The following is a 71,686-nucleotide window of genomic DNA, read 5'->3' as shown; positions in this document are numbered from 1 at the left end:
TAACATTTCACATACAATTATTGGTTTCAGTTCATTATGACATATTGTTCCAGCTATTATGAAGCCAAATATGTAAATGCAAGCATCACCTGTTCACACTAAATCAGCTTCCTCTCTGACTCAGTGCAGAACAATCTGCCCACCCACTGCTGTGCATTTGAATGTTTAAAACAAGAAAACAATACTTTAATTTTAAGGAAGTTAATGTGTCATGTCAATTGAAGATGTGTTTGTATGGGTAAATTGGATGTCATATCAACACCACGTCAGGACGTATTTCTGTGTCACATAACAGTCAACCTTCTTCTCTGGTTTGACAAAACAGACTGATGTTTTCTCTGCCCATCGTCCTGATTGAAATATATTTTATTGCTCCATTTTGGACTTGAGGGCTAGGATGCAGTCAACATGTGTTGAAATATGAGTGGTTATCTAGTTATGTATCTCCCAAAGGTGCCACTTATCTCAGCCTGCACCACGCCCCTTTATCTCTCTATAGCTTCCCTTTGAGCCATATCAGATCTGGGTGGTTTTCCTCCAGCTACTCCACAGTGTTTTTATTGCTGTGCTTTTTTTTTTCAATTACTCCAGAGCAATTATTGCCTCACCTGCTGGCCTCGTCTCACACTCATCAAATACCACCTACAAAGCTCTGAAGAAATCATTTTAATAACACCGAGTAATGTGAACACAGTATGAATTACCAAAGACACTATGTAGACAGAATCTTGGTTTGTTTGTGAATTCAAGAATCGGTTTGGAGAATCGACACAGTTTCTCTCATCTACTTTGTAGCTTCATTTGATGTGTATATATATATATATATATATATATATATATATATATATATATATATATATGCATACTACTGCAATCCTCCTTATAAATTGATGACCTTAAAGAAATAATTAAAAAAAAACAACAGTAGACCACATGTTATTGTCACAGCTGAGATAAGAGAAATTGAGTGAACATATGAGTGTGTGTGCTGTTTGAAGAAATGTAATTACCCATCACCTTCCCCACATGGCGTGACAGAGTGTGTTGACATTAAGCGACAGGAATGCTCTGATTAAACAACATGCTCTCTTATCATAAAGCACTCTGTTGCATGGCCACTGATCAAAGCATTGAGTTTCTTACTGACAAGTTGAGAATGTGCTCTACATGTTATATTATATTTTCTTTTGTCTTACTGTTTGTTAAAATTCTTAATTTGTATCTTCTCTGTAAGTGACTGACAACATGGTTCACTGTGCAGATTTTTCACTCATTTCAGTTACAACATCAAGAGATGAACAGCTCAGACTGAGCATCCACCCAGCCTGCGAACTTGTCATTCAGTAGACTGTTAGATGTTTTCACAAGTCCAACTTTAATTGAAGTAACTGATCTCTAAAACCCTTTAGTCATTCTCTTTGCCTCGAGGCTGGGTGTTACACCATGTTAAACTGCCACAATACTTCACTGGGCCGGTTTGTTAATGAGAAAGAAGTGACTACTGTATCTATTACAAAGACACCTTGATGGTGGTTTAACGAACAAGTGTTTAATTTGGCTTTCACTATATGATACGATGACTTGATATCGGACCTTCTGCGTGCAACAGGAGGTGTGGCAGCTTTGCAGTTACACTTGAGCAGGGCCTTGGTACATAATCCCACTGATTTACTGTCAATTTAATAGCAGTTGCATTTACTTATTAACACGAATGCAAAGATCAATTTTCAGAAATATTTCTCTTTGACTGTGTTTCTTAATTTTAGACAATATAAAGATATACTTGTTTGATTTTGAGAGTAGAAAACTAAATAATAATATTTTTTTTTTTGACAACATGTCAACACTGGAATATCTGGCAATTTTCTGGACTTTTGGACTGAAACAAAAAAGTAAATATCATTATGTTATTATATTATTTTGTTATATGTTCACATTGGGTTATTGGCCCGGCCAGTTACTAGTGGCACACCATGCCATCATACTGTAATTACCATTAGCTTATAGGAGAGAAAATGGCTGAGCACTGACAACAACAAACCATCTCCCAAAGAAAATATGTTCTTTGATGTTCCTGAGAGATTTGCTGGGTACAGGAGTCCTCCGGTGATTTATTATCTCATAAGATTAGGAGACTCAGAAGAATATATTTAAAAGACTTTGCTAAGCTCCACCAGTTGTTTTCACAGGCTGAGTAATACTCCTCATGATGAAAGGCCACCATGTGCAGGAGATTTATGTAATTATACTATTTTACAAATTATTTTCCGACACATTAATTTATTGATAGTAGAAAACATATCCAGTCCTGGTGATGATTAGCACAGTTTTTTCCGCCCATTCATCTCAGTGTCCCCAGGTCAGATCCACGGGGTCTTTCTTTGACCCTACCACAAAGGGGCGACAAAGCAGGAAATGTTCAAATCCTAAACATACCTGTGTTTTTTTTCCTACACTTTGCTTTACAGTGAAATCTGATTTGCATTATGTGTGTTCAATTCAATGAATTATTAACAATGAAATGCTTTGCTAACCCATGCAACCTTGTTAGAGGTTAAAGTTATGAGACTTGTCAGATGAACAAGATCTATATATGAACTGTGGAGGTAACTCCCACAGCTTTCAACTGTGCTCCAAATCACAGATGACAGATCTTCACTTGTGGTCTGACAAATCCTAATGCTGGAAGAGACAGAAGGGTAATTTGATCCATCTTAAGTCTTTATATCTAGTTTTATCGCCTCATATCAGGTGAACAGCATGTGAAAAAGACCTATACAGGAAGGCTGATCCAAAGTGATAAAAAATATTCAGTCTGCAAAGCACCACAGAGGAGAGAGAAAGTTGTGTCTGCAATGTTACTGCCCTGTAAATGTTTGTGCTGTGCTATGAGCCTGTTTTGACTTGACAACTGTCATGTTACAGTAATGGGAACATGGACAGAGCTTCAAGCAAACCTCTTGTTTATTCTGTCATTCGAAAGGCATCTTGGAACCGTCTCTGAAAAGCTCTTTCCTGTGTGTTCTGCAGAATTCTCATTAAAAGATACAGATTTACAGTCGCAGTTAGGACCTTTGACCATAACTAAGAAATATATCTTTCTCTCTTTCCTCTTTTCTTCAAATTTTTTCTCTTCACTTCTGTCCCAGGCCAGATTGCACTGTGGAGAATTCTCCCCAGCATGAGCTCTTCCAGGGGTTAAGGTAAAAAGGGCAGTGTGTGTGTGTGTGTGTGTGTGTGTGTGTGTGTTTGTGTGTGTGTTGTCAACAGGCTTTCCAAAATTGAAGTCTTGCAGCAGGAAGCCGTGGATGATCCATGGCCTAGTTTCAGGGTAAAATTCAAAACACATGGAGAAGAATAAATTCTGTAGTACTACCTGGCTGTTTTATGACCTTACTGTCTATTAATCTGTTCTTCATGTACTTCTAGCTCTTCCAGCTATTTTCTCAGTCATCTGAATGAACTGTGTAAGCTGTAGGATTCTGTGAGTCTATGTAAACCACAGATATGACTGTGGCACCAGTCAGGGGAATGAGTCAGCCCGCACAGGCTTTTTCTCTGCTGACCAGACAACAGCGTGGCCCAGACCTGTTTCATGTGAGCAAACACATCACACAGACAAAGCCATGCTTGTGGGAGGAGACAGTTAAATGATCATGGATGTCCCATTACCCTGACTCCCACATTCACAAGAATGCCCAGTTCCTTGTTTGACCACTGGGCTGTGAGGACACAAGCTAGATTTACTGAAGACAGTTACATCCCTGACAAGAATGGCAAGAGGTCAAAGGTCAGAAGTGAGAGTAAACCTCGAATTCTTGTCCTGCATTCTTGTGTCAGCAGTTAAAGACTCTGTGGAAGAGGAAACAAAGAGTAGTGTCAAATGCTGTAAATCTGGGCACCAAAACAAAATAGTTTTTCATTTCTGTCTCTTAGAGAAAAGCAAATCAGTGCAACTTTAATTTAGCTTCTTGCTCTCTCCTCCCTCAAAATCCACTTCTTAATGTCTTAGGTCTAATCAACAGAATAACTCGATCCAACAACTCACAAGACTGTTTAACAGCTACTCTTTTTTACAAGGCAGGAAGACCTCACACACTCCGCCACGAGGCTCTGAGACACCTGCACAACATCCTGATAAAAACAGGTCTTAAACTTAATGTTTGCATGAAGTGCTGTCATCAGAAAATAACTCATTTAAGTGTAGCCTTCCTGCTTGTTAAGAATTTAGCAAAACTACTGCAATGCTTTAATTTTTGAAGATAATTTTGGTGTTTGGTTTGTACGATGGAACTGGTCTCATTCTTCAAAGGTGTCATTGCAGATAAACATTGATTAAAATCACTGTTTAGCACCACAATTTATATTATACATCCATTTTATATACCTCATAAAAACATTTATTGGATTTTTAATGTCTCCTGACTTCTTCTACAGATGTGTGATACTACCCTCTTCATTCAGGGTGTATTACGTCACCCTCATGCTCATCAAAACGTTGTTCTTCAGCTATCTTCGCTACTGGAGGTCAAAACCTCCACAACGTAGCTGTAATTTGACTGAGGCATTATTTTATACAATGCATTTTGCATCTTTGTCCAGATTGTGTCATGAACAGTTTGTTCAGTGACTACATCATCCATTATCACATATCAACATCAGTCCATTCATTTTGTTCTCTTTGACGTCACATCGGTTTAACTATCAAAGTCAACACTGGCTTAAAGTAAATATGGAAAGATCTGATTTCCAAAGACTGGTGGATATAGAGGCTATCTCAGCTCAATGTACCAGCATCTTTTAGTTAGTATTGTTACTTTCTCAGCTGCCTCATGCTGGCTAGACTCCCACATCAAGAACAGAGGTACTTCTGGTGATACATGTCATCAGATAATAGTTTTACCTAAACCTGCATGCTCTGTTCATCATTGCTCTTGTTTTGTACAGTGTTGTTTTTGGTTGGCATTATGCTCTAGATAAACTATATATATATATATATATATATATGTACTTTAAAATGTTTCTTTAGAAAAGTAGATTGGATTGAATTGGATTGGATTGGACAGATTGAAGATCAGATTTAAAGCAAACATCAGAAGCACTGAAACAACAACAACTGGGACATTGAAAGATATTTGCCTTCCACAGGCTGTCCAAGGCTGTTGTGAAACACTGGGACACATTTTGTTCCATTTAAACTCTGTCCAACAAAACAGTGCACAACCTTGCAGTCACAGTCCCTGCGGTTACTTCTTCATATTTAAACATCTTGTATGTGTTGAAACAGGAGCAATTATTTTATACGTACATTTACAGTGTTACGTTACTTTACTTAAATTAAACTCTGCACACATAAAAACAACGGCTTGGAGTCATAAAACACAGGCTTAATGTTTTTCCTCATTTACAATTTACAGTAATCCAAAAACAGACATTTTACTGTTTTTTTCTGCTTTTCTCGGGAAAAGCAGTTACATTAATAGTGCTCCCAGTCAAGCAGAGCACCAGGGAACCACCAATGAATGATGTGGATTCGAAAACAACATCACACTAATATAATAGCCTATATATATTATTATAGGTAATTACAAATATTAATACTCTCACGGAGCTCTGTTTGGACAGAATACATGTTTTTGTTTACCTAATTCTTTTGTTCCACACATATTTACTCAGTATGTCAAGAGAGAAGCAGTGAGCCCAGTCTGGCAGCTGACAGTTGGAAATGCTAATCCCAGCGCATAAAAAGAGGCCTGACAGTTCGCAGAGGGTTGTTTACAGCGTGATAATCTGGAGCAGGCATCTTGATTGTGTGTTGGCAGAACATCAGCAGCCATGCTGTGGCTGTGGGGCCACACGGCAATTACACTGGCCTCTTATCTGTATGAATAGCAGGCCTGTTACTGCAGTAAAGCAGGCCTAATGACAGATGGACATAAGGAGTAAGGCTACAAAAAAAAAAAAAAAAATCCACTAGCAGAAAGTACCATAAACTCTTCCCTCTGTAATCTCAGTCTGGGTAAATAGCATTGGGCAGGAGTAGAATCAGGTTAAAGTAAACAGGGTAATGTTTATGCTAATCACTATTAACATAATGATTTTCTGAGTTTTCCATTTTTATAATGGAAAACGGCAGGCAGAATATCCTCTGGTTGTTGAACGGCCTGTAACTTAAAATTATTGCTTCAGAAATGACTGTATTGGTGGTCATTGCTTTTTGATTGTGTGCAACAACACAAACCTGGAGGAAGTTTACGTAAACTCACAATAGCCAATTTTTTGCCCACTTGGAGGCAGCAGAAAGAAGCTGTAAAAGCAACACTCTATATTATCTCCTCTGATATTGGTTGGTTTGACTCAAAAGCACATATACAGCAAAATTAATTTTCATTTGTGAAGCTGTGGTTAAGGCCACTTGACGAAGTCCAATGTTAACTCTCCATTTAGCTCTGTTTTGGTCTGCCAACTCCAGAGGGAAATATCTGGCTCATTAGCTGCTAAATGCTCCACTACGTCAGCTAGTTGCTAACTTTGTCTGTCCGCCATTTGGTGCTGAGCAGACACTGTACAGTCAGCTTTTTCACTGCTTCACAGCTGTTTCGAAAACAACATTTGTGGGCGGTAAGAATTAACCAAAACAGTAAAGTTGCACTGCAATGCTATGTGGCGCTGAGGGGAACTGCTGGTAGCTAAATCCTCCTTTCAGTTGGCATTATTTTTCTCTCAGTTTATGTTTGAAGACACTTTCAATTCCGTGTCGTGTCATGACACGTCACTCTTTTCTTTAACCTTTTGGATGAACCATTTTCCGTTTCACATCCTTTTCACTGATGACTCCACCGTTGCCCAGCTGTACACCTTATACCCTTCAGCAGCCTACACATGTAAAGCTGCTTAACCAGCACGCCGTCACAAACAGAGGTCCAAACTATTAACTAATCTTGAAAATATGAACCTATTGTATGCTGTGAAATCTTCTGCCGACCATGTTTTTATTTTGGTGGAAACAACCTTGAGTAAGTAAGTGATACTGGCTCAGTATTCGTGTGATATTGCCATGATAATTGTGCTGGATGTCACGCTTCACTGCTGGAAAACTGTGGTATTTCTCAAGGCTGAAGAGCAGCGCTCCTATTAGTGGGCAACGTTCATGCACCGTTTTGAATTTTACTCTGCACTGGGTACAGTGGTTGACACACTCTTCTTCCAAGTAAGTTCTTATCTGACAGAACACACTGTATACGACAGGACACAAACACTGCATGTAGTGTAACAGCGGGTCCATACATACAGTGAACACAGTTGAACACTCACTGCAGAGCATGTGTATAGTAACCACAGCTTTACTCACAGGAAACTGTGCTTAGTGAATCACCTCTGAATGACTCCCAGCAACCTTATTAAAAGCCCTCCCCCCCACCGCGAATTAGCAGTAATTTCTACTTTAACCCCAGCAGGCCAAGAGCTTGATTGATTAAATACCCCGGAGCTCTTCCCTGAATCCTGAACAGATGTTTTTGAGTTATGTGTTTCCTTAGAACCAAGACTTAAATCAGTGGAGATTTCTGGAGATTCTTGGCCAAGCATCATCTACCTTGAGGCTCCACCTTTTATCGCAACTTTAATTTATATCAAGGACTCTGGAAGACAGATGCATTCATGTTTGTGAAAAGGTTTGGCAGAGGTTTGCCTGATGTGTACATGCGAGGACTATGGGATAGATTTCTTCTCTTCTGTAATTACCATGAGTGCATACAGTAGATGCTCAGAGTATACGTATTTTCTAGAAAGAAGGAGACAGGTAGCTTCACCTCAGCTATTAGATCATAACAGCTTTGACCTGCCATAATGGGGAAAGATAAATGATATGTTCCTACGACTGTGTTTAAAGTGGGATTGTCTTTCATCTCCTGCTGGGACTCTGCCAGGAAAGATTCTCACTGTGGGGTTTAATGCTCTGAGCTATGAGCCCAAACATGTTTATTTATTTTAACAATTCAAAAGAACCTTTTTTCCCTTCTGTATCCCTCTTTCTTTCCCTCTCTTTCTCTCTGTCATTAACTTTATGGGAATTTCCATGGAATTCTTTCAGAATGTAAGTGATTGTGTGAGATGGGATACCCATCGTGGGGGTGTGATGCAGGGGTTAAGTGATCCCTCCTCTGTTATTTCCTCATGTTTTTCCTTTGAACCGCGCCCTTGCTTCTGAGTAATTCTAAATAATGTGGAATCATTGAACAGTATCATTTGTGTACTTGAGATTATGTAACATAAAAGATGATCAAACAATAAAATCATCTAATGTCTGTACAAATCCTGTACAGATCCTTTATTAAAGTAAAGGTACCAATACAAAAAAGTCCATAACAAGTAACATAGTCCTGCTTTGAAAATGACGCTCACTGTGTGTAAAAGTCTATTGTTATTAACAAAGTTGTACCTAAAGTAACAGAAGAAATGCATCCAACTGGTGAGTGAGTGTTATAGTATTATATAGTATGAGCATATTATTGGATTATTTATACTGATGCATTAATATATCATTAACAAGTATTTAATTGGTCAAGCTGATTGGAACTATTTTATGTACTGGTTGGGAGCTAAATCTATAACATCACCTCATAAGACAAGATGATCATATAAGTAACTAGTAACTAAGGCTGCTAAAAAAACTAAAAAAACAAAAACTGTAGAGTAGAAATATGAAATAATATGAAATGGAAGTAAAGTACGAGTACCTAAAATCTGTAGAGTACTTGAGAAAATGTATCTAGTTGCCTTCGAACACTGTCAATCTCTTTACAATCTTGTTTCTTTTTAAAGCTTCTTTTTCTCTTTTCTGTCAATAATTTGTAATACATCCTTTGTAATTTAATAATGTACGTGTGAGTCTTCCAGTAAACTCGTTGTGTACTTGTATTACTGCCAGTATTGTTGTGTTTTTTCTTTTCTTCTTTTTCTCTGTTCTTCTTTCTTCTTCATCTTCACGTAAAGCACACTGGGTTTTCAGTATGAGAGCTTTTGCTTTGCCTCTTTAGTCTCCCCTCCGTCATCCAAACGTCCTCCTCCCTCCTCTCTTTACTCTCTTTTCCTCCATGTGAGCCTGTGTTCCAGAAGGGTTACTGTGGCCCCAGAGCCCCACATGTGTAAGGGGATATCTTCAGTCAGCCTACAGCAGGGAGCTCACCGAGCGGCTGGCTGCCCCCCCAACACACTGTAGGCAAAACAGTTCAACCGAGGGAAGAAAAGAAGGGGTGCAAAGATATGAAAATACTATCAGAGGACTGGAAAGCAGCTTGATTTCAGCTCCTGCAATCCTTATATAAATACTGTTCACATTCTCAAATAGTGCACACACACACACACACACACACACACACACACACACACATGCACACATACACACATATACACACACACATATACACACACACAAACACTTCTGGCATCCGTCTGGAGGAGAGATCAACTACAGATCAATCACAGAGCTCGGCTCTCCCCCCCACTGGCTGGCGCTGTAGAGATGAAACATCATTAGCTTGTTGGTGTTGGAGGCTTTCTGATCACCTCTGAATACTTTGTTCAAGCAAACCATTATGGAGGAAAATATTACAGCCATTCAGGGAGTATTAGGGGTATTACTCTGGGGCTGCATGTGATGGCGATCAACCCACACTGCAAATATTGTCTTTCTTGATCTGGAGTTTGCAATCCCAACTATAAAAGCAAAGTCTTCCAGATGGGGAATATGCTCTTAATCCATGCTAGTGAGTTTATTTCAAATATGACAAACGTGATGAGATGCAGAAGAGTTGGCCCACTCTTTTGTTCAGTTCACCGGCACAAAAAAAATTGCTGTTTTGGTGAAAAGCTCTATCTGGGTGGCACAAATCCGCCTGTCAAACGCAAACCATTTTGAGCTAAGTTTGCACAAGTCAACGCATACGCGCACACACATAAATGCACGCACACACACACACACACACACTGGCACACACACATTACACAACTGGAATGCAGTATTAGCACCCTGGCTGTAGTCAAAGCCAAATAGCTCACATATAGGCACAATTGTCCCTCATCAAAGGGTGGAAATACTTCTCATTTCTAACAGTGAAAGTGGAAGTGGTTGTGGGTGCATTTGCAGCATTTGAGGATTATTTCACAACCATTTCGCCCACATAAACACATAAATTGTTATCCATAAATAATATTCATAGGTTTAAGAAAAACTTACTGACATGTTGAATTGTAAAAGAAAGGCATGTAAGGCCTATAATACTTTCATATCATTACTCAAGAGTCGGTGCATCTCTTTTAACAAAGGGCGAGATATAAATGGCTTTTCTTATTTCACAGCTAAAGGAGGAGGCCAAGATTACATGTGTTTAGATAAGGAGACTTTCGCAGCTGTGTTGTTCATGAGAGAGTCTACAGGAGACTGACCAGACAAGACTACGGTGTCTATTTCACAGGTTTTGCCTTTAATCCAGAGAATACACCGACCGGTATGTTTGAGCAGTGCAAACCTGGGATGAAGACAGCACATGAGGAAATCAAGTAAACAGTGAAAGGAATATGATGAAATCTAAATTCTATTATATTATTAAGTTACCACTTGATGGTGTGTGAGAATAAAGCAGATTTCATGGAAATATACCCCTCAGGGTGTTTGTATGATTTTCATTTCTGCTTTTTCTCTTCACTGGCCTTTTGTTTTACGGCAGACCAGGGAAGTGAAGCGCTGACGTTGTTGACAGAACACTTCTTGTTGTGTCTGTAATTACTGCAGGACAACGCAATTGCTAGTTAATCATAAATTCCCTCTGTACACTGCAGCGTCACACTGTCTTTCTTTGCTATCTGCCTGTGTCACTGCAGGCAGATAGCCACACAGCGCTACTGCACTTTGGACTGCTGTGTCCATGTGGGTACAGCATGACAATTCAGACTTCAGCTCCGAAATTGTTAATTGCTCCTGATTATAGGAATGGGGGGTGGGGTTAGATTTATGTGTTTGCCGACTGTGTAGGAGGTATTAAATAGTTGACTTCACGAGGTTTAGTAAAATATCAGATGGTGACATGCATCCCATGACCTATTCTTCTTTCCAAGTTTGGCCCTGCAGCTATTTAAAATGCTCCAACAAAGATGTAGCCGGAGAATACTTGGAGGACTCAACTCCATCACAAAGAGTTGTGTTTGCCTGACCTACACTCCTCCAGTCTATCAGGGTCCAGGGCCCAGTACGGTTTGCCGGGGCCCAGCTAACAATGTTTGCTCTGCTTTATGGCCTCTCTGTTTGTTTTCCCCTTCACTGAAGCGACCACCTCTTGGTCTCAGCAGCACTCAAGTGCTGCCACATTTGGGGTCACCAGCTTGGCCCACCCAGAATGCAGTGCGTCAAGCAAAAGAGATAACACACAACTGCTCAGGCGGTTAAGTGCAGCAGGGATGTCACCCTCCCTTTTGCCACACACACACACACGAACACACACAAACACACAGTGGTAATCTACCATTTAATGTGGCTCAGAGATCTTCCTACAGATAGGCAGCTTTTCTCTGTTTGGCACCTCTCACCTCAGGCTTGTCAAGTTTTCCCTTGAGGACATCATAAAACTAACATATGTGAGGAGAATAAAGCAGTGACTATATTTTTTCCCTCAGCTGGAGCCTGTGTATCAACCATATGTTGTTTTCAAAGGTGACAATTACCTGATAGATGTAATTCAGAGGGATGGTATCGCTACTGAACCCAAACAAAAAGTGTCAGAGAGATTCAATAGATACATTAGATGAACAAATGAACAACAACAGAACGCTTTCATAAAAGAAAACTGCAAAAAATACATACAGTAAAGATCACATTATACCTGCTTGTAACAGAACAATGACCGATGTTTGACTGATGTTTAAAACTCCTGGTTATTATTGAAGTTACAGGAAAAAAAATGCAGATTAATAGAACATCCACCTTCATCATTAAGCTGTAGGCAGTGGACTGTAGTGATGATTTTAACAGCAAGCAAGCATTTGTGATCCAAATGTAATAATTTGATATTCCAAGATGTATTAGAAGAATGTACCCAGTCTTATTTTCAGTCAAACAAACTTACAGACATTAAATACATAATTTTAATTATCAAATATATCTTTAAATCATAAGAATTGTAAACTTGAGAAAGTATCTAGTGAAATAAAAATCGTTAAAAAAAATGGTTTTCCAAAAATATAATTGTTTTTTGGGTTTTTTTTGCAACTGTTTGTATTTTGCTTTTGATCACCACCAGCAGGTTATTGTTTGCCCATGCCTTTTATTTATCCCTACATGGCAAGAACAACATCCACAGAGCTATGATTTACAAATCATACCAACACCTTCGTTATAATTGTTTGGGGGGGTGGGTTTTATCAGTTCAGCCTACTCGCTGGAGTGCAGGGGATCACATGAGGCCTTTAGGGGGATGGGCAGAGTTTTCAGAGGGTGGTATGGCTTTAAGAGTTTACTACCATCACTGCACTCTCTCTCTCACACACACACACACAAACAACAGAAAGTTTGGAGGCCAGGCGAGCAGTGGGATACCGACGGATAGGAAGTGACGGGACTGCATGAATTGCAGAGAGAGAGAAAAAAAAGAAGAAGACGGGAATATCAACACAAAGCAGAATGAGAAGCAACGTGCGATCACCGGACTGTTGGGCTGTAGTGCGGGAGGGGGGGGGACTGAATTGCGCATGATCTGATCACCGGAGAGACAGACTTTCAGTGGAGGTGAACCAGGCTCCCAAAAGAGAGAAGCAGAGATTTTACTAAGGGGATTGTCGTCTGATTTCCATGACCGTGCTTGTAATTCTGGAAAGTGCTCGGGCACAGGGGACCATATGGGACTGCGACCTGTAAACTATAACCCCGCTTTGGATATGAAGGAAAAGACTTTACGACAAATCCAAGATCACAGTTAAGGGATATGAACGCAGATCTTTGGATTTCACCGCGATTTTTTCCTCTGTCGGGTTCAGTTTTGCGTCTTTGGGGATGTTTGCGAGTTGCATCTGTGCGGCTTCGGTTCGGACACTGACCCGTCTCTGTGCGCTGGTGCTGGTCGTCGCTGTCGGACTCGGTTCGGAACTGAGGGTCCGGGTCCGGCTCTCTGACGGACTGGTGACCGAGGAGGTTTTGGAGGCGGACAATGAGAGAGACTCGATATCTCTCGAATTCAAGCAGGGAGATGGGACACTCATCACTTTTGTGGCGGACTTCAAACAGGTGAGAGGTGGTCCTGTTTACCACTTTAACTGAACGCTGCTGTGCCTCGAGGGGGACCCCCCCCACCCCCCCTGCGCGCTCATTGTGACACTAAGAGATTTCTGAGGGTGCTGTTAGAAAGTCTCAAATTACTCTATAACTGTACATTTTGCCTGAACTAAAACTTGTTGCCACTGAGAACACTTCATGGTTCCCTAATTAAAGGCTGGGGCCTATCATTGGTCCTTGAATTCCCCAGGAGGTCCACGAGTAAAACGAGACATTTGATACTGATGTAAATGTAGACACTTAATACAGTGAGAGAAGTCACTCTCCGCCATCATTAAAATGAGATCAAATCCAAAATTACATTTTTTCTATTACTATTTTACATTGGAGACCTTGGAGACATCTCAGGGAGCACTGATGAGCCCCAACCTTCACTTTCACCTAATTGATTCCCCCCCAGGACAAGATCTGATCACTCATAAACTCAAGTAGAACTTGGACTTTCATTCATCTTTTTCCATCTCGGCATGAGTCTCACAAAGGTCAAGACAGGACCCCAGTGGCCTTAAAACCCCTGCTGCTCACAGGTCCAGCCCAGAGCTGATCATCAGCAGCCATATTTAGCATTCTTCTAAAAGTAGACAAGCTGATCAAATGTCCCTCCAGTGAGCAGCACTGCATTTGCAATTTTTTGGAAAGATGACACGGTTTCACTTTTAATAATCACTACTCAGAGACACATAAATGTCAGTCCTGGAAGGAAAACTACATCTGCTGAGTGTAAGGGAGGGAGTGGGGCTCACAGAGGCGCACAGAGCAAAGGCATGTGTCTGTGATGGTTGCTGTCACACAGAAGCTGACAGGCTGGCGAGATGTGAAGGGGGAGATTTACCAGGATTAAGTGGGCATGTCTGACCTTTTTGATCTGCACGTCTGCTTCACTAACCAAAACAGCTAATTTAGAGTTGAAAGAAAAGAGGCAGTCACCCCCAGTCACTGGTGACACACCAACAGAAAGAGACGTACACTGATCTGTGAGCAGGGAGCCTTCACTTGGTTGTGCAGGCGCCCTGCGTCCCCGCGTCCCTTCATTCATGCATGCACACGTGCGTGCATACACACATACATATGCACATATGGTTTTGTTTACTTGAATAAAGCCAACAGAACCTCTTAGATCACTTTACTTTTCCGCCTCTTGATTTATCTGTTCCAGTTGTAGGTCGCCCCCCCTCCCTTTTCTTTCTGTGTCTCTTTCTCCCCCTGTCCCCCTCTCTGTCTCCTGCTCCCTTCTTCCTGCTCTCCCCTCATTTCTCCTGCATGTGGTTTTTATTCAGCTCTTGTGCAGTATCTCCAAGATTTATGGAAAGTTGGACGAGCTGTCACTTCCAGCTGCCATGAATATACAGTCCAAATGAACGCATGTGGGAAGAAGAGTGTTTTAACAGGGCTGTTAAACACTGGAGAGTTATAATGAATTACACAGTTAAAGGTGGATGAGTACTGTACTGGTACAAACGCTCTTTGGAAGGTGTGTTCACGTTACTCATCAATGAGTGCGCATAATTGGCCAAACAAGCATTTCCATTTTTGTGTGAAGTTCATTCTGAAAGTAATCTTCACTAGAATCTCTTCCAAAGGAACTCTTCACAAATAATCACCCGACAGCCTGCTTCTTGCTCTTTGCTGCTTTGTGAATACGTGGCAAAGATGTGATGGTAAATGTTATAGCCATTAGACACTGGTGGAGGGGTCTGCTGGATGTGAGAAGGAAGTTTAGTCAACCTTATCCAAGCAATGAATCACTGTGAGAATCAGCCGTACAGTGATTCCAGCAGGCTTACGTTTGCTCTGAGGGCATGTAGACATGTGGAAAAGATGATATGGTTTTGCTTGCTCATGACACCTCTGTGTCATGTTGAGTAAATGTCAACATGTTGATAACAATGTCAATTAAGTTCAAACCTATGAACAATTATAATAATATCTTTTTTTTTTTTTTAATGAAAGAAGGGGTGTCATGGGAGAGAGGTAATCATTCAGTAGTGTGTTTGTAGGTTGCTAAACTTTCTCAAATGTTTTCAGCAGAGGAATTTTATGTTTGTAACTTCACCATTTCATTCTTATCTGGAATCACAGTGAAGTATTTACAGCTGAATCTACTCTCAATTATGTCAAATTGCAGTGATCTGTCAGCAGTTCGGTCATATCCTGGCCACATGCTTAATGTCAATGTACAATTTTGTAACATAAGGCAAATCAGAGCACAGATGTGCTGTTGTGGCCTTGCACTGACAGCTCCTCTAAAGTCATTTGTTAGTTGCCGATTCAATGCAGATCAGTTTTTTTTTTCCTCCAGCAACCACTGCAACGATTTATGGTTTCGCATAGTCTAAGACCTTGAGCTGAACATAAACCACGTCTTGGAGATTAATCCAAGGGAAATGTCTCACATATCTGAGAGGCAGCTCTGGCTCTTTCCAGATGTAGAAACTTTGTCAGAGAAGCTAATCAGTTTGTACTCTGTGTGTATTACTTTCATGTCCAACTAGTGGGTTTGATCAATGCAGGAATGTGAGTGACTTCATGGGCCTCTCAGCTGAGTTAACAGTTGAAGAAGGTTTAATTTCTGGGATCCAATTGTGCACATCTTTAGTTACATGGCTCTATAATAAAACATCTGAGAGCACAGTTTGAATGTTTTTTTTTAATCTGTTTTGATTTATTTAACATGCAGCTACACTGGTGCAGAATAATTTGAAAAAAGTCTCTTAAAATTTGAAAAAGCTTTCCACCCTCACTAGTATTTTCAGATCATTTTCAAGCAGTCTGCTTTCCTCTCCGAAATGCCAAAATAGTGGAAAAGTGCTCAGACATTTAAGCCAATAAGCCAATATAATCACCTGACCACAAAATGTTTCACGATCGCCACCCATAATATAAAATAAATTATATATTTAATATAAAATATAATAATAACAAAGTTATCCACTTTGGAGAGTTTTTCTATCTTTGTTGGAAAGATTTAGATGTATCTCTGTCAGTGTAGACATGGCATGGGTGACCCCTTGCTGTGCTGATGGGTCAAGGGAGCAACAGATGTTGGGAAGTCACTTGACACTCACACTGTCTCACACTATCATGTTAAATTGGCCCTGAATTTTGTAAACGGTGACACCACCATGTGAATGAGAATGTCAGACTTTTTTTTTTTATTATTATTATTGTTTTTTTTATTATTAATTCTCATTTGGTTTCGGCCTTATAAACAGGATTGTGTTTCAGCCAGGGGCCGTGTTGCCCTCAGGTCAGTTCACTCCAGTGTATATTCTGATTGTCTTCAAAGTACAGAGGCTTTATGGATACGCCCAACTGTAAGCTCGCTGTAAGAATGGATTTCAGAGATTCTTCACACACCCTCATGTACTATGTCAAAAGCAGAATGAGAGGTGGGGTTGGGGAAGCAGGTTGGTTCAGCCGGTCTGTGTGGCTTCCCATCGGAATACACCGTATCTGTGACCCATTTTGGCAGGTGACCATTCCTAGTTCTCTCACAGCCTTCACACACTGTATCACTCAGTACGATTGTTCAAATGGATTTGGACCGTAGCCTTTATTAGCTACAAACTCTCCTGTGTGGGAGGCTTGTTGGCAATTCAATATGTTCTTTTTTTCTTTTTTTTTTTTTTTTTTGTGGGAAATGCCAGCGTTTGCCAAATGAAGCTACTGCCAGTTGGTTGTTTTTTTTTTTTTTTTTGCCCTGATTGCAAGCACTGTACATCAGTTACAAGTCAGTGCAGTAAACACATTTTATGCCTTTTTTTTTTTTTTTTTTTGGCTGCCACACCTTAACTCTCTCACTCAACCCTGAAAGACCATCCCACTTTGTCACCTGCACAAACTTGTAAAGTCTTTTTTACAGATAAGTGTCACCAGGAAATGTTGTTGATTCAGGAACTGTTGAGGGGCACATGAGTCTTATTCTCTACCACTGGCAAAGTTCACAGTGAGTCATCTGCAAGTCACCAGCAATCAGTGGAATAATGCAGCTGATTAAGTTTTCCCAGAGTGAGTGAAAATGAAACGACTCATTCAGTTCCTCTTCCTTAACCACAACAAATGTTCTGATGTTCAAGCTGTAGTTTACGTTGATCAGTTACCTCAGAAGACCTCGACTCCTACTCAGTTTCCCTTGTCAAGATGTGTCTCTTTTCCGTGTGGGAGAGAGAAACTTCACAGAAAAGTTGTTGCCTTGCAAAACAAGAGGCGCTGCACTGTTCAAGAAAGGTATCACTGTTTGAGATTACCTTCTTTATATGTCACTCGGAACTTGGGATTTGAATACATGGATTTTCATTTGTCTTATTTTTTAGTGGTATGTTGTCTCTGTTTCTACTCCTTGCATCTTTCAATGCAATGTGTGCAGGCAGTGGACCTTTCTGAGGATGAACCCACTTAAGACTTTCTCCTAGCCACCCTTTGTTCCCTGCTGACTCTGAATCCCAGGAAAATAGCTTCTTCTGTGGCCTTGCTGTGGCCCTTCAAGGCCCCACATGGGCCCCCTTTGGTCTCTCGTGGCCCCTCTGCCCCTGTTGATGTCTTTATCCTTTATCCTCCTCCCACCACCAGGCCAGATGTTCATCTTTAATGCTGCTGATAAAAAGAAAAAAAAAGCTTCCCATTCCCATAGTCGTGCAGGGAGAGAGGACATAGCAGAGAGAGACAGTTATCATCCAACCTTTCAGATTTTTTTTTCTCCAATGATCGGGGGCAGTGGGCTGCGTGGTGCTGCAGTAACGGCCTACTGTCACCTTGATGGACGAGGAGACAGTAGCTTTGGTTTGCATTGTGCATAGTTGTCCTCATTTCTAACTACCTCAGACGTTTTAAAGTCACAGTTGGCAGCAAAAGAGCTAACAAAGGGTTTACTCTGCCAAAGCTTCCGCTCTGTTCTCCACACAGTGTCCTGAAATGTCCTTTTGTCAAATTCATGGCTGTGTCCGTTTGGCCTGCGCAGCCTGGTTACTTTCAAACTTATTTATTGTATTTGACTTCACTATGCAGCCCTTGTGACAGTCCAGTGAGTTCTATTGCTAAGGTTTAAAGGGTCAACACAGGGGCAGAAAACAACTGCTTTTAAAGAATACTGTAGAAACTAGCATCAAGCTGCTTGTTTTTACCATTAAAAGAAATTGTTGCATGTGACAAATTCCAAATAGATTAATAAAAGCAAAAAGTAAATGGTGTCTACAAAACTGACCTCTCCTTTTTTTAGTTCAGGTCAAGAACACAGATTACATTCTAAGCCTTTTTCAGTTTAAATGTATAAATTGAGTCATGGTGTTCATATTTCCATGTAAGTCTTGAAAAAGACAAGATTATTCAAATAATTGCTTTCACAAAAAAAAAAATCATATGATAATGAATAATACCATTATTTTTTGAATGCTTTGCCATAAAATAGCTGTTTATTTGTGTCCTGGAACAGGATATGAAAGCTGCAGGACAACGGCTAGAGGCTGAACCGGACTGTAGCTGTCTCTATTGTTTATGCCTTATCTATCTGCCTCATTTCCTTCCCTGTTAGCACTCACTGTTTGTCTCCTTCTCATTTCCTGAATGCAAAGCCTCCATAAACAGTTTGGGTGTCTGGATAATTGTATCCAGATTCTGTGTGAGCGAATAGTTCCCTCATTGTGGCCTGCGCATACTTTGCACAGGTTAGAGGCCTTTAAAATATAAATTAGGAGCTGTTGGTGCAGTTTTTACAGCTGTATTTCTGACTTCATGTTAAAACCGAAATGTTTAAACTCCGACAGCAGGCAAAGTATGTTACCTTCCATTGTTGTCAACAAAATAGCCAAAGGGTACACCTTTCTTTCCGTGGCCTCCAGTGTTTTTATTGTCCATTCACTGCCACTGGTTGCTAATTGGTTGGCTCTTTGGACAGCCAGGTGTGACCAGCCCAAAATGTGACTCCACATTCCTGCCTTTGGAGCCTCTGTAATTAGCTTCAACTCAAGCATTTCTCAGCACAGCAGCTTTTCTCCCGCTCCTTTTGTCTGCATGAGTCTGTCTCCCCCTCTCTCCCTCTGTCTCCTAACATGATCTTTAATCCCTGCCTACACCTGTGTTTTTTGACTGGGCTCCACTCATGCACCAAGGCAAATATCCTCCCCATCACCAAACACGGTAAATCCATATGTTGTTTTTGAAACAGAGATAGGACCATTGAGGAATGCTGGGGGTCTTAAAAGTAAATACAGTGTTTCATCACTTATGTTTCTACAAATAAAAGCCAAGTAGCTCAACTGGAAGGTTATTATGCTGACTTTATGAGCTTTTATGTTAGATTTATGTTACTGTGCAGCCTCGGTAACCATTGACAAGGAAAGGGCCTTTAAAAGAGAGAAAAAAAATCAAATTGTTGGCCAGATTTTTTTTTACTCATATACCCACACAAACCCACAGTGATCCCAAATGACCCGTCACAGAGCGTGGCTCACCAGCAGTCCTCCCCAGCCAGCCATCAGCCTTATCAACAGACAGGGTCTTAGAGGGGATTGAAAAACAGGAAGAACTGACTGCACAGGGGATAGCTACTGGCACAATGTTTGTGTGCATGTGCGTGTGTGTGTGTGTGTGTGTGTGTGTGTGTGTGTGTGTGTGTGTGTGTGTGTGTGCAAGCACTTTTGTGGGTTCTGAAGTCCATCCATGTGTGATTTGGCACAGTTAGTATTATATCCAAAGTGAGATTTATATGTCTTGCAGTGTTTCACTTTGGCATTTAACATGCTTTTAACTATAGAACCCTTGTAGAAAAATAACCTTATTTTTCTTTCGGTATAGGGCTTCACACAGCTCTCATTTTCAGAGCCAGTAAACCAGGTACATACTCTGTGAAGAGAACGTATTTGGCTAGGTGGGTTACAACTACAGTGACGGAGAATGTTCACTGTAAATGGCACCCTTTGAGTATCTGAATAGGCTTTTGTGCACCTCTTAAATAATCTGGCCCACCAAAGGTAGCCCACCACCACAGGCCCCCACCACTCGCCTGTTTAACAGGTCTTAGTATGACCCACTAGTCAAGCTGCATGAATACAGACATGTGTTTGGCTGTTGGCCAGTAGTAGTTTGTCTGCAAATGGACTAGGTCCCGGGTGTCAGGGAGCAATGCTGAGGAATCTGTACTTGTGTGGATTATTTATAGCCATGCTGACATTTACACTGCTCTGGTGGGGAAAAACTCAAGGCTACACTGTCCTTTGATTATGGTATTACCCGTCTTTTTCAAGACGGGGAAACGTCCCTCTTTTAATTCTTAATGTCCGTACCTGGTGATTTTCTCTAAATGTTGGTCTGCAAACCTTTAATTTTATGTAGGTCTGTGGAAATGCACTTTTAGGGGGTGACTCATTTTCCTGATATAGGCTCCACTTCTTTAAAGAGTAGTTTTGAAGTCAAGTTGTCCCACTCTTCATTTTCAAGCTCTGGCAGGTCCACTAGACTATGATATCCTTAAGTTACATTAGTGTTGTTGCATATTGCTTTGGCTTAAAAAAAAAAGATGTAAACTGTTGTTTGATTAGTGGGTTCACTCTCTCCTGGTGTTTGGATACTGCCTGTCTTCATAACAACAGGTGTAAATGCTCCTTTAATCATATCCCTGCACCTTTTACTCTTTTGCTGCGTTGTTTTTTATTTTTTATCTTGAGTTTGCCTGCACAAATGAGTCAATGTGTACATGTGCATGTGCCAGTGCCGGTTTTCAGGCGGGCAGAAGTGAGTTGAGTCTTGTCTAAACAAACAGTGGAATCCAACAGCTTCTGTCTGGATGGTGATGTGGAGATGATGTCATTGTTATTACTCTATTTGCTGTTAGAAGCCATGCTGATTATTATCTCAGCCGCACCTAAACTGCGAGTATATCAACAGCGGTTTGTTATTGCCATTTAAAGCCCACGATTAAACTTAATTTCTGGTAACTGGTTGTTTGAGATCCACTGGCTGCAGACAGAAATAATTTTGTAGTGACTTCTATTAAGTCTACTAGTATGAATAAATTAATAGTTTGTGGGTTAGATTAAAAGATCGATACTTCTCTCATGTCTGTATGAGTTAGATGGTTAGCTTAGCTTAGCATGAAGACTAGAAAAGTGTGGGGCAACAACTGGCCTGGCTCTGTCCAAAGGTAGAAAAATCCACCCAGCAGAACCTCCAAATCCCAGCAATGAACATGTTATATCTCATTTGTTTAATTGAATAGTAAAAATTAATATTGATGGTTTTTCTGGGGTTTATACCCTGGACAATTTTTGTACCGAGAGCAGGATTCCAGGAAGTTACTGCACCTGCCCAAGAAAGAGAGAGGTACAAGCCTCCGTAAAACCACAAACTGTCACTTTAAGCTAAGCTAATTGAATGCTGGCTGTAGCTTCATATTTAGCATACAGGTGTAAGAGTGGTGTTGATTTTCTCATCTAACTTTCTGCAGGAAAGCAAATAAATACATCTCCCCCAAAAAAACAATTCCTTAAGCTTTTCAGAGTTACATCAGAAAAATGTTGCCACAGTGAGCACTGGTGTCCTCCCCTTGCCCTTTTGGCCAAAATTCAAATACAGGGCAGTAGAGTTAGACAATCATTAATCCGGACACATAATGACACAAGCGGAGGAGGAGATCTCAGTGTCCGCACTTTAGCATTAAGTAAGTTCCAAAGAAGCAGAGTTGGTGGAACTATCCCCTGCTTCTCTGTAATTACCCAGAGGGCCCTGGGGCAAATCCATGTGGCTGACACGAATGCCTTCCCCCTTCTCTCTCTCTCCCTGCCTACTCACACGTACACACACAGTGTCCCAGTGTAGCGCCATGTGTCTGCAATATGGGAGGTCTTTGAGTCGTGGCCTCTGCGTCTCCCTACACTTGAGGGGAAATGGCACTCTTGCCCGTCTCTCCGTCTGGATTGTACTCTGTCCTCTTTACATCTCATTCTGTTCACTGTGATATATTCATGCCTCCTCTAGTCTTGACATTCCCTTTAATCATTCAAACTTTGTTCTTTCTGTTAAAAAAAAAAAAAAGGACTGGGTCATCATCACAATATAGGAACATTTGTGGTATTTAAATTCGACTTTCTGTGTTTCTACAATCCTCAAGTCCGTGTACTGAGCAGCTCACAGAGACGTGTGAGGTGAAAAATCTGAGGTTAATATCACAGAGAGCCTGTGAATCAATATTTGCTCAGTAATTTGCTTTCCAAAGGTCAAATAGTATCGCATGATTGTCTTGTGTAATACCAATGCTTGTATTGTGTGCCTGCCAGAAACCCTTTTCACAGACAAAAGTGGTTCTTATGAAACCAGTGATCATGCAAAGTAGTCTACAGAGCACAAACACTTCTGAGGCAGGTTGCATTGTTTTCTTTCCAGTGTGTATACTTTTGCATACAGGAAGTGGGACCAAAGAGCTTAAGGAGGTCTCACTGGGGTTATCACTGGGCTGTTTATCTGTCCCAGAGTCCCTCCTGCTCAGGGAGTGAAAGCCTTCAAACTGCTACTCCTTTTTAGCCTGTTTGCTTCAGAGGGGTGTGTGAAAAGCGGAGGAGGGGTGTTTGGGACAGTGTGTCTGTCTTGAAGCTGAAGCCAAGGAGGGGTGGGGATGGGGGGGTGGGGGGTGTCTGATGAATAGGAGGACAGGTCTGCTGCTCTGCACTCCCCACTGCTGGAGCTTCCCATCATGCTTTGCATGCCCTCTCACAGAACTCTTTATGGCCTTGGGTTTGGCGCCAGATCTCTCACGCACTTGCCAACATCAACAAGTTGTTTTTTTTTTTTTTTTTGTGAATTCTCCACTATTACCATTTTCTTACTTCTATAGTTCCACATAAAACAGCCTGGTAAAATGTTTTGGCATTTGAGAATCTCTGATAAGTTTGTCAAGAAACAGGCCTAGAATCCTTAATTTGACAGTAAAAATAACCAGAGCATGACCGGAGAAACATTGCACAGGCTTACAGACAATAAAATGTATCAACAAACTGTCAGATGAGACTCTATGGATGTAGTGAACATAAACCCCTCTTTACTTTTGGCAGACAGTTGTTTGAACATCTTTGAACTCCACATATTGAATTACTTTGAGTGTCTGGAAAAGTGCTACATTAAGTACCAAAATGGAAAGAGTATTTGTTCTACTCTGTATGAGCCTACACATATAAACATTAAGTTATTATAACCTCGCCTCATGCACCACATCAATGCCTTCTGGGAATCGTCTGTTTATCCGTTCAGCCAGTCATCTCTCATCCCTTGTGTCTTGCAGGATGTGAAGATATTTCGAGCGCTGATCCTGGGCGAGCTGGAAAGAGGGCAGAACCAGTACCAGGCCCTGTGTTTCATCTCTCGCCTCAACCGCAATGAGATCATCCCCAGTGAGTCTATGGCCCGTCTCAGACAGGTATGACATGGCAGCTGTTTTATTGTTATGAACGTTTAAAGCTCAGAAAAATGAATGAATGAATTACATTGCTCAGAGCATCTGAGGGTTTTAACACTGATTATTTGTACTGTCTGCTCAGAAAAATCCTCAGGCCATTCGCTTGGCAGAGGAGCGGAGGGGATTGGAACAGCTGACGATGAGCGTGGCCGTCAACTTAAGTCGGGCCTTGCAACTCAGCTCCCACATCCACAACATGTGCAGCGAGGCCCGAGAGGCCATTTACACCAGGGAGTCAGACGTCAAACACTGGCTGGACAAAGGTCAGTTCTCATTTGATCTATGTTTATTATTAAAACTAGCCTACGGTGTGTTCGTGGTTTGAGCAAAATATCTGTCTGTTCTCCGTTCTCTTTTTCTTCTCTCCCATCCTTCCTGATCGTCTCTAAACTCTGTGCTCTGTATTATCTCTTTGTACTGACTCTTTATCTCCCCAACACTCTCTGTCTTCCCCGTTTCTATCACCTAAACACCTCTTTCCACTTCATTTTAGTGATATGACTCCATGTATTATCGCTTTTTGGTGATAAGGCTCTATTACTGTTCATGCAATCTAAGTATACTATGTTCTGTTTTTGTCTTTACATTACTTATAAATATTCCACTTTTACTTTGAAAAAAATGTAGGTCGTAGCAGACTGTCTTCTCTGAACAGTCTGTGAGATACTGTACTATCCTCACACTTTCCTAGATTGAAAACATTTCATTAAAAACTTATTTAACTATTTGTTTTTTGTTTTTTTGTTTTTTAAAAAAAGGTCCTTTACAGTGGGATCCAGTATCTCTATAGCAATGAAGTCCAAATTGTCCAGGCTGAGGAGAATCCATATGACAGCAGTATTGTCCACTGACAGCACTGTTAGACAGGAAACAATGTTGATCGTCACGGTTCACGAAGCACTCTTTTGCATTAAACAAGCTCTGCACCGTTATCTGCAGAAGCAATCACAGTACCATCTCCTTTGCATAACAAAGCTCCTGTTTTACTGCACCATCTCCCCTCTTTTTGGCCACTTTGTTCGCACCCTCCAGTTCAATATGGAATTTAATTGAGTGGATTAGAATGATTCACACAACTGTATGATAGCATGCTTTTGTTTTTAATACCACAGGCTTTGATAATGACGCCCCTCTCCTGCTTGTGTTGTAGGAGTGGATGGCTCCATCTTTGAGGGCCTGCCACAAACAACAGAGGTGCCCAGCTTTCAGGCTTGTCATTCTACTAAAGACTTGTGGCAGCCCTGTCTCTGCACATACAGCCTGCGTCTGGAGTGGTACCCGTGTCTGCTAAAGTACTGCCGCAGCAGGGACACCACAGGCAAAGGCTCTACCTACAAGTGTGGGATAAAGAGCTGCAGCAAGGGCTACCATTTCACCTACTATGTTCCCCAAAAACAGCTCTGTCTATGGAATGAGGAGACCTAGCATTTTGTTCTGGATGGTTAGGAATAGAGTAATGCATTTTTTCCCCAGCCAAGCCAATGCTTCTCCACCGAGGCTATTCAAAGTAAACACAGTAACACTGGACCTCAGTTTATATGATGATGAGTGAAGCTGTCTCAGGTGGGGAGTGGTGAGTTCCAGATGTTCAAGCCGAAAAAGAAACGAATTCAGGTTCCAAATGAGACCAAAACCTTTAAGGAAGGAGAGATGCAGCAATAAGAAGACCCACTAACTTAATGCCTTTTCTGGGAAAATGACATATCATTGTCATCTATAATGTGACTTTGCCAAGAAACTGTCACTTTTGTGCCTTTTTTTGGGAGAAATTATTGGAGCAGATGATAGAGACCAACAACAATAACCTCTCAAACAAGCTACGGCATGCACAAAGCTGGACAGTGCATTTCTGCTCAATTAAACACCAGCAGAGGAAAAACAGAGTCCCACTCTGATCAGAGGAGTCATACAAACACAATCTTCCATCCTGGTGAAGGAAAAGTTGGATGGTGGATTTATCTTTCTTCTAAAGGTCTGTGAAAAACAATTTATTGCCAGCTAAACACCTGTTTATAACAATGTAAGCTGGCTGACAAAGAAAATGCTTCTCCAATGCTGGCTTTATTTATTGTAGTTGCAAAGTGAAATTATGGTGGACTATTTTTGTATAATTTTGTTTAAAAAAATAATAACCTCATCAAGTTTCTCTCCTTTTTGAATTAAACAGGCTCTTAAATTTACATGTCTGAACCACAGGTCCTCAGTAACAAGAAGTATTCAAACAAATTTCAGAACATTTTTTTAACCTCTTGGATTTTGGACGCTGCTTCTTGTCTCATCCATACTTCATGCTACGTTGCTGCCAAGTTTTCATTGTTGTACACCCTTTGTGGATAAACAGGTTTATTATAATATTTAATAGGACAGTTTTAGTTATACTTCACCCCATCATGCCCATCACTCACTTTTTCGGTCTGTTTTTAAATGTGTCAATTAAACCAAAGTCAAAAGAGGGGTGTAAAGTTTCATTTGTCTAGAAACAGGCCCTTCAGTATGGTGTGTTTCCATGTTAGGATTTACTAAAACTGCAGTGTAGCCTGTTAATAATCTATACTGCCATCTTGTGGTTATACAGTGTTTCCGTTTCTTGTGTTGTCTATTTTATCTCAATGCCAGAATTTCTGTTTCTGTTTTGTCTGTTAATGTCAACAGTTAAATGTTTATAATTTATGCATCTCAAATCCCTGATCATTTACAGGAATAATTTAAGGAGCACTTCTTGAACTTTTTGGACCAAATTTCATTTTTTTTCTGTCTGTTCCTTAGAGCAATAGGTTGAAGTATGAATTTGGTCTGCCTTACCTCCATCTTCATTTCAGACTTTACTGCCATATCAAAAGTTCATTTTGTGTTTTGTGTGTTGGTATGTCCTGCTAACTAAAGAACCAAATGAGTGAAACATTTCTATTTGTGGCTTTTTCTGGTGATCAAGTGCCTTAACATTTCCACTGATATCTTTTCTATGTAATTGTAGACTAAGTCATATTTTTTCTATGAAAGAGTTGTTAATATGCTGTAAGTTGCCATAAGGAGAAAATGAAGCAATTAGGTAATGAACCATTAAGAGTTGTTTTACATGATTTGTTTCAATAAAGTCTTTCTTTGCACTGCATATACAATTATAGCCTAAGTATTTATTTACTTGGGGGGGGGGGGGGGGGCTGCAAACGTTGCAACTACATAATCAGCATCTTGAACTCCTTGGTTACCAGGTTCCTCTCTAATGTTAACCTAATGCTTGCTCATGTGGAAAATAACTGTTTATTGACCCACTCCCACTCTCACACTTTGGCAGGGCTTGCAACCACGATTTAAAACCAGGTCATGCAGATCAGATGTTCTCTGCAACGATAAAACCTCTTTGCAGCCCCATCTGACACATGTTAGAGCATTATTGTTTTTTTTTTTTACTACTACGTAGCTCTTCCATTTTGTCCCCCTGCTGGAGGGAAATGTTCGTGTGTAGTTCCTGCTATTGGCCACAAAGTGTCGCCACTGTCAACAAAAGACGAGACAACCTCCCATCATTTAAGGGTGGAAGATCCCAAGGAAGATGGAAATATGTTTTTTTCAGTTAAATATTAAACAAACCTGCTATAACTTCTTAACTACGGTGTAGTACGGGATGATAGAACCAGGTCACAGTTCTCGTGAGAACAGTTGCTACATTTGCATGTACAGCGACTGATAAGGAGGTAGGGAAATTCAGGGATGCTGGGATAGGCTGCTGTTGCCACCGGTGGAGCTCAGATAAAGGACAACAAACAGCAGCTAGTGTGCCTGCAAACAAACCTTGGACAGTTTTCTCCAAAAACACACCTTCACCGGACACTAAACACCCAGGATGTGAGAGAAGAAGCTGCCACATGTGCACCTTCAAGGTAAAGATATTTTTACTGCGTTTGTGAACACGTTACAGATCCATAGGAAAGCGCTTTGTTAGCCATTTGACGTTAGCCTGCTATCTGATCCAGCTAACTGAGTAGTAATGCATCCTGTTAAACGAATAAGCTGTGGCTCTGCTGCCACTTCCAGTTCACAAACATCAGCTACCCTCGATGTTACCACGTATAAACTATTTTAGCAACGGAACAAAACCATTAACATTAATCTAGTTAGTTGCCAGCTGCTTTCCTTTTTATAGGTTTCCATGGGAACGCAATTAAAGCCTCATAAATATATTTTCGGTTTGTGCAACTTAAAAACCTAAAAACTACCTCCACTTTTCCCATTCAAAAATCGTTCAACTGTTCAAGTTTCATCTGTGTATGTATAAATAACTTTATTTAAACAGGCAAGGTTAAAAAATCTCTTAACATGAGTGTCCTGTCCAAGATAGCAGCACCACCTAGAACACAGAGGTTAAAAAAACATAATGAATTATACAAAATCTATAATCAATCTGTTGTATCTCTTTTATATGCTAACCAAATAAAATAGTTTTAGGAAAGTATCCAAACTGAGCTGTCTGATATATAAGTTTTTGTGTATATAACATTTCTTTGTGGTAATGTCTTTGTTTGTTTTATTTAATTTTATATTTTGTCTGTGCATGTTCTTGTCTGATTGGATCCAAGTCTTTTTCTTTTGGGTTTCCTCTTTTTTCTTTTATGAGTGTTTGGGCAAGTGTTTTACCTACTTGTAGGTGTTAAGCAATGTACCCAAATTGAGTTTTCCTACTACATATAATATCACGGCTTCACCTCCCAATGCCATCCTGCCATCCATATATCCGTAGAACTGTTAATTGAGCTGCATATAACAACCAAGACAAAAACAAAACATTTACAGACTGAGTTATTTAGTTTTCAAAGGGCACATGTCATATGACAACAAGCCTCTGTCTCCCATGGTAACTGTCTGAGGCCCAGCACCCAGTAACCTCTCATCTAGTTTTGAAACTTGCTTGAAGTCTTTGAGAATCAACTGTACATCTTGTTCTAGTCCTGTTAGGGTGGGACTGTCCATCTGCATGGTCTCACCTCCTAGTACAAACGTCACAGCAGAAGAAGAGACGTCCCCCTCACCCCACCAGACCCTCAGCCAGCCAACTATAGTGCTATTATAGTTCAAGCAAAGGCTAATTGTTGGTCTCTTACAAAGGATTGCACAGTCCAAGTCTTGGGACGGTAATGCTGTCTCTTTCTACTGTAAACGATATGACAGAGCAAGATGTGCCTCCATGCATTTTTCTCTCACCGTGAAATGTGATTCAAAGTTGGCTTGATGACTGCTGACTGGCAGCTTTTTGAAAGAAACTGTAAGTTAGTTTTAGCTGCTTTTTCTTGTTTGTTTTTCCTCAGAAGAGAAGATGGTACTGCTTGTGGTTTGTTCACTCCTGTGCCTGTCCTGTTGGGTCTCTTTCTACTTTATCTTGTGTAATGTTAACGGGTCCAGGAGCTACGAGTGGAACTGTCGCCTTGTCACCCTGGTACATGGCATCTTGGCAGTCTGCATCACAGCATATATAGGCTATGTGGATGGACCCTGGCCTTTTGCTTATCCAGGTAAGACACTTGCCTTCTGTGGATTCAAATTATGAAATTATAACATTTTATGGGTTAATTATTGTGAAATAATTATGTTAATTCGTACTGTAAAGACTAATCACAAACGGTGAGGGCTGTCGTAATGATATAGATATAGGGTATAACTGCTTAGCATGCTGTAAAAAACTGCTGTTAATGTATACATTGATAGAAACTAGCAATTGGTACAAGTGTGAATGAACCATTCAATAATGACCAAAAGATTTGTTTTATTACAGTGATTGTCCTGTAAAAATATGCTAGCTAAAACCTGTCTGTTTCTGTTTTGTGGATACTAGGTACTAAGAACACCCCTCTGCAGATAAGTGCCATGGTGGTCAGCCTGGGCTACTTTATTTTTGATATGGCCTGGTGTGTGTACTTCCGCACAGAGGGACCAGTTATGCTGGCCCACCACACCATGAGCATCCTGGGAATCCTGTTGACCCTGTGGTTGGGGGAGTCTGGCATCGAGGGCTGCGCGGTACTCTTTGGCAGTGAAATCACCAACCCACTCCTGCAGGCACGCTGGTTCCTCAAACAGACGGGACATTACAGGTCGCTGCTGGGGGATGTTGTGGACGTCCTGTTTGTGCTGCTGTTTGTGGTGATGCGAATTTTCGTGGGAGGCACAATGCTGTACTGTGAGCTGATCTCCCCAAGACCCAGATTCTTTATCAAGTGTGGGGGTGTGGCCATGTATGCTCTATCCTGGGTGTTCATGGTGGATATTGTTCGATTTGCCAAACGAAAAAGCAAGAGCTGGCACAAACAGCAGAGAGACCAACTAGAGACAGTTGCAGCTAATGGTCATGAAGGGAAGAAGGACTGATCTGCTTCTGGTTCTTTAAAGGAAATCAGTTTACATTATGTTTTTGGACACACAAGGGAAAGGAAAAAGAAAATCAACTTTTTGTATGTTAAACTAAGATTAACAAAGGGATATTTTAAAGTCATAACTTTCTATGGCGAGAAATCTCCTGTGACATCTGTCTGTAAGGTCCAACACCTGTGCGTTTTGCAAAAAAAACTCATTTTTAATGCATTCATTGCTGCTGAACACATGTTAGATTATTATGTAAAAGGTACCGGTGCAGAAACATCACAGACATAGTTCATGTTATTGAAAACTAAAGCACTTTCTATAAACACATGAACAGATGTTGCATTCAGTCGGAGTGAACTTTTGCCTAGTCATATCTGGTAGTGGTAAGTTCACTATTAGGAAATAAATAGTTTACATGTAATTGCCATAATCCTTGTCAAACACTTATGGAAGTTTTAGGACTAGTTTCCTTGGAATCGTGTTTTGTTTTTTTGCTTTTTTTGGCATTTTTATAAGTTTGAGCAGATGTGAAAGGTGTACTCAGGGAGATGAAGTCATACTGGAAAGTTGGGGTAAATTCCAGAGAAATGTGTGTGATGTGTTTGATTACTTTGTTTTATATAGTTCATAGTAATTCTTTTAAGTATTTGCCTGAAATCCTATTCCAGATCACGGCCAAAAATGTTAATTTATTTTACTTCCCTCATGTACAAGGATACACGAAGAGACACCTCTCAATTACATAGTTCTACACTGATAATGCTCTTTACTTAGCATTCCATTTGGATAATATGTAAACTATAATTATATTCAAATGTGTGGTAAAATGGTTTCAGAATTTGTACTTTATAAAGTTGAAGTGTCTGATTTCACCATCTGTATGAACATGCATTACTTTAATCTTTTAGACAAACGACGGACATAAGATTTGCTCTGTGTACTGATAGTCCCCATTGATTTAATTCAATACAGTAATGTTTCAGTCTCACAGAGCCAAGATTTGACAATTCAGTTAAGTTTATTATGAGCTATCTGCACAGTATGTTCATCTTTTGTCTGACTTCTGCTTCAGTTATGTTATTTTGAGCCAACGCCTGTAAACTTTTTGGAGATATACATGGTTCTCATACCTGTGCAGTCTTGTGCACAGGAGCATCATTTTGTTTCTAGCAACCTAAAATAATAGATTTCTACATTTAGTCTTTACACATTGTATTATTGCACATGCCCTAGTAGGGTTGGGTAATAGTTATCATTTAACGACTTTCAGTAAAGTCACATTGAGATTATATAGTCATATCAGGTTGTCGTTTTTCTGAATTCTTTTGTCCAATTTAATATAAACATACTAGCATACAGGAATAGTTCAGTTTGTTTCATGTTTTAATTTACATGTGTGAAGAGTGTCAGAGTGAACTGTTCTAGTATTTTATGTGTGATTTGCATAGATTTGCCATATTGTGATATTAATTATTGGGAAAATATTAACCTTAATGTTGTGACATTGATTTCCACCATATTGATCAGACACAACACAAAAGTGCGTCATGGGACAAAGACAGGTGACTTGTTATGAGAGAATATTATGACATAGCCCACTCCAAGACATGTTCCACGCCAAGAAAGTTACCGAACTACCAGCTGCTATCTTTGTGCTCAGACTTCAAATCTGTTTTCTTATTACTGTGACCATATCTTGTTTATTTTAGTGCACATAGATCTCTGCAGTAATGTGCTAAATCACCGGTCATCCCTTTGTTTTCCCATTTACGTTGGATTGAAATTTGATGTGTTGCTCTTATACAAGGCCTGTTTACCTGGCTGCTACTGAAATCATGTGAGCGTTACCATTACATCCAAGAAAGTAAAAATCTTACTGGTGTGTGCCTTAGTTATCTGAATGTACTTTCCTAATTTTTTTGTTGTTTCAGTTTTGGGTTTCCTGACTTGCCTTTGTAATAATTGTAATCCCTGTGTAAAATGAAATAAATCTCTGGTATATTGTTTGTATGTTTCTGAATACATTTTAACCAACAAAATTCCAACTAAAACTGAAGGGGCTGCATTTGCATTATATGTACTGACACTGAAGTTACCTAAGCTGTCCACATGATGGTGTCATATCAATTATAGATGAATGATCAGTGAGGAAACATGAGGAGAGTCATTTGGCAATGCTAAAAGAAAGAACATTTTCCCAGCATTGTCTTTTAAAAGTAAAGACACATTATACTTTTAGTTAACTAAAACTGGCCAGTTTTAGTTAACTAAAAGCATTAGTTCTAGCATTAGTTTTATGTTTTCAAGCATTGCGGCACACAAAGTTTAATATGGTGTACTGTCTAATACACAGTGTATTGTATATACTATCGAATTGAACAGTATGTTGTCAGCTGGCTGAAATGTAAATGATGAAGTCGGACTGCAATGCACAATACAGTAAAGAGATAATCATATACAATACACTACTTTATATGTGTGATGTGCTAAATAGGTGACAAGAAATACTCAAACACAAAATGGATCAATAGAAAGTAGGGAGGAATAATTGCACACAATTCACTCATGTACACAAACCCTGGCTATTTACAAGTAAATCAGACCTACTGAACACCTACCATCTGTCATATCATAAACTATAACTTAGTTGTGATCTTAAATACAGTTTGGTTGAATTACAAAAACAAACGTAGATCTTGGCCATGGAATTTTGTCTACTCTGACTCTGCAGAAGTTTGCTGATGGTTTTTGTAAATTTCACAAATTTTTGCTATGTGAAAACTTACTTGGTAATGAACCTGATTCTGATTTTCAAACTAAATAAACACTAAGACATGAATGAAAGTCTCCAGATAGACTTAAGTATCTTTGACATTTTCACTGTGTCCTCTCTGCCGCACACACATAACACTGCTAGAGTGTGTTTTCCCTTTGTTCCTCTATGTCTTTCTAGCTTTCATTGAAGATGAGTTAAGAAAGTTTCATTAAAGTAGGAGTGTCTTCTCGTGAATTGTGGACAAAGACTGGCCTGTAAGCTTTAAATAATGAACATAATGATTGTTCACCCAGTCCAAACCCCACCACAGACAGACAGAGAGCTACAAAAACCACAAAATAATCACACAACTCATAATTATCAAGTTAATCAACCTCCTAAAGGAAAGTGCCTACTCACTGGAAATATCTTAAGACAGGTTTGCATGCCATGGAAAAAGCAAACAATCATGCAATATTTATCAAAAGAACAAGGATTGTAACTAATGATTATTTTTCATTATCAATTAGTCTATTGATTTAAACAGTCAGGTTAATTATTCAGTCAATAAAACTGTGAAAAATGCATGTCACCAATTGGTTGTTTTGTTTGACCACCAGTCTAAAACCCAAAGACAGTGATGTAACAAAGAGAAAACGAGTGAATCCACATCTTTTTGCTTTGTAGCTGACTTAAATGTTTAATCGATTGTCAAAACTGTTGATTTATTTTATGTTTTGATCGACTAATCTATTGATGGTAATAATAGATATAACTTCTCTATCTTTGTCTTTCATCTCTTTCTCAGAGAAATCGTGTCTATTTTTGATAGTCGAATAATCAGTTAGTCGACTGATTAATTCACTAATAGTCTAATACTAACTATGCATATTAGTGCTGCCACTAACATTTATTGTCGTTATCGATCATCATTAATCTTCCAATTACTTTCTCAATTCAAATGTCAATAAGTTTTCTTTTAGTTTTTGTTTTTTTTGTTGTCATTTTGCTCTTTAAACATGCGTTAATTATTTGACTGTCAAAATGTTGCCAATTTTCTCATTAATGGACTAGTCGTTGCGAGTCTAGGCTAATATTTTAGTATCCAACTCTTTACTCATAGCCTAGTTATTTAATGTAGGAATAAATTATATTCTATTAAAACGAATATGTCAATACGATAACTAGCAGCAGTGGCATTATTGTTATTGTTGTTAACATGTTATTATTTTGGTGTTAGTTCTTACGTTATACTGAAACAAAATGAGTTTTCCCATCTCCCGGCGGAAGTGGTTAGTGGAAGCGCTATTGGACCCCAACAGCTAGCTGGCTAGGGCGTTGCTAGCGGCAGAAAGTGGGATTTTTGGTACCTTTCCGCAAGTTATATTCTTGTTCAAATAACGTCTTGCGTTGGAAAAAACAGCTTTTGATGTTCGCTAGAAGTTTTAAGCGACTCGGCGTTTTTTCTTGTCGTTGTTTACAGAGGACTGGTTGTTACTTTCTGTCCCGTTAGCTGGCCACATAGCTAGCCTGCTTTCCATCCACGGGAATTCTGCCGAGAAACGACTGAATTCTGGAAACATGGAGTCAAGGAACGCTGCGCTGTGCTAACCGACTTCACTGGATTTTCTTAGCTCAAGGAGACTTTTTTGAAGGACACAACACGGAGACATATCGCAAGCCAGTCAACATTCATGCGGTGTTGTATATATATTTTTCGGTCGTTGGCCGGCTCATTGTTGTGAACGGGAGTTTGCTTAGTTTGCACTCGAAACAAGAGCACACGAAGCAAAGTTTTTTGCTGAAAGAGCTCATCTGTTTTGTTAGCTGGTAGCTGGTGAGATTCAACGCCAGCCAGCTCACCGTGAGAAAGGATTTTCTAAACACCAATGTGCTTTTTTTTAATCGACCATCTAACCAATTTTGTTTCTGAATCTAACGTCTTGCGCCGGTATAACATTAGCTGCCGTTGTTTTGCTAATTTGTAACACGGGTCGTTTAAACTCGGTGTTGAGTGAGTCTCATGGTCACGGGAGACTCGTCCCCACAGCCACAGACAGGCATTTCTGGGAGCAGGGAATACCAAATGGGACTGGAGGAATTTCCAGCATCTTCAAAGATCATTTAGGCACGGAGGCCATTCAGCCGAGCCGGGGTGGTGGCAGACGGACTACATCGCAGGGCCAAGGTGTCTGTTACATTGGAATACAGATTGTTTACACGTTTCATATCTGGGATGTGAATGCAAAGGATTCATACGGGGAGTTCATACATGTACGACAACTTGTGCCATCTGGAGCAGTATATTTGTTCTTGTTGCCAAATTATTGTTTATTGACCGGCTAGGATATCATCTGACTGTACAGCTAATACGACAGAGGCCCCGATTAATTTTTAAGGTCTGTACTGTGGACTCCTTGCTACAATTCATTTACTATTCAAGGAGTATTGATTGCCAGATAACGTATAGGTAATATTTTTGTTTCCTCTAGTGTTTGGACGTGCCTTGCAACAACCCAACAGTTTCCTCATATTAATTTATTCTAAGCACCATTTTCAAACTCCTTGCCTACTTCAGACGAATGCCAGAGAAGGACGCTCCAGGAAATCGCCTCATCACACTCTGGAAAATGTTAATCGGATATAATTTGTTGCAAATCTAGAACCGGAAGCCCAATGAGTGACACACAGTCCAGCTTCACTGACAGGTATGGTATACAACGTCTCTTTATATTCTAGTAATGCACTGTCTGCACTGCACATTCACAAAGTGTACCCTCAGAGTATCCAAACAGAAGATTTTGTTAAAGTTTCTTGATTTAGTTATGATGCTGTTGATCTGAAACACGACCCACGATCTGATTTAAAAAAAAAAAAAAAAACACGGTTCAAGTAATGCTTTTCTTTGTGGTGATGTGCTCAGTAATAACTGTGTTGTACAATCTAATTACTGAGGGAAGGACATCAGATCTTAATGGAAACTCTGCTGATCTCAGCATGGGTAATGGAGTTCTCTGCAGACAGTAAAGTACTACTTGTTCAAGGAGTGAGAAGGCCTCCCACTGTCTGTGTGCCAGGGAACAGTCACCTGTGATCCCTGTACACCTTTCAACATCACTATTACCTATAAGCCTTTAAAGCTGACCTTCTCCTACACCTATTAAAACAATCTCTGGATTTAAACAAAACCTTAGCTCCGTCAAGTAATCACCTTATCTAAGGCATCTGTCAACTTAAACCCAAAGGTTGGACATTGTTGCTAAGACCAGCAGGCTAAATAATGTGTCATGGCCCGAAGAGCACACTAAATGGCAGAGAGGGATCAGTCTGTAGCATCTTAATCCATTGACATATACTCTACGTCAGTGTTCTTGAGTCAGTCCAGGAACAAATTTCTCTTTGTTTTTGTGCCTGTAGAATAAAGAAGTTTTTATTCTCAATCTGATGTATTCTGGAAGTGAAACAGGGAAATGAATCTGTTGAATTACGTCAATTCTTCCTACCTGAATCCCACATACCTGCGAGAACTGCAGGTTAATACAGTGGAATGTGGTCGGTAGATTCAGACCGGAATGAATCTTATAGCACAGGTTGGGATATGAAATATCCTCATGGCTAGTGCCAGAGGCTAAAGCCCAACCCCATTTTACATGACCTCCCTCCCCCACTGCAACGATGGCAACATTGGCTGGCACTAACTATGATTGTGGAGCTGTTTATGGTTTTGTTTCTTAAACTGGTCTAGATATCATGATTTCTCTACTTGCTTTTATTAGTTGAATTAACAAATCAGTACTTTTCAGTCTCTTCAGTAACATGTAATGAAATTTAAACTGCAGAAAAGCACAGAGATACTCATGATGACAAGAAGCACTTTATCTTAGGTTGCTATTGCTATTAGTGCAGTGTGTCTGCGATTTGCTGCTGCATGTGGAGGCTTGTGACAAAGCTACATAGATGTATTTTCTATTCATATTCCCTTTTGTCAAAAAAATGTGGGTTGATGTTTTTATAGTGAGTTTGTTCATCTGTTTATTTTGGTTTCACATGACCTGTCTCCTAAAAGTCACATTCGTTACTCTACCAGTAGAGCTTGATTCACGCCATGTTCATGCAAAACAGTTTGACAACAGCCTGTAGACTGTGCAAGCAAAGAGCCCTGTATCTCCGTTCCACAGACATTATAGTTGGCCTGTGATGTGAATCATTATTTAGGATGCAGCAGTTTTTGAGGGTGTTTTCCGCCGCAGCTGATGATAATGACTTTATTGATTAATGGTATTGTGTGTCTCTCCCGCTCTCCCTAAGTCCATCTGTATTTCCCTGGCCTTGCTCTCTCTCTCTCAGTGTGTGGTGTTGTGCATTTTGTTTTCGCTCAGTTGGCTACGGTGGGAGTATGCACCCAACATCTATTGGGGCTGGGCCGCCAGCCGATGGGTCAGTTTAGTGTGCTGTTAGCTCTTTGTCATAGAGTTCTGCTGATCTCCACGTTTTTCCCACCCCCCCCTGAGGCCCTCCCGGGAAGTGGTGCTGGTGACATCACTAATAGTAAACAATAGCTTTCAGTGGGAGCAAACTGGCTGTCCGCTGTATGCTCCTCTCCAGGTCAGTCAGTGTAGCTCAGGTACATCAAGGGGGGCTGGTTAATGTATGTCTTCAGTGTTATCCTATTGGAGAAAAAGCATCAAGTTATGTAATTTAATGATGATAGGGTTCCAACTAACAACTTTGCCATTAATTGATTCATTATCATAGGTTCAAAGTAATTTTGATGATGTTAATTACTCGGCAATTACTCATTTAGTCATTCTACTCTCATGTATAATACCAATCACAATTTAATTGAGTGTACGGTGCAGATCGCTTAGTTTGTCTGGCTAACATTCCTCAAACCAAAACAGCATTCAGTTTTAAAATAAAATGAAACATTGAAAAAATTTGAGATTCGGCAACCAGCAAATGTTTGGTATTTAAACTGAATAAATGATTGAAAGGGTCAATCGATAATCAATATTATCAATTTATAAAATGGCTATTAACCAACAACATAATTGTGTCAACACCAGCCGATAATAACAACACACTGTTTGCCTTGCTGCAGTGAAATTTGTTTCCTCATGATAAATGTTTTCATGAGTAGTTCTGACAGCTTGGCCTACTTGTATGCGTCTCTTGCATTTGGCATCCCTCTCTGATAATGCAGTATGCTTCTACTCCATCTAGTCAGCACTGATACTGGGGAAGCTGTGTCAGCTTCTTGGAACTGTGCATTAAAATGAGTATCCACAAGTCATTTAAAACTCTGATCAGACATGCAAAGGCTCCAGCTCAGCATGAAGGATGGTGATATTTATAAACTAGCATGTGTCTTGATCCTGAAAGGGATAAAATAAAACTTTTGCAGGTTGGAGGAGTTGGACAAAAAGAAGTTCAAATCAAAACTTCTGAAATTAATTGATGGGCAAACTGCTAATTAATATAGCAGTTTACATTATTTAAAAACTGTAAGATAACGTGTTGCATCTAAGTAGGGCAAAGTAGTGGTCAAATAGACAGCTGCACAATTGTATGACGCTTATGAGGAATGAACAAAGCCAGTTGCTGAGTAAGATAAGTCTTGTATAGTGTCATTTTGATGATAATGATATTTGTAGAGCTGCAACGATTAGAAGATTAATGGATTAGTCACTCAACAGAAAATAAATAAGCCACTATTTTCATAATTGATTAATAATTTTAGTCACATTTTTTCAGCAAAAATACCAAACATCTCCAGCTTCTCTAATATAAAGACTCGCTTCATAGTCTTATATTATTATAAACAAGATATCTTTGGGCTTTGAGCCTTTGGTCAAACAAAAAAAGTACTGAACACTTTGTAATGCACCCTATCCCACTGCTATGAAATGAGTGTGATTTTCACCACAGGCAGTGATGTTTCAGGATTGTGATGGAATTCACTTTGTTCCTTGAGCTAAATTCAAGAGCAGACATGAAATCTTCTGAATAATTTTTAACCATGCCATAATCCTCGTTATGATAGCCTATGGGCATTTCTTCTTCATTAAAGTCTTTGTCATAGCATTTTTTTTAGGTCACAGCAAGTTCTTGTCAGCCTTAATATCAGCAGGTGGTTGTCAGCTGATGCGTTTTGATTATTTCGTTAGGGGATTTCTTGGCTCAAAATGTGGCAAATCTCAAAAAAAAAATTAATGGAAAAGAATTTTAAACATGCTGCAGGTCGTGAGCATGTTTGCAAGACTACTTTTACCCTGCCTGTAGGAAGCCCCAGCCATGAATTAGTTTCTTAAAAACTCTTTAATTGGATTTATTTGCTGTTAAATATGTTTCAACTTAAATAATCAAGGGCCTCTGTTTACAAGGTTGTAAAACAATACATTCTACCCTGAAAAACAGCTTTACAGAACACCTCATCTGTTAAACAAATGCCACCAATAGCACATATGTTTTACAATATGGTGCATTGGTGCAGAATGTTGGTGGTGTATATGAAAATACCAAAGCAGCAGGAACACCTGTGTAGTCTTAGGAAATCAAACACAATAGTTCTGTAGTAAATCATGCCTTTATAAAGAGTGCCATGTTAGCAATTGGTTCAGAGAGGCGTTGATTCAGTCCCACTCCCACCTAAAAGTGTTTCTAATATTTTGTCCTCTATAGGTAAAATAAAGTATGACAAAAGTATCAGTTATCTCAAGTTGATCTTGCTGTGTTGTGGTACATCATGAATGGCCGCAGGACTTGCATATGCACAGCAGAAAAGGAGAAGCAGTTTGATGGTGAACTTGAATATTGCATTGATTTGTAATTATTTTCTCTTAACAGTCTGGTCTCAGATTCTGTATTGCAGTCATGTTTAAGATCAATGTGAATGATTGTATATATTTTTGTAATTCCAGAAAGAGGACAATAATACGGCATTTACAGATACAGCCACAGGTGTACTGAGGCATATGTCGACCAGTTAAAAGGGAAATAAGTTGAGTCTTAACACTGGTTCTCTGACTCTTCTTAGTGAGTTGAATCTTTGTGATGTGAATTATGATTTCAAAGGCAACAATCAGCTAATCAAGTGGTACTGCAACTACTAAGTTGTCCTTTCTTCTTGTGCCATCATTATTCTACTGCAGTTACAGTTGTCAGTGATACATTTAACACAGTGCACTGGAAGTAAGTTTTGGTATTGATGACATGGCTGCATATTGGTTAAGGTGGGCAGCTTTATATTCCCTATGAAGCAAAGCTGCTGTAATATCATCTAGAATTTTACATAAGGTTGTTAGAAAAGCTCAATTTGTTATTTTATTAGCTGAATTGTCTGTGTTCAAACCTAAAAATCTAAAACCTGAAAGTCTCCACTGAATGTCTGGCCAGCTTCTTAGTCTTGTTTATTTATAGAATGTAAATGAAGACCTTAGGAAGACTCACACTTGGATGTCACTTTGGCAGGCACACACCAACTCTCACCATACTCTGTACATTTCTTGCCAGGTCCTATTTCACTCTTTTTCACCCACTCTCAATTGCATACATTTATTCCATTCTTAGCATCAATCAGTCCCTTTCTCCTGTCATCACCGCATTTTTATTATACCTCAAGGAAGAAAGGTAATATTGCGTTAGATTTGCCTTCAACAATTATCAGGGTACAAATGAAAAGTGGACCAATTATTTAGAAATGATGAACCCATTCTGTGATTGGATTCTGGGTCTTTTTTGCGTGTTTTGTGCAAAATCAAATGGACATTGAGATAGAAGAGGAGAGGGAGATGGCAGAGGGGAAAGAAACAGGCGATGTCCCGGGGGTAGTGATGTAGGAGAGTGGGTGGAGTCTGGACATTAGCTGGGGCTCTGAGTGCTGGGGGAGTTGGGGTCTATCACCCAGCCTTGTGATGCTGATGCTTGTGGACACCCTCTACAATCCTGGCCTGTTAGCCAAGAGAGCTCCAGGGCCCAAACATTACTTTCACTCCACAAAAGACAGGATCACAACAATAGAGAAAAAGGGGACAAAGGAAGAGAGCTGTCTTGCCCAAGTGTCATGTCCTCACATGTCCATGTAAGGGTTTTGTAGCCATGAACTAGGCTCATGCCTTCAAGCTAACTGTGGCACTTGTGAGGCCATGATATTCTGTGGTGGCCCGAGAGATTTATCATAGATTTTTTGTTGTTAAATTCTTCATCACATTTTATATCACATTGATTCTGTAAACATGCAAACTATACATATTTGTTCTAGTAAGAGCACATGTATGTCTGCTGAATCTTTAGGTTAGATGTTAAAAAGCAGCATCACTGCTGTAGTTGATTGGATGTGATTTATGTGGCATGTTGAGACTCCCCTCCCCTGGGACGCAGAATGAGGATGCTCTAATTCAATGCTTTCGCTGTGTGCTAGGAGAGGCTAGGAGACCAGCAACTTGCTGCTGCACTGTGATTAAACTTACACTGCCTGTTCCAGATGATTCAGGGGTGACTAGACAAACTTAACATACCCCTACTCTTTCTTTACAAAAACCAGGTTCAGGACTCAAGTTCTGTCACCAACCTGCAGTCATGTTGAGTGGAAGACACTGTTTTCTGAGTGACTTCATATCCCTTTGATAGGTGAAAGACAGGACAGGCAAAAGGAAGGTGAGGAGGACAAAGATGAAATTATTGCTCTTTGGCTATAAGAATCTTTGGTGTAGGTATTCTTGTTGTCCCGGGAATGTTTTAATGACAGGCTGTTTCCCTTAGTGATGAATCACTCAGTATAAAGTATCATCGTGCTTTCACCAAGCTAGTTTTTTTTGCAGTAAGTATAGTGTAATAGATGGAAAATTTTATAGCTTTGGGGAGAATGAGGTGTCAGTAAAGTGCTTTTACTTCAGGTTGCATCAGCTTAATTGTCATCATAGGTCTGCATCTAACACAGTTAGTAAATCTTTCAGATCACCGTAGGATACCAAATCATACACAAAATTTTTCTTTTCAGGTGTCGATGTATTCTTAAACTGTGAAGTCAGGATCTCCCCCAAAACCAACCTGAACTAAAAAGGAAATCCTTGCATTAGGAAGACTTCAGAGATTTTCTCTGCTCAGATAAGTTACTCATTGATTTAAAAAAAAAAAAAAAAAAAGAAGTTCTTTGGTTTTGTGGCCGGGCTCACGACCAGCAGCAGTGTGGACAGTGTAGCATGTTGAACCACCTTCTTTGCTCTCACAGTGCCAGAGGACAGCAGACAGCATAGCGTGAAGAAATGTCTATCCCCGGCCCTCATGTCAGGAATCCTGATGAGGTTTATTGGGGCAGAAAGGGCACCGTTTTCCCCCTGAGGCTGTAGCTTGAGCTCCACAGCTATTGCTCTTGTCTCTGTAACACACCACACCTCTCTCTCTCTCTCTCTCTCTCTCTCTTTTTCTCTCTCTCCCTCTCTCTCTCTCTCTCTGTCTGTCTGTCTGTCTCATACACTCACTTAACGCTCTCTTTCTTTAAAACCATATCTCACAATGCCCTATGCTACTTGGATACACGGCTTAAGTCACATGTTGAGGGTGACATTGGTGTATTTGTTGTTAGACTACACTGTAATACAGAAGGTGGTTTATGGAAGGAGTATCATTGCATGGGTGTAGACTGCTTCTTTCTCAGTGGCAGGGAGTGGAAAGCAATGACGTCATGCTGGCTCTGTGTTTGTGAGTGCACCCACATTGTGTGACTCAGGTATATGGATTAGATAACAAGCAGTGTGTGTGTGTATTATTTCCCATTGGCTGGCTCCAGGCATGAATCAGGCTGTTGAAGAGACTGTATCACTACTCCATTGAGATAGAATCACAGACCAGTTTTAAACAGGTGGCATGAATGGCTGGCTGGCTGAAAAGGTGACTGCCAGTTCCATAGGGTACTTGGCAGGCCAGTGGCATGAGTCAGCGCAAAACCCAGCTGAGGACATTTGTGCCGTCACCACAGAGTTACTCTCCAACACTGCCAAGGTTTCCAGTGTAATCTAACATCTAAAGATGTGCTGCAGTGTGCAAGGTTATGTTGTATTTCACCCTCTGGAATGGAACACACCTCAGTCTGATCTCTGCAGCCTGCAGGCAACTCCCAAAACTGTCCAATCCTCAGACTAGGCCCCACCTCTCCCAGCCCCAACAACACCTGTGCTGTGCCTTTGGTTGGAGTCTCAAGATAACTGCAGTAACTCTGTGAAGTCTTGTGGAGCTTTCACACACAGGGATACAAACTAGTTGGCAGTGCCTGGCCTATCATGAATCTGTATCTGTGTTATGTTGAGCATGTAATTTGCATACTCTGCTCTCCACCAGACACACCAACAATGTTGTCTCTGTTTCCACATGTAGTTCTGTTCTTTAATTTATCGGTAAATCATTAAAGACATATCATAGAAAATTAGGAAGCCAGAGGCTGTGACCATCAGCTTTTCCTCCATTTTGTTTTAAATTCCCTGGCATAGTGGAGAGGAGCAATAAATAACTCTACTGCTTCTATTTCCGCTGCAATCAAGATGATCAAGTTTGTGTGAAAGCCAGAGCCTGGTTGTCACTCGCACTGCGTCAGAGGACATTTGCATAAAGTTGAGACTGTCCCAACTTTCCCTGTAGTGTAGCTGGGTTCTTTTTGAGTCTGTTGAGGCAGTTGGGAATAGCAGCCATTGCTGCCCCAGCTTCTTGAATTCGTATGTGTGACCAGACTGGTATCCTCATTTTTAGTTTGACGTGTCTGTTTTTGTGTGTGCTCTTTTAGAATATCTAATTAGTTGGCTATAGTTCAACTCTGAGTTAAACTTGAGTCTAAATGTGCTTAGATTGTTTCTAAGAGGAACTGAGAATAACCTGAAGGGCTTCCCCTGAATCTTGCATGAGTTGGTCTAGTTCCTTATTGTTCACTGTTTTCTTTCCTCTTCAGTTTGGGAAACCCTTTCACAGAAATGGCTGTGTGTCAGAGTCTTGCTCCCTCAGGGCTGCTCGTCCCTCCCTCTCTCACTACTTTTTCTCTCTTCACGGTCTGGTCTGGTCCTGGCCTCTCTTGCTGCCACTGTTGCTGCAGTTGGCCCAGCTCTGCCACAGTTTTCCATCAAAACACCAAACCTCAATGGAGCATTCAAGCCCAGGCCCGCTCCACTGCTGCCCCTCCCTCCCATCCCACCCTGTTCTGACTCTGCCTTCTCTCTCCCTTTCTCACTCCCTGCACATTTAATGGCTCCGTCCAGGAAGAGGTCCTAGCTCAGACTTGAAGACTTTTACAGTGAGATCCTGAATAACTGAATGAAGAAAACTGATTCTTGAATGCTGTCTGTATGTTGTAGAAACACTGTTTTTGTTTTATTATTTTGTTTTCAGCATTTCTCCATATCATATTTAGTCAAGTAGAACATCTGCAGAAAGATTTACATGGTCCAAGTTAATATTTTTTGTTTGTTTATGTTTTTTATAATAATTTTTTGAAAACCAAGAAAACATTTTTGAACCGCTGCAGCAGAGCAAAGCTTCTATAGGCTGCTTATTGTTCTTACTTGACTCACATATTTATTTAAGCCTATAAATACTATTTTACAGAGTAAAATCAACGATCTAATAATATGCTTGCGGAAGTTATATTGCAGCATCACTACTGTTCACATTTTATGTCACAGTTTAAGTGTGTACTTTCTAGAGCTGCAACTAATGATTAATTTCATAATTGATTAATCTGTTGAACATTCCCTGAGTCAATCAATGCTTGTTTTGGCCGATCAACAGCACAAAACCCCAAAATATTATGCTTCTTTTATAGAAGAATAAGAAAGTCAGAAAACATTAACAATTGAGAAGCAGGTACTAAAGATTTTTGGGGATTTAAAAATGAACAAACAATTAATATATTATCACAATAGTTGCTGATTACCTTTCTGTCAATCAGCTAATTGATTGACTGATTGTTTCAACTCTAGTACCTTCTCAGTTATCATACAAGTCGTGTATTTGTTCTTACAACAGAGTGTGTAGTAGTGTGTTAAAAGTATCATTAGGAAATACAGTAGAACAATAAACTACTGTTGTCTACTAGACAAAGGATTCACTGCTGATGTGAAACCATTGTGATAGTTCACCAGAGATTTACTGTGAAGTTATTTGAGCTGTGACTGTGTGCCAGCGATACATTTTATGGAAATTCAATAGAAATGTTGCACTCAAGGCCCTTTAATATGACCAGTCAACCTTGCAGTGACTGGAGTCTGTAACAATCAAGATACAGGGCTACTGCAGCAAACGTCCTCTCAGAATTTGCTTAGTCACAACTATGATTCCATTTCCCAGTGGCAAATACAACTGAATACATACAGAGGCACCTCACTAGCTCTGTGAGTATTTTACCCACAATCGAGCCTGTGAAGGTATTTAGCTGCACAAATAACTAAGACAATTACTCATTTTTGAACAGTCAATCTTGGGCTAGTGTTAAGAATGCATATTGTCCTTAGCATGCAAGTGTAACTAAGAACTGATACCTCAGTATGAGGCAAGCATGCTGCTATTACATGTTATCCTACAACAAATGAAATTAACATTTGCACATTAATGCATGTCATTGTTTTCAAGACAAAAATTTGTAATTCGTATAATTATTTTCAAAATATTACATATGTTATTAACCATATCTCAATCTCAAGTAATATTTTGGAAGTTCACATAAAGTACTGTTGCATGGTTGAACAAAATTTATGTTTAAGTCAATTGGGGAAATCCACACAAAGTTTAGGCAATAAACCCACAAACCTGAGCACCAGTCACTATGACCACAGTTGATGAACTAGAATAAATAAAATGTTTGGGTTTTTTTTGTTTGTTCTTTTTTCTTTTCTTTTTTTAGTTTTTTCAGTTTCTTGACATTTGGGCGGCATTTTCAGGACCTTTACTTGAGTCTGTTGAGTCATTTCATTCCTTTTGACATTAACATGTTTGTGTGTTATTTTAATTTGCTACAACAGATTACAGAGAAGATTACTTTTGTATTTCAGCACTCTATCAAACCTTTATATTGAAAGCAGTCATTAAAAAGTGCAACCCCCCTCTCACCCTTATCCACTGCATTGTTTACGCTCTATAAATTTTAGCATAGCAAGTGTCTGCCAATCTTACATTTACCGTGTATATAGTGCACTATTGAATGGATTTTAGCTTGGCAACATATCTCTTTCCAATCTCTGTGGTTTCCATGAAATTCAATAGTGCAGAACAGTGCATCGCAAGGTAAACAGGGAAATGCAACTGATGTGATAACTGTGTTCTATTCTCTCTGAATTACCAGCATGAGTTAACATGTCAACTTTGATCAGGCTGGTGTAAGTGTGTATTCATAAGCCCTTTTTGCACATGTTATGGAGAAGAAAGCAAAAAAGAATGGGAATTCATGAGGCTACTAAGCCTTTCAGTTTATCTGTCTCGCCGCTATGTAAAATCAGGCCTGATGATTTTTCATTGTGAGCGGCTTTGCTAACATAGAGGCTATGTTCTGGAGAGTCAAGTTAGCACTTATTTTGTGGTATTTGTCAGTGCCTTAAAATAGATTTGATCTACCTCATTTGTCAATTCCTCATTTTCAGCACTGACACTTGCTTCCTGAATGAAAGTAACTGCCTGTCTCGATTCAAAATAGCTGTTATCATTGCATACAGTAGTTCTGAGGAGGCATTCAGTCTGATTGGTTATAGAAAGCACAACAGAGCATAAGGTTTGCCAATTGAGACAAATTGCCTTATCACTCCAGGTACTTGTATTTGTATGGAAAATGATTTCTTCATCCTAGCTTGCCACTCTTTGTTTCACGATTACCTCTTTTTAGCGAAACTGGCATAGACATTCAGGCTTTTCACTTTTTTATGTCTTTTACAGTGTTCAGCATTTTTTTCTTGGGTTTCAGTCTCTTGCTGCCTCTTAAACAGCTCATTCACCACTACTTAGGCCTTCTCGTCCTCTCTGTCCTCTTGTTTCTGTCCATGGCAGCAATCTTTCTCTATCACCTCCTTTGGCCCTCTCCTTAGCCCTTAAATCTGTCTTAGGCAGGTCATTTCAAGTTAGGTGTTTTGTATATGGACACTACTAAGACTTTGTATAGAGGTACAGCATGATTCATAAGTCTAGTTCAGCCTTTGACATTATAGACAGCCTGATGCATCATCCAGCCCCTAAGAACTTGGTTTGACTGTCATGTTTTCATTTGTTCCTGTATGATCTACCAAGAACAACATCTGTCTACTCAGTTTTGCCATCCCTGAGCTTGTGCATACGCATGTCCCACTTCAGCGTGTGTTTATGTGCTGACTTTTCCGTCTCTCCAATTCAGAGGTTTCATAGGGAGTGGGCTACTTAAAGCTAGTTTTTTCTGCTGGAGGCTCTGGAACTTATTACAGTCTGAGGCATTTTCATAAACGGGCCATTCAGCTGCCCCTGCACGGGTCTGAATGGGACACACTGTCGCCAGGAGAAAGGGAGTTAATGTGGGCTAGTTAGTCGTGAGACCTCCCAATTACGAGAGACTGGTGTTCTGAAATATGTAGTTATTCGTACTAGTGTTCTGCTTCAGTTATCGGTTCCTATTGTGTAGTTTACGTTTCTACAATTTACAAATAATCAACCATGTAGGTAAATTTAGCAAATTTTACCATGTCAGACATAGCTTGTAATTAACACTGTCTTTCCGAGCAAAGATGCTGTGAATAAACAGATGTGGGCGTTACAATAAAGTTTGAAAATGGATTAACTTTTATGGGATTATTTCCTGGCTGACACTATCAGTCTCTTCTATGTTTTCCACCTCATCACAATAAAAATAAAATGGTCTAAATTTAGGCTTTATGGTAACTATGTAACAATATAACTTTGAACCCAGTGGAAGTGGTTTTTCATACTGCATAAAGAAGACTGGCAAAACATGGCTCCCTCTGACTGTAGAAAAATGAGCTATGCTGACTGTGCAGACCCCACCAGGAATAATGTAGAGCTGAGGGGCCACCCAGATAATTGGCACAAACTTCATGAGTGTTCAGGAGATTTTCCATTCAGTGGAAAGTGCATTACAAATAAAATATATGATTAATATTACCCTTTAAATTGCTATGGAATTTATTCTCTTAGAGTCTCTAAATGACTTACAGAGAGTCTAAAACCTAAATGGGAATTTTGCCCATTTTAAAGTGTAGTTTATGCCTTTATTCATCCTTCACAAAACACGAGTTAAAATTGGCTCTTGAATAAGAATCACCAGTTCCAGCCCGGTCAGGTTTTGTGGGCAGGTTACTCCTACAGATGCTAATGTGTGCTCTTTTCACTTCAATGCAGCGTCAAAGTGAAGAGAAAGACTTTTAGTCTTAAATGTTTACTCTCAGCTACCTTTGAGAATTAACAGTGTAGTATCTTCTTAAATCTAAAATCTTTATTCATGATGCATATGCCAAACAGCAAGTCAATACACAAATCTCTAACTTCCTGGAAAACACTGCCTTTTCCAATATGGTGCGGACAGTATCCCCTAAATTATGTCATCACTACATCGGTCTGTGGCAGTAATCGGTCTCAGGGCAGGCTGCCCTCGAAGGAAACAGGCCATGGATGTGATTACGATATGATTATTACAGTAAAGTCGTGATGTCTGTGAGGAACTAAATCACTGCTGACACGCAGCTGAGATCTGAGGACATTTGACCTGGAAAAGGCTTTAATCTGCAGCTGAAGAACTCTGGTATTTGATCAGGATTATCATGTTTACCACTATGTGGGTCTCAGGAGAAACTGTCAGCTTGGCATTTTGTTTTTCACCCTCCATACATGCATAAGCAGCTCAGCTTTTGTTTCCCTTATTACACTAGTCGTCTGTCAGTTAATTCCTGTGTGATACTGATGGTCATTCTGTTTTATCCTACAGGTTTCCCAAGAAAGCAAACAGGTAAGACTCTTATTTTCTCATATTTTATTGCAGAGACATGCATGCTTATGGGTAGGTAATCTTGTGGCAACACACATGTGCACGCCAGTGGTTTACATACACACAGCTTCCCCAGATGAGGGAAATGAGGCAGGTTTTTACTAGGTCTGGTGTGCTGCAACACAGAAGTCTTCAGAGTTTGGACCAAACATACCCCCCACCCCCACCCCCCTCACTCATGTACACACACACACATACGCACACACAGTGACGGACAAAGGGGTCCCTCTTCTAAGGGCGGCCCATCACTGCCTTTCACTGTGAACAGAACAGTGGCCTTTCACAGTTGGGGCTGGTATAGGCAGAGGCAGCAATACATAGCCTCCCGAGGTTCAAGCTGGAGTCTGGCCTTGCGGCACCTCCTCTGAGGAGCGTCCTTTCTCTGGCCTTGCTCTCTGGGCACTCAGTAGAGCGGCTCCACATCCTCTCTGGCTGTCATATTATACAGTAGACACACTCAGTGTGATTCATACACTAGGAGGTCTCCCGGCCACACTATTCTCTGAAGTGAATAGTGAAGTGAACAATTGTTGGTTCTGTGTGTCGCTGTAATTCCTCCTGAACCTTCACTTGCGTGCAGCTTGTATACAGGATGGTAGTACAGCAAGACGCATGCATCACAATGACTTTGCAAAGAATGTTATGTATAAAAGACTACAGTGTTATATGTGACAGCACAGGACAAATGCCAGCATTTTGCTAGTTTGTGGCGGCATTACCTTTTTCTCATGGGTGTTCCTCCTTCTAGAACCAGCAGCATTCTCAGTAAAGACCATCCCCCGGACAAGAAACCCAAAAGTGACAAAACCTCACTTCCCTCCAATGAATTTGACCCTACAGGTAACTTCCCACTTTCATTTTCAGGCTCATACTTGTTCTGTTTTTCTTATTCACTCTGTCCCTTTTTTTCTCTGTCACATACTGTCGTTTTTCCATCCTGTCCCTCAATCTCTGTATGCATCATTTTACCTGACTGCCTCATAGGTTTCTGTCTGTCCCTCTCTCACCCACTTATTTCTCACTATCACTAACACACACACACACACACACACACACACACACACACACACACACACACATACACATACACACAAACAGTCTTATAAGTATGTTCATGATGGTTTGGATGAGGCATGCTGGGATGGTGAAAGGTGGTGTGTGTATTCTATGCTTTGTGTTGTATATTCATTTTTGCTTGTGTGGTCTGGTCTGAGATAATTGTTTGGGAGTCTTAACAACTTATTTTTACTTATTTTTCTTGTTTTATCTAAGTTTTTTAATTGCTTCAGCTCAAGGACATTGTCATACTGTATGTCTTTATTGTCTGAGTCATAGCTAGGTTATTCTGCAACAGTTTATGTTTACATGTTGCAGGTTTTAAGCTGATAAGCACTGAAACGTTTGATTACAGGTCCTCAAAATCTGCAGCTGCATGTTTAATGTCCACATGGTTCTTGTAGTTTTACATAAATCAGTTCACCCTGGGTTTTGTCTGCTCAAAGTGGTTGGGTGGTCTCAATGCATACTTGAATGGCGCAAAAAGCCACTAAGCCTGTTATGCACTTCAGTTTGCAAGTTTATTGCAGGGTACAACTGTTAAGCTTCAGAAACAAACTAGTTTGATATGGTGACACTCCTTGTTGTATTTGTCAGCAATGAAGACAGTATGATTTGAGATATGAAGGCTGTATTCATAACAAAACAGAAAATCCTCTGCACCACATGTTGGCTTATCTCTGTATGATGCAACAGAGCATAGGGAAGATGTGTTCTCTCAGTGGTTACACAAGACATGCACTGTCTGTGTATAGCACCACACTAAAACCCTTTTCCACATATTTCTCTATTGGTTTTTCACTTATGTTTGGAATGATGTTGTGATTTAGTGCACAACAGCCACAGAGAAGCAAAGGAGGCCTTTATCCCATTCAAACCTATATCTGTCAGTCCTTGTAAGGTTATTATTTCTAGACATGTTTCATATTTGAATTTATGACCTATGACCTTTTGCATGCCTGCATGATGTTAATCAATATTTCTGTTTGTCTCTTTTACTTATCTGCAAGTTGCATGCATCTTTTCCCAGATTTTCTCCTGTTTGCACCTTTTCTGTCATAATTTCAAAGTGCTCTGGGTTTATTAGGGGTGGGCAGGAGTGGTCAGATACTCTGGAAATGGATGTTAAAACTGACATCTGGGATTCATATGTTTCTAAAAGAGTGGATTATCTGCAGTAATGAACTCATTTATTACCTCCAGATGCTTAAGAAATACTGGACATTTGTCAAAATTATTTAGGCTACTTATTTTGATTATCGGACTAAGAACGGTTCCTCCTCTGTAACTTTGTTTTGGATTTATTTTTAGCATCATATCCTTCATCCCAACTTGTAAAACTACCCTGGGGTGGAAAGACACACATGAAATTGCATTGAGTATAACTGCAGTTGCACCAGCTACATATTCACCATTGAGTATACCACAGCCCTAATATGAAGACTTAGTTTCAGTGTCTGTTTAGGTATGGCCGTTGTAGTATTTGCACAATATTTTATAATAATGTAATATTGTGTAGAAAGTCACCACGTGATCCTGTGCATTTATAGGCTTCTTCATTTTCTGGTATATGTTTTATTATTTTACTCTAAACTTTTCTTTAACAACTTCAGATCATGATTTTAATGCAGGATACAAAATTTTGGAAAAGGGGCCCCTGACATTAAAGTCACAGTAACTTAGTGGAGTGACATCTATAGGAGTTGAGGTATTCTAAAACCAACCTAACATAAACTAAGCAAGTTCATTTTTAGTGACTGCACTCCTGCCTATCCCAACCATTATGTTTTATTAAACTACCTATTTGTTCATTTAATTTTTCTTCTCCCATGATTGTTTCTCCTTCATGATTTTCTCTTTCCTGTTTTGTGTTTCTTTTCCTTGTGTTGGTTCTTGTTTTGTTTGTGCGTGCGTGCGTGCGCGTGTGTGTATGTGTGTTTGTTTGCTGCTGTGCTGTCTGCGCTGTGGTCTGCGTGGTGGGGGCTGTGAGCAGAAGCTCTGGTGGTGCAGAAGAGTGGCAGCAGCAGTGTGCTAGCAGAGGGGAAGCCTGAGTCCTGTGGTAAGATGCTCCAACTGGAATGGCTGGTGTGACAGCTGCATCTATACATGCTTCAGACCCTGGTGTGAAATTGCCACTCAGTGTTTGTTTTAAACAGAGTGACAGCAAAAGAGTTCTGTTTATTTTTAATTATTATAATATTAGGCTGCATGGTCAGAGGTCTGATTTGCATGCCTCTCTGAGTTGGCTGCTGACCAGTGCCAAGAGATCATCACATGGGATACATCAACATATGATTGATATGCACAGCACAAAGGTGTCAAATCTCATCAGTGCATAGTGCATAGCGCTTGTGTAGACCTATGGCAAGGTTTGGCATCATCATTCTCCAGACAGGATGACAGTGGTTCAAGCCAGTGCAAAGTATACGCTCCCATGATTTTATATGACTTTTCTTTTTCTAATCACCTGATGTTTTTGTTTGAGTAGTTGTTTTTGATCAGTACAGCTGGCTCAATGAGGACAGGTTTACTGAGATATTCGGCTTTTAAAAATCTCAAAAGTAAAAAGAACTATTCTTTTTTTCTTTCTTTTTTTTGCCAAAATATGGTTTAAATACACTGATTCCATCCTAATCCATGGATGTTATAGTAACTGAAAAATTATCACTATTGGAATCCATTGTTTAAGACCTTAGCAGATGCATTCAGTACTACTTAAAAGATTTTGGATTACCAGGATACAGTTGCTCTGTTTAGTTTTAACTGTAATCCCACACTTGAGTCACATCCAAATATTTATGTATATTTTCAGTTAAGTCATCATTTAAATATGATTTAAAAATTAAGCTCACACAGAATAATACATACACAGGGACTTACTCACTGAACAATGGGTTTAGTGACTTGTTTTCGGAATCCACATGTTAGCAGGGTCATTATGGAGCCTCTTCGCCCCTGTGGTGTGAGAGTGTCATTATAACCTTGTTCAACTACTCTCTCGTGCTTCTTACATCATCTGGGACACTTTTTCACATTTTCACTGTTGTTGGCCAAAATGGCAGAGGAAGGTCTTCGGACAAATATTGTCAGATAATGTGAGTTTTGAGCAGTGAAGTGAAGCAGTGAATTGACAAAACAAATTCTTAAGGCAACTGTCAGAAATGTCAGTTTCTGCCGATGACAGTCCAGACGGTCTAGGACACACTTTATCAAGATAAGTCATTTTCAACAAAGCATATTTGTGTTCTTTCTGTTTGAACCAGTTATCTCTCTTGTGTCTGGTACCAATTAAAAATTGAGGAAATTCACTGATGCAAAGCCATTATTACATTTGAAGTTCTGAATACTCAAACTTTTATATTTAAGAACAGTAGTCTGACTTTTGCGTGTGGTATTTTAATGACTTGGGTTTCTTCTTTTTGTGATTGTTGGGCTAAACGTACTCTGTCAGTATTAAAGGTCAGTTTATTCTCTAGTGTACATTTCCTTGTGTGCAGCAAAGGGTGCTGATTACGGATCAGTTGAAACTCTGAATAATACATTAGCTTAGATGGATTAACCTGATCAGTGATCATGTCAATACTCCCACTCCTCGTGGTTTATAAATATCAGCCAAAGATCTCTAAAATACTGTTAAGTGTAGGAAAAGGCAAAAGATCAACATCTAGAGGCAAATTCACACCAGCCCTTTAACCCATATGGCTTCATCTGTTTTCTTGACACCCCTGCCCTCTCCCCCTTTCCCTTCCCCCTGCTCCCTTAGCTCTACCTAACCCCCTCTCTACTCCCTTCCCCCCAGCCTGGGGCTTTTGGCCCTCCTAACTGCTCTCTGTGTATTAGCTCCTGTTCCTTCCACTCTCCAACCCCCCACCCCACCACTGTCCATATCGATCGACTCACCTCTGGTTAATGCTGCACTGATCAGGAAATCTCGGACACAATATTAAAACAGTTCAAGGGTCACCTCACTCAGTCTGGGTCTCTTGTGTCAAATGTTTTCAGATAGCTTGCTAATATTGGAAAATCTACTCACTTCTTCTGTTTAATGACATAAGACAACATTTTTTTTCTGCTTAAGCAGTTTGCATTCTTTACATTGTGTTTCCTTTTGTGTGTATTGTCTTGTCAGTCTAGTCAGTGTCGGCCAGACATTAGATAAGCTCTAATCTCTACTTGCCACGCTAATGAAACACCGCATAAAGAACCTGAAAAGTAACGTTCCTCCTTCTGACCTCCTTCTGACCTCGGACCATTAATATTATGTCAAAAATACAAAAAATCTCCCTCAAAACTTTTAGCTCCTTTAATGTTTTCTGGCCAACAGTATAAGAACCTTTCTTTACATGCCTCCTGTTATCCTGACAACAGTGTCTAGACTATTGGAGATGAGTTATCTGCTGATATGTTAAGGATAGATTCACATTTTTTCAAGTGTGTCTCAATACAATACTCACATGGCCAAATGTACACTCAAAGCATTATAGGTCATTCCTCTTGTACATACTTTTTTTTTTTAAAGCAACTTCAGTGTAATTAATGGGGGACAACATGTCTTCATGGTTAGATGGACCAAGAATTCTTTTTATGTACATACAGGCGTATGAGTGTTGTTTTAAGATAAACTTAAAAAAAAACTGAGCCTATCCTTTAAATGAGGGATCGGTTCCCTCATTCTTTTGTGAAACCCAGTTTTTGTGCAGCCCATACCTTGACTCACTCAAAGAATTAAAGGAATGTTAATTTTGTGCTTAAATGTGATTATTCTCACTCAGTTATCAGTTATTTCAGATCATACTTTGATGTTGACTACAAGGGTGAGGTTTAATTAGTTGTTAGTACTTATTTTTAAGTCTGTAGTTGATACATGTAATTAACTGAGTCAAGTAAATTTTACTTTGTGGCTTTATTGACTCCCTGGTCCTTCTGAAGACACTGTTATGTTTTTTCTGTCCTGTCTGTCTCACTTGCAGGTCTGGTCCAGCGATGTGTAATCATCCAGAAAGATGAAAATGGCTTTGGGCTCACTGTCAGTGGTGACAACCCAGTGTTTGTGCAGCTTGTCAAAGAAGGTAAGGCGGGGCCTCAAACTTAAAAGGAAGAAGAAAAAGATGTAACGCCAATGACTACTTTTGGTCCAAGCCATTGTAATGGAGTTGTGGGCTCCTTTTTCATTCACTGGCATCAAACTTTCATGGTAGTTTGCTCTGAACTCACAGATCTGATGGGGTAATTGAAACTCAGCAACCACCACTGTGGCACTTACTTAGAGTAGAGAAGCCATTTACTGTATATTTCCTCCTCAGTAGTTTCACCATAGCTGCAGCTTCTGCTTTATCATGTTGTCTTTAAAAGAGGGGACTTTGACAGGATTCTTCCATGGTCCCAAGCAGTCTCTCACTGTCAGAGAGGATGATGTGCGCTGTTATCAGGCCACAGAAAACATTACACTGTCTGTACAGTAGTGGAAAGAGACAGAAAAGGAAGGAACTGATCCAGGACTTTTGTTGCACTGTCATCACTGCTTGGCAGTATTAAGCTATCCCTGTATGACTCTCCATTTGTGCTTTTGTTACTGACTCAACACAAAGAGCAATCTATTTAGTTTCATCTAAATAATTTATACAACTTATTTTTCATTGCATTGTAAACTGAGTAGCAAACAAAATGTATATTGTGTCTTGCTGCAGCTTTTCCCATTCATATTTATGTTAAGGTTTAACACAAGCAAGTTGAAGTCTCACTAAGCCCTTGTCTGTCAGCCCACCATGACAAAACTTAATGTTATGGTTGCTGCAAAACAGATCAAATCCAAATATCTAATCAGATATAGAAAGATCATTTAGCCACAAGTTACCAATCATGCCTGTCCTTCTACTTTTTTTAGACTGACTGATCAGATTATGTCCTTAGTTCAGTTACACTGATTGAAATTTCCACACTGGTACAAAACTGAAGACCCAAAATGCATGTCATAAGTAGTGTATTCATAAAGCTGTATTTGGTTTACAAAATACTTCAGCTGTATGCTGCTGACTAAAGAGTCAGACCTGGATCTCATAATAACCTGTCTCATGCCTAAATCCCTTTGTTTGGGGTGGAGCTGTGAAACAGGTCTTTCTCGTAATATAACCACTGTTATGGTCTTTCAAAATAGCACTCAAATAGTCACTTTGCAACATCTGGTCTGTGAAGGCTATATCGTGTGTTCATTGTGCAGAAATATCAACAATTGCACCATGAAGCTGCATGTTTTGTATTTTCCCTTCGATTTTGCCTCTATTCACTTCATTCTTCCATTTGTTTTATATCTTTCCTCTCTTCATCTGTTGCGTTAATGCTCCTTCTCTTCTGTGTTTGCCAGATGGGGCTGCTATGCGGGCAGGTGTTCAGACAGGAGACAGGATCATCAAGGTATTGCGTTCATCTGGCTCCATGTCTTTTAAACTGCTAACGTCACTGTTTTGTAGTCCAAGGTCGATGTAGAGGCTGTAGGCTGCCACCTTCTGGTCAATCACTGTATCTGCTCTTTGCACCGAATGTGAGAATGACATGAGATGCCAAACTGTAAATCTGTGTCTAGAATGGGAGATGTCTATCTTTTAATTCTCATTATAGTACCATTGTTGTTTTCCAGGTTAACGGGACGCTTGTTACACATTCTAATCACATTGAAGTGGTGAAGCTAATCAAATGTAGGTTCCTCTGTCTGTCTTCAAGAGAAAATCCACATTTTGAGAATAAATCTGGGTCTAAATAAAGTAAAACTGACACATCCCTTTGTTTTTCTTTTCTAGCGGGCTCCTATGTGGCCCTCACAGTCTTGGGGCGCCCTCCAGGGCTTGCCCAGATCCCTTTGTCTGAAGCAGAGTCTGAAATGTTGGGCGTTAGCATTTCCTCTCCAAACTCTCCAGCAGCAGAACGCCCCTACAGTCCTCAGGACCGCCTCTCCTCCACCCAACCACCATGGGTACTAAATGACATCAGTTACTTCCGTGGCCCTCTTTCTATTTATTTCCTCCACATATGTGCCTTCTCTGTCCTTGTCTTCCTCTTCCATCTATATATGGTTTTATTTTTGTGATGGCTTCTGTGTATCTCTGTATCTCATCCTAACTTATACATTTTCTGTATGCTTAAATATTTGTTAAATCTGCATCTGGGTTATGTAGAACTAATATTTGCTTCAATGCTTCTCATCTGTAGTCTTATTCACAGTTCCTCCATTTGCTTTTCAACTTCCCTTTTCTTGTTTCCCACAGGATGAGAATAGCAGTGTCTGCAACCAGAAGGTTGATATCTTGCAAAAGATGCTCTCAAAAGAGCAGCAGGAGCTGCAGGTTAGCATAACAATCACTGTCACTTACTGTCGTTTCTCTATTGTAACATTCCTTTCTTTGGTTGGAAATAACTAGTTGATGTGCACACTTTATTCCACAGCTATGTATATATAAACCCTGTTACGTCAGGTTTTGTTATTTTCTGTATTGAAAGTGAAAGGATCATCTCTCATCTGTCTTTAAGTAGAACATTGTGTTTGTGCAAGAGACAGATAGTATGAAGACACTGATAAAACTGTTTTTCATGCAATGATCTTCAGACAGTATTTTTTCATAAACCTCCAAATGCTTTGTATACACTAGTAGTATTTTACTTGCCTGATTGTATACTGGTCCTGATTCCTTGTTTTGATTTCAACCCTCTTGCTGTCTAGGCCATGAAGGAGGAGTACAGTAAGAACCCCTCCCCCAAACTACTGAAAGACATCCAGGAAGCTAAAAAACACATTCCTCAGCTGCAGGGTCAGCTCTTCAAGGCCACTGGGGCAACACAGGTAAAGCAAATAACCCCTCTTTAACTAAATAGCTTGTAAATTTAGCCCACAGAAAAGGGCGCCTAGGAACACTGATCTACCACCAACATCCAAGCAGTCAGTGTATGATTTTGTGTAGAGCATTTAGGGATGGTTCTAGACAAACATTAATCCTAATCTTATCAAAGGATTTGGCTGTCTCTGTGGGAAGCCACTCTTTTGTGTCTGTGTGACAGCTTATTTTATACCCATCGCTCACTGAGCCTTATGTTATGTGCATCAACATATTAGTCTGCTCTCTGAATTTTAAAAGAATGATATATGTTATGAGATTACCCTGCCAAAAATACTGATTAATTCATATATGTATTAATTATTCCCATTTTAGCCTGTTGGCTTGCTGTTAGCCATTGTCTATTGTAAAACATGTTTCATTCTGATGTGTTATAAGGTTGTTCATAATTAGTAACAAATGTTATGTTTATAAAAATCCTTAGGAGGCTGTTCCAGGTGGTGATGCAGATGATGGTAGCATGTTTGAGACAGAGCACACTCTCACCTCTAAGGGAGACAACAGTACAGACCTGTCCTGGAGCAGCACTCCTGTAAGTGGTCACCAGAACAACACAATTTAAATCTCCCCCTGAACTTGATATTAAACTTTAATTCCAAGAATAGGCAAGTTGTAAGACAGTAGATTCCTAGCATAGTGCTAAATTTATTGAGTCCGATTTAATTAGCCCTGCTTAACTTCGGCTGCTTCAGGTTTAGACAACACCGGTGCTAGAACTATTGGTCTATGCATTAATTCTGCATTCATATTATTGTTGGTCATGTATAAGAATCAGAAATATTTCTTGTTGAATTGAGACTGATTGAGAACATAATGTTTTGTTCCATCCCACCTCCAGATTTCTCACAGATTTGGGCCTGGATCTCCAGACAGTATGTGTCCAAGAGAGTCATCCTGCCCCAGCCCAAAGAGCACACCCAGGAACAGCTTCAACTCCTGCCACTCCCCAGAGGCAGAGGACGCCACTGACCTGGTAGCTATAATCTTTTGGCCTTGTACAAATTCTCCTCAAAAAAATTTTTTTACTTACTCACTCCCTTGCTGGTGTAAGGAGATGTTTTTGACAAAAACTTAAAGTGCTTCTCTGTCAGTGCAAGTATACTGAGCTCGTATTTATGAGAAACACTCATTTCACAATATATGACTGTCTTGTCCCCAGGACTCCCTGTCCCCTACCACAGTCAGCAGTCCCTCTTCTTCTCGCCTCATATCGCAAATCATTGGAGCTGAGGATGACTATTTTGATTCAGACCAGGAACAGGTATTTTACCGCAGGGCAATGTTGACATCTATGCATTTTATAATATCACTAAACACAGTGACAGACAAAGGCCTGGCTCTCTTTAGTAACCAAACTTATCTCTGTTGTGACAGTTAAAGAAAGATTTTTTTTTTTCTTTTTTGAGATTAAAAATTGTTGTACTGAATGTGTTTCAGACAAATGGCCAGTGTAACAACTTCAACAGCATTGAGCAGCTCAAGTCTCGCCCTGCCCACCTCTCAGCCTTCCTTCATCATGTCATCTCTCAGTTTGACCCTGCTCCTGTGGTAAGACCCATTTCCTTCCAACCTTGTTAAACCCTTTTACATATTAATTTCCTGGCCGACTCTACAGATCTTGACTCCTAATTTTGTGTCCTCAGCTGTGCTACCTCTATGCTGACCTCTACAAGCAGACCAACTCCAAAGAGACCAGACGGGTGTTCATGGACCTCCACACCTTCTTCATTGACCGAGGAGCAGTAAGTACAATTTTTGTTGCCTGGAGTGAAATATGTAGAGCACAGCAGGCCTCAATATTTGGTGTTGTTATTGTCGTTATATCCCGCACAACAACTCAAACACCAATGATGAGATTTTTGACAAGGCATGGAATGAGCCACATGACCAAAAAGCATTTTTACAATTACCACAGAATTGTTACATTTACAAGCAAGAATAAGCTGATACATGTATTACTGAAACTGTTTAGCTGGACTTTAATATATTCACAAATTACTTTTTTGTTCCAATTTGTTGTCAAAGTGTAAAACTGTTTAATTTTTGTTACAGAATTTGAAAGTTGCTGTTCCTGAATCCATCTCTGCTGATCTTGGTAAGTATTTCACGCTGTGATTTTGCTTCATATGGTTTTCGGCACAGTGTCATTTTGAGTAGGTGATTTTTTGTTTGTTCACTCATCCTTATTATACAGTTCCTATAAGTTGATCACTTTCTTAGTTATGCATTCCTACTAATCAATGGTTTGGAAATTCTTGCTTAGTCTTAAATATTATGCACATCCCTTGATACTTGGTGTACAGTGTATGTGAGTGTGTATGTGTGTGTGTGTGCATGTATTTGCAGACCGGCGAAGGACAGAACTGATTCCAGAGGAAATAAACAGACAACATGTTCAAACACTGCAGGATTCTCTGCTCCCTGACATTCAGAAGAACCTTGAGGATTTCAGGTAAACTTGTCAATGCTGAATTTTTAGTTCCTGTGGTGTGGGAGGTTCAGATTAATTACAGAACTCTAGCATTTGGTTAATTCTCACATCAAACTAATAAAGAAATGCAAGTAAAAAGTATCCCGCTCAGTACGGTGCCTTGTGTTTAGCCATTTTTTGCTGAGCCATTATGGACCTTATGTTGGTACATGTAGGCAGAAGCGCAGTATGGGCCTGACAGTGGCTGAAGTAGAATTGGCGAAACTGGACCAAGAGCGAGTCAGAGACCGTATCGCTCTTGAGCGAGAGCGTTCGTATGCTGAAAACATCATCACCAAGATAGAGGATATCCTGTAAGTAGCACATGCACACACAGTCACATAACACACACGCCACACATACAGATATGTACAGATACTCTCAGTTTCATGTTTGTAACCATTACAACACTTCTCTCTGTATTTATAGGTTAACGACACAGACCACAGAGGAAGAGAAATGGTAAGCAATCTTATGTTGTGGAGCACTTGGTTGATTGATATGAAGAGCATCTCTCAAAGTGTGCGGAAGAGAAGAATAAGGCTGCAAGGGCTCTTATGGCCCCTCGAACCATCTGTGTGTTCATCTAATTTACAGTTAGAAATGTGTTTCACGATATTCGAAAAGAATTGACTTTGTGGCTCTTTTAAATTATGAAATTATTATTTATGCCAAATCAATAGTATCTTTCAGTTTTCTTCTTTATAGTATGTTCTTTGTCTATTTCCACCAAGAGCACATAACAATATATTGGTGTTATCCAAGCTCCATTCCACATCCCCCACAGTTTACAAATGAAGCACTTGGGCAGTCTCTTAAAGGAAACATGTAATTTATGCAGTATGTTTATATTTAATAATTCAAAGTGTGACTGATTGATACAGTCTAGTTTGGAAAAACCATATGGTCGCAGCACAGCCCAGATGGTTTGTGTAGAAATTGTATGAGAACGACTGGTATGACATATGGTACAAGTCACAATATGGACACTTATTCTATTCAAATTTCAGCACTCTGTTGTTTTGTTTGTTATAATTCAGAAACGTTTGTTGTCATTTAGCACTACAATGCAGTATGTCATCTATACATACATGAAGCACCTTGGTGTGAGGGTCAAGGAACCTCGCAGTCTGGAGTCCAAACGGGTCCGGATCAACTTTCTCCCCAAGATCAAGGTACTTTATATCCATCTCTGCACTGTGGGCCTTCTTTCTTTCTCTTTATTACCTGCTTGACACATTGTCTTCTCTTGTTTTTAATGAAATACAGAAAAGCATCAAGACAGAAAAAGAAGGAGAGGAAAAGGTGAAGAAACCCAGATTTCCCAGTATCCTTGGACCTCAGCGTCGGCCCAGCCGCATTGAAGCAGGACCAGGTGAGTTGGGAGTCTTAGATGAACCAAAATAATGAATCTACTTCTAAAGCTTTTTTTTTTTTTAAATTTTGACACTCTTCTCTATATTCAGTGGGTAAAGCCTTGGATGGTCGCCCCCGGCCTCAGAAACAATTGTCTCAGCCTACACTTGGGGCAAGTGAGCACATGGAACCTGGGCGTCTAAGAGGCAGCCAATCGAGCGAGGGCTCTGAACTCACACACTCCATGTCTGTCAACAGCTCATCCCCTAACAGCGCCACCTATAGCTCAGACAATAGCCGGGATGCTGATACGGGTGAGCTACTGCCTGAATTAAACACAGCAGTAGAAGAATAGAGACACAGAAAGTGGTGGCCTCTAACTGGTTACATGTCTTCCAGGTGGGACTCTGACCTCAGGCCCCTCCAGGCTGAGTGACGGCCTTCAGTCCGACCCTCTGGATGGGTTGTCGTACCCTGCTTCGCACTTTGACCTTTACAGCCTGGACCAACTGCAAGAGGATGACAGAGAAAGCGACAGGTGCATTTACATTCATATTTGCGGCGACACATTTGCTTCCTTACATACACTTATTTTTAACACAGATTTTTCTGTTAATATTTTTGTAGAGCCCATGAGGGAACACCAAAGGCCATAAGAAGGTAAGGATACATGATCATTTAGACTTTTCCAAATTAAATCCATCTGAGGAAAAAAAAGAAGAAGTGGTGTAGTAGTAGCGATGTGCAGTGGAGAATTTTTATTAGCCAGATTAAAAGCTAACTTTCTGTCTTGCCCTAGGCTTGAGGGACTTGGTGCTGCTGATGTCCAGAGTGAGGACGACCAGGGAACTGACTCTGAGCATGACCCCCCAAACTGGCAGCAGCTGGTGGGGCGAGAAGTCCTGGCGGTTCTCCGGCCACATGAAATTAAGAGACAGGAAGTCATCAATGGTCAGAACATGACATTGTTAAATTAATTTCATTAAATTCAAGTTTCATTTCTATTTCTCAAAGAATATGTGAGGTTCCCCCTTCACATGCTTTAAATTACTGTTCTGATGTAGAATATACTGAGTAGGGGGGAGGAGGGGGATATATGCTTCAAAGCATTGGCTGGGATCCAACAATCCAAGTCGCTGTCAAACCTATATCATGTTGAGCTGCGCAAATGATCTCTCATCTTGAATTACCATCTTGCATTGTGTCTGCAGAATTGTTTTACACAGAGCGTGCACATGTGCGGATGCTGAGAGTTTTGGACCACGTTTTCTACCAGAAACTCTCCAAAGAGGCCATCCTGCCTCCTGCTGACATCAAGAACATCTTCACCAACCTGGAGGAGATTCTGCAGCTGCATGGTACACATACACACCAACATACACATGCTGAAATTATTATCTGTAAGACTGCTCTTGAACATTGAAGAACATTGGGAAAAAACCCCTCAAAAGTGAGGGATTGAAAGATAGAATAATGTTTAAAGTAAAAACAGAATGACAACACACAGAATGTAAAATGTGCATATATATATATATAGCAGCCTCATATTTTCATGATGTATTCTATACACTCACGAACACAGGCACACACACTGACTGTCCATTGGTGCCTCTCCTTTGAATTTCAGTTTCAATACTGGAGCAAATGGCAGCTATTCGGAAAAGAAATGAGTCTTCAGTAATTGATCAGATAGGAGACGACTTGCTCTCTTGGGTGAGTACAATTCTCAGGCTGAAATTGTATTTCCTCTTTCAAACATTTTCTTATATTGAATAAATTTCAAGACGACTGATGTGGTCGGAAAAAAACGTATTGTGCACAAAGAAATTGAACTGTTGCCTGAAATTGCTTTATAGCAGAAAAAAAATGTCGATGTTGGCGTGTGATTGCACTCCTCAGCCTCACATCTGTTTATTTTGATATGTTATATGAACAAGAAAATGGTAACGTACAGTTTTTATGTGATAGAGAAAGGGTTATTGGCATTTTTTTCACACTCAATTTTAAATCATTAACTCCTACACCAAAACTCTAAACGACAAAACCTTAAACATGGCACAGAAGAAAATTCTGCCGTCCTCAGTTACAACAACATTATCACAGTTAAAGCAAGCGAGTGAAATACAAGCCAGTTCCTCAGTAAATGGTCATGTCAGACAATGCCCCAGATTTGGCTGACATCTCCGCATCTCGCTATCATGTGATACATTAGATGTGAGGTAGCTACATATCAGCTGGCAGCCTTGTCTAAAATTTCTCTACGGGGGATAAGTAGGGTAAACGGTCCCCTGAGGGGCTGAGCATTGATCTAGTCTGCGTTTAAACTTAAGCTGTCTCCGCTATGAGGACTTAAGCCTGGCCCCCTTCTGGGAGTTACTGCTCATTGTAGTGGCTAAATACTAAGCATTTCCAAGGCAACTACCCCTGACCCAGATGGACCAAGTGATTGATGTTTCTCCCTCTGCTTCGTCCTGTCTTGGGTTGGGTGGTTACAGTTCAGTGGTGGAGAGGAGGAGAAGATCAAGCAGGCGGTGGGGACGTTCTGCAGTAACCAGCCTTTTGCTCTGGAGATCATCAAGACCAAACAGAAGAAAGACTCAAGGTTCACTTCGTTCATCCAGGTACTGACATTATGCACACATATTGCAGAAAATTGTTATTCAACAGAGCTAACCATTTAGTGAAAATTAATTTAATCTTTCAATTGTCTAGTTAGCCATTGTATTGAATGAAAAGCTCAGAATGCTTCATACAGAAGAGCTATAATAGCGATATGTAGATCTGTCTCACTCAAAGAATTCAACCGAAATGTCACTCTCATTAAAAAGCAATGCTACATTTAGTGTTGCTCATTCACTATCTTTACTTGTCAAATTATACATTTTAGTGGCTGTGGAAGTGTAACTGAATTTTGATTGCTTTGCAGGAGGCAGAGAGTAACAGACTGTGTCGCCGACTGCAGCTTAAAGACATCATTCCTGTAGAGATGCTGCGGCTCACCAAGTACCCTCTGCTACTAGACAACATCGCCAAGTACACAGGTGCTGTAGTGTTGCCTTTCGAATCATCACAGTTGGCAGCGGTTTGTTCATGTTGCAATCACAGGGTTGCTAAATAATGTCGTTAAATGCAAATTTTAGTCCACATATTAACCGTGTATGTGGTCTCAAATGAAATAATGATTCGGGATAAGATGATTGAATAAAACTAAAATACAGCAGAGAGATATTAATCATGTTGAATAGTAGTAGAACATGGTTTGCATTATCTTATTGCAGATATATCGGTGTATATGTTGGCTGAACAAGATATTGCATTACAAATATCCCAAACTGGGTTTGAGGTAGTATAGAAATTGTGTCACCATTACATAGTGTTTTCACCAGAGAGCACTAATATGTTCTAGTAATATGCACTAGTATGTATTTTTTTTTATCTGTAAAATGTCCTGCACAGTATGTATCCTGGCCTCTAAAGGGTCTGTATCAAGATTGTTGTTTATGTTTAAAAAAAAAAAAAAAAAAAAGAGGCACAAAGAACAGATTTTTTTTAACATTGGCTATACTGTGGTCACACACGAAGCCTTAATAACATCAACAGGCCTCTAGGCACGGCCAGAAAACGGATTTGTGCATTCATAAGAAACACTTTCAGTTCATACTGGTACTAAAATCGATCCCTCTTCTGCAGTCTTACTCAGACACTTCAAAGTCTGCCACAACTACTTAGTCAATCACTGGAGAGAAATGTGATCTGCTTTTAAAAAGGACCGTTTCAAACCACTATTATACTTACTGTCCTCACCTTTGCAGACACTTTTAGATATTCATGGCCTGTCTAGTGACTAGTTGTTCTGTAAGGTTGTATAACATATCCGGTCTGATGGGTATCATTTTCTTCGTGACAAGAAATTCAGTCTTTGTGACTGCACTGCTGCAATACCTCTGCATATGACCTCCTTTCGTAGAGTTCAGTTATTGTCTTCACCCTTTCTCTCCTGTGGTCCTCAAATCAATGAGATCCTTGGAGGCAATTAATTGAATATGATAATTAATTTTACTCGTGTTGCGAGTAACCATGGAAACACATAACACAGGAATACCTAGTTTGCATTTTATAATCTTAATGTAATACAATACGATTAAAAAAAAATGGAAATCAATTCTTGAGATAGAATAAAAGAGGATAAAAATCATCAACCAAATAAAGTCAAGGCAAGGTTGTGTGTGGCAACATGCCAACTATTAGAGAATTACACAGACAAATGGGGAGATTATCATTTTAATGGTCCTGGAGTTGTAGAGCACATTTTGGGAAATGTCTTACCCATTATTTGGTCCATCATTTCAGTCTTGGCTGTGGTTCGAGTCTCACACGGGGAGAACACTCTAATGATAAAGTATAACCGGCTATTATAGGATCATAATGCCCCCCTGCTTTGTCATAATTTTTGAGAACGATGGTGGGCTAATGGATGGACGAAATATCAATTTGCCGGACAGCCCCCCGCAGAACTAAGGAGGCCTTACTTTTCATTTGATGTCATAATATCTTTTAGACAACACAACGGAGAGGGACAAAGTGAAGCAGGCAGCAGACTGCTGTAGGAAGATCCTAAATCACGTCAACCAGGCTGTGAAGGAATCCGAGGACAAGCAGGTAATGTGTTTTTTTTTTTTTTTTTTTGTCTCCTTTCCATTTTATGCCACCCCCTAGACATTCCTCTTTCTCCCCTTCAGTCTCATCCTAAATCCTTTCTTCTTTCCTGCTCTGCTAAAATTTATTTTTCCACTACCTTCTTTGCTCCCCAGGCAGTGGCTTCCTTTTAAAGAGCACTTACTTATCCCCTTCCCTCTGTCTGTGTTTCTCTCCATCCTTCCTCTAGAGGTTGGAGGACTATCAAAGAAGATTGGACCTCTCCTCTTTAAAGCAGACAGACAACCCCATGATCCTGGAGCTAAAGGTGAGTTATCTACACGACCCTTTTAGCTTCAGTTAAGGCGTACTCACTTGTTTTATACCCACACATGCTGCTTGAAATATCTGCTGGATAAAAATAGTAGCGCTATGTGGAAATGGCCAATAGCAAATTCTTATGAGATCTTGTTTTAACTTATTTCCCTGATCCTCATCCATCAGAACCTGGATCTGACCAAGAAAACAATGGTGCACGAAGGACCACTGTCATGGAAAGTGAACAAAGACAAGACTATTGGTTTGTAATCAGTGTTTCAGGGTTTGATTATTGATGAGCAGCTCATACAGTAGAGTATGTGACTCGAGTTGACCACTGCCCATGTTTAGCAGTAAATACAAGTGTCCTCTCTGTCTCCTTTCAGAGTTGTACACACTCCTCCTGGAGGACATCCTGGTTCTGCTACAGAAACAAGATGAGCGTCTGATCCTGAAGTGTCACAGCAAAAACCTGGCAGGCACTGCAGATACCAAACATATCTTCAGCCCAATCATCAAACTCAACACTGTCCTGGTGCGCTCGGTGGCCACAGGTCAGTTAACGTCCAGTCTGTAATGAGAAACAAATGAAACGCATCATCCTTTTCTTGCTTTTTTAAAATTGTGAAAACAACCTGATGAGATGGTATCGGAATAAGGTATCAGGAAATCTGTAGCTCGATGCATGGAGGGAAGAATAATACTGATTAATCTCACCCCTTTCTGTCCACTCTCTCTCCAACCAGACAACAAGTCCTTTTTCGTCCTTTCCATGTCAGACAACGGAGCCCAGATCTATGAGCTGATGGCGCCTACAGTCTCAGATCAGAGAACGTGAGACTAAATACATTTTGATTGATTCTTTTAATTTCTCTTGCTCCACCTGTTAAGTGGGCTAATGACATTTTTTTTTCCCTTGCACAAGGTGGCAGCGTCTAATCACCCAGAGAGCTGATGCCATGAAAGTCAAACCTCACAGCGTCATACCATTACCTCAGACCGAGTACGTCGCTTCATCATCTTTATAATTTGATCAGATCTGTTGGTTCTCTGGGTTTCAGCTTGTTACTAACATAAGATATTGCTTGTGTGCCAGTGGGGAGAGAGACAGTGTGGGGATCATTACAACAGGTGGTTCCAGGCTGAGCAGAGACCCCGACCGTACGTCCACCGGCAGCACCCAGTCCACAGGTAATTGGAGCTACCCAATTCTTCTGTTATTCATGGAAGAAACATGTTCCTCATTATTACTTGAATATTCTATCCTTCTCAACTGTGTGAATAATCCTCCTCAAATTATACCTCCTATGATAACTGTAATTGTACCTCCTTAGATAAAGAGAGCAGTCCAGCCTCTAGAAGTGCGATGCAGAGCTCTCTACCTGGTAATAATCCATTTGAGAAGGAAGAGGAGGAGGAGGAAGGTTTTGTGGACCCAGAGCTTCCTTACCAAGTGGCTGAGGACGGCAGAGAGGGAGACTCATTTAACATATTTCCCTCCCGAGCAGACGAAGCACTGAAAACATGTAAGCATACAGAACAAATATCTCCACACTACATAGGCAGCGGACTAACCAACTGTCTATAGATATTGTATGTGCATTTTTGAGAATCATTAACCCGCACCTCTGACCGGTCTTTCAGTGGCTGCATTAAAGCAGGTGTTGGTGACCCAGTTAATGTCCCAGGAGGCTGCAGAGCAAACCAAACGCTCCACAGGGGCTCGTCTCCTCAGGACCACCTCTTTGCGGACCCCCGTAGACAGCCGCGCGCGGGTGATGGTCCACAACGGCTCAGAGAAGAACAGCTCTCAAACAGAGGACCCGGCTCAGGACCTGGGCTCTGGGGACACAGGCTTCTTTGACACTCCTGAGGATTATGGTAAGCCTGGGCAGTCGACTTTGGACTTTAGGTTTAAACAGATTGTACTTGGAGATAAATTATTATTAAAGTAGTCGCTGTAAGGTTCGATTTGATCTCTGCTCTTTGTCTTTACCTGATCCTGTAGTTTTTTTCCCACAGCGTTAGTATTAAATCATTTCGTTTGATTCTCTCAGCAGGATACTTAGTCCTGGAGGGTTACGGTGGCCCAGGGGAGAGCAGCACAGATGATGACATCTTGGCATCAACAACAGGGAAGCAGCTGAGCACCTCACAAGGCTGTGCCGCCGACTCTGGCATCAATTTGAGGTTTTCTTCAACGTCACAGGCTGGCAGCCTCTCCTCTTTCAGCAGACAGGTCCTATCTCACCTTAGAAACCTTCAGTCCAACCTAAACTATCTGAAGGTATCTAACATTTATTCCCTCTCAGCCCCTTAACACATACATATAATAAGTATGATATATACAATTAGTGATCATTTTTATTGTGTGGTCTGACATTGATTTATTTTTGCCCTGCAGGAGGTTGAGGCCAAGTACAATAATCTAATACGCCAAAGGCCAGAGAGGTCAGCAGCAGACACGGATGGAAACAAAGGTATGTCAATTCAGACTCAGTGTCAACATATGAGCCACCAGAACTTAATATATGAATCACTTCCTTTATCTGTCCTTCTTCAAATCTCGCACCTCATTTTTTCCCCCCCAGATAAGAGATAGTGGAAGTCCCTGCCGCAGCTTTTGGCTCTGGTCCCAAAGAGGAAGTACCAACTTGTGGTTTGTTCCTACTTCTTGTGTCCTGGACTTTCTGGACGTCCTATAAGCTTGTCCTCTCACTGCTGAGCCCCCTTTTTTTCCATCGCCGTTGCCCGCGGTTGCCACAGAGAATGAGAGACTGAGTGTGAGCAGTAACGTTTGAAGGGAGGAGTCATCTTTGTGATGCCGCACCCCCCTCCATCAGCACAAGGCAATCAGGGAAGTGGGATTGCCCCAGAACCTCACCCCTCTACCATCTAACAACCATTTTCCCTTGAACTCCCTGCAAGAAAGAGAACTTATACCAAAATGTACAAAGATGTGTGTTTAGAATATATATATATGAAACACAAAACAAGAAAAGGAAAATTTTAAGATAATGTATTAAGATTTTTTTTTATCCCAAGATGTATTTATTTTCTTTCTTTTCATTTTTTAAAAGTGTTTCCCACATTGCTTACATGCTTTTGGCCATGGTGTTACTGTTTTGGCTGCTTTTCCTGCTTCAGTCACACAGGGTTAGTTTGAGTGTTGAGTGCACGCTAGCCATACAAGCACGCTAGCCTAACATAACCCTAATGAAATGGCAGGAATATATTCAGACTGATAGACGCCAGAGTTGCACTGGTGATGGATAGATCCCATTGTGTTAAAAACTCTTAAATTGTGTTAAAGTCTGGAATTTCAGATAAATTCTAGGTGTGGTGTTAACTAGAATGAAGAGTCTAAAGGCTCTGATCTGGTCCTGTTGCATTTCCGTGCTGCCTCCTTCCCCCTCCTCCTCCTCCTCACTGTGGGGGGTGTTTAGCCTCTCGTCTGCTCCTCTACTCCTTTGCGTGTGATTCTCCCCCTTCTTTTCCTTGTGAACACTTACAGGTGTCAACCTTCTCTTTTTCCTCACAGCCCAGTGGCTTTCATGCTTATTTATCCCCACCTACACTCTATATGTCTGCCTTTGGGTATCTTGCCCCGTTCCCCCTCTTCTACAAGGAGTGGTCATGCTCTTTCTGTATTAGCTCCTGACAGAAATGCTGCTTCTTTCTGCTACTCTTGGCGATGCTGATCTGACTGCCTGATATTCTAATAATGTCATGAAGTTCAACATATACTGTACAATGATCAAGTTGGAAGGTTATGCATAAGTTTAATAAATAAATGGTGCCATGACACATTCAAAAAGGAAAACCTTGCCTGTTTTTTTTTTTTTTTCTTTTTAGTTTTTATGTACACTGGTATTTAGTATGTGACACCACAAACATTTTAAATCTCATAAAAATCACCACACCATCAGGCTGTTGCGTCAGTTTTAAATGATGTTTCAGTAATGGAGAGATGAATGAAAACCATTTTTTCACCTTAAGTGTGATGAGAAAGATCAAGGACGTGAGCATTAGTCATGATGGATCAGCCAAGTCACTAAAATAGTAGCTTACCCTTGAGTTTTTTGATGTTACAATTACCCAAGTGACAAAGTGTTTGGTTATGCTATTAATCTATAAACTTAAAGTAACCAAGACATCAAATAATGATTGTAGGCTCCATACCCATTTTTTTTGTCTTTCTGATTGAAATATAGTTCATGTTGAGGAGAGTCGCTGATATTGGTCATTCTGTTTAAACGTACTATGTCTACAGGTCAAAACATATCAGTAGTACATGTGCTGACCTCTTGTCTTTACGTGTATCAGATGGTATAAATCTTTCAGATGTCAGTATCACATCACATGCTTGTTATATTCCCCCATGATGAAATGTCACCTCCATGCAGTACATCTTCATGTCAGACTTCATGTTGCTGTGTAGCATGTTTCTCTGTGATCCTGGGAATTTGATCTCCTAATCATTTTTTGCAAGGTGTCATAGGTCTTAATTCATTCATTTAGCTAAATGCTTTTTATTTAATAATATAATAAGATATTTCTTAAGCTACCTGAGAGCAGTCGAAACAAGATGTGAATACTAGCTAACGCCTTTTAAGTGTCTAGCATTTATTTGGAGTCTTGTTTATGTCAGTCTGATGAATGTAGGTTCAATATTCCCTCTCCTTTTAGCTCTGGTCCTCACTGACAGTAACTAAGAGGGAGATATCTACCTCTTAGCTGCTAAACGTTCCACTATGCTTATTAGCTAGCTAGATTAGTTGCTAATTTTTCACAGCTGCTACATGTAAAACAATGTTAAAATAAAAAAAAATAATAATTATAAGATGCTTTTAAATTGCCTTATATAATCTCTTTTTACTGGGTGTAACATGTTTAACTTCATTAATTTATAGAGGACTCCACTCTATAAAATTAACTCACTTAAGCACAGAACAGTTTTGAATGATTTGTACAGTACTTTACATTTGCTGCTTTTACTCCACTACATCTTGAAGGCAAATATTGTACTTTTCACTCCACTGCATTTATTTGATAGCTCTTTTGTGTTGTTATGGATTAAGCTACCAGCTGCAAAACTAAGGATGCTTA

General features: G+C 40.2%; 3 protein-coding genes across 12 annotated transcripts; all 3 read left to right on the top strand.

The window, feature by feature from the left end:
- Positions 1-12,535: 12,535 nt before the first annotated feature.
- On the top strand, positions 12,536-26,878 carry oafa (OAF homolog a (Drosophila)). The gene is made up of 4 exons (XM_023402959.2): positions 12,536-13,273; positions 23,586-23,720; positions 23,842-24,022; positions 24,910-26,878. Exons 1-4 carry the CDS (start codon positions 13,043-13,045, stop codon positions 25,182-25,184), a joined length of 822 nt encoding a protein of 273 aa, XP_023258727.1. The 5' UTR covers positions 12,536-13,042; the 3' UTR covers positions 25,185-26,878.
- Positions 26,879-27,213: 335 nt separating this feature from the next.
- On the top strand, positions 27,214-32,119 carry tlcd5a (TLC domain containing 5a). 2 transcript variants are annotated; one of them, XM_023402941.2, is made up of 3 exons: positions 27,214-27,640; positions 29,063-29,266; positions 29,587-32,119. In XM_023402941.2, the coding sequence occupies exons 2-3, from the start codon at positions 29,071-29,073 to the stop codon at positions 30,117-30,119; spliced, it is 729 nt and encodes a 242-aa protein (XP_023258709.1). In that variant the 5' UTR covers positions 27,214-27,640; positions 29,063-29,070; the 3' UTR covers positions 30,120-32,119. The 2 variants fall into 2 exon arrangements, with proteins under 2 accessions (XP_023258709.1, XP_023258710.1); XM_023402942.2 differs by lacking the exon at positions 27,214-27,640 and having other exon boundaries at positions 28,304-29,266.
- Positions 32,120-34,173: 2,054 nt separating this feature from the next.
- arhgef12a (Rho guanine nucleotide exchange factor (GEF) 12a) lies at positions 34,174-70,400 on the top strand. 9 transcript variants are annotated; one of them, XM_023402949.2, is made up of 42 exons: positions 34,174-35,056; positions 35,447-35,576; positions 48,800-48,820; positions 49,608-49,699; positions 51,909-51,974; positions 54,886-54,984; positions 56,277-56,326; positions 56,550-56,607; positions 56,710-56,882; positions 57,175-57,252; positions 57,627-57,746; positions 58,223-58,330; positions 58,637-58,771; positions 58,958-59,059; positions 59,236-59,346; positions 59,442-59,540; positions 59,851-59,893; positions 60,145-60,250; positions 60,445-60,582; positions 60,698-60,730; positions 61,329-61,443; positions 61,538-61,643; positions 61,735-61,938; positions 62,024-62,162; positions 62,252-62,284; positions 62,424-62,575; positions 62,836-62,982; positions 63,252-63,337; positions 64,120-64,245; positions 64,551-64,665; positions 66,183-66,283; positions 66,510-66,587; positions 66,764-66,839; positions 66,964-67,131; positions 67,324-67,411; positions 67,503-67,580; positions 67,674-67,768; positions 67,912-68,103; positions 68,222-68,458; positions 68,635-68,864; positions 68,982-69,057; positions 69,169-70,400. In XM_023402949.2, exons 2-42 carry the CDS (start codon positions 35,545-35,547, stop codon positions 69,177-69,179), a joined length of 4,317 nt encoding a protein of 1,438 aa, XP_023258717.1. In that variant the 5' UTR covers positions 34,174-35,056; positions 35,447-35,544; the 3' UTR covers positions 69,180-70,400. The 9 variants fall into 9 exon arrangements, with proteins under 9 accessions (XP_023258717.1, XP_087029233.1, XP_087029232.1 ...); XM_087173107.1 differs by having other exon boundaries at positions 35,361-35,576; XM_087173106.1 differs by having other exon boundaries at positions 34,174-35,142.
- Positions 70,401-71,686: the final 1,286 nt, after the last annotated feature.

The sequence above is a fragment of the Seriola lalandi genome, unplaced genomic scaffold (assembly GCF_002814215.2).
Source record: "Seriola lalandi dorsalis isolate HSWRI2012SDOR001 ecotype SW California unplaced genomic scaffold, Sedor1 jcf7180002054044, whole genome shotgun sequence".
Classification (NCBI taxonomy): domain Eukaryota; kingdom Metazoa; phylum Chordata; class Actinopteri; order Carangiformes; family Carangidae; genus Seriola; species Seriola lalandi.
The sequence above is the reverse complement of the archived record's forward strand: the minus strand, read 5'-3'. Positions and strand labels throughout refer to the sequence as shown.

What these genes read in the sequence shown, in the direction of transcription:
- oafa (XM_023402959.2), top strand. Translation starts at nt 13,043, where the DNA reads ATGTTTGCGAGTTGCATCTGTGCGGCTTCGGTTCGGACACTGACCCGT. An exon ending in TTGTGGCGGACTTCAAACAG is followed by an intron (nt 13,274 to 23,585) that starts GTGAGAGGTGGT and finishes TGTGTCTTGCAG; the next exon opens with GATGTGAAGATATTTCGAGC. An exon ending in CTATGGCCCGTCTCAGACAG is followed by an intron (nt 23,721 to 23,841) that starts GTATGACATGGC and finishes CTGTCTGCTCAG; the next exon opens with AAAAATCCTCAGGCCATTCG.
- arhgef12a (XM_023402949.2), top strand. Translation starts at nt 35,545, where the DNA reads ATGAGTGACACACAGTCCAGCTTCACTGACAG. An exon ending in GGAGATTCTGCAGCTGCATG is followed by an intron (nt 62,983 to 63,251) that starts GTACACATACAC and finishes TTTGAATTTCAG; the next exon opens with TTTCAATACTGGAGCAAATG. An exon ending in ATACCATTACCTCAGACCGA is followed by an intron (nt 67,581 to 67,673) that starts GTACGTCGCTTC and finishes CTTGTGTGCCAG; the next exon opens with TGGGGAGAGAGACAGTGTGG.
- tlcd5a (XM_023402941.2), top strand. Translation starts at nt 29,071, where the DNA reads ATGGTACTGCTTGTGGTTTGTTCACTCCTGTGCCTGTCCTGTTGGGTC. An exon ending in CTGGCCTTTTGCTTATCCAG is followed by an intron (nt 29,267 to 29,586) that starts GTAAGACACTTG and finishes TGTGGATACTAG; the next exon opens with GTACTAAGAACACCCCTCTG.